The sequence below is a fragment of the Lampetra fluviatilis genome, chromosome 47 (assembly GCF_964198595.1).
Source record: "Lampetra fluviatilis chromosome 47, kcLamFluv1.1, whole genome shotgun sequence".
NCBI classification, from domain to species: domain Eukaryota; kingdom Metazoa; phylum Chordata; class Hyperoartia; order Petromyzontiformes; family Petromyzontidae; genus Lampetra; species Lampetra fluviatilis.
This window is the reverse complement of record NC_136321.1, coordinates 1,209,338-1,281,426: the sequence shown is the minus strand read 5'-3', so window position 1 is coordinate 1,281,426 and position 72,089 is coordinate 1,209,338. Positions and strand designations below refer to the sequence as shown.

Genomic DNA, 72,089 nt, shown 5'->3' with positions numbered 1-72,089 from the left:
GTGCCTTCCCTGGTCTCAGACTCCGGATCGCCCTCAGTACTTCCTCAACAGCTGGTACCTCAGCCAGCCACTCACAGGGGGTGACCTCTTCCAATATTTGAGGCACCGCAGCCTCAGCAGGGTTATCCCCACTTTGTGCCATGATGTTTTCCTGGCGGAGAGATTTTCCCTCCCCCAGGACCTCACAGAAATGCTCAGCAAATCTGCAAACCAGTTCCTGGGGGTCGGAGATTGGATCACCGTTTTTTCCTCTAATGATGGTAATAGGTGTGGCGCTGTAGGTTACTTTTTTGATGGAGTTAAATAGTGATTTGTGATCGCGGGCCACTGAGGCAGACTCCATCTCCTCAGCAACCCGCGACCACCACCCATCCTTACAGCGCCTTACGGCTCTCCGAACCTCCGAGCGAAGGCTGCGGTAAACCTCCTCATTCTCTGACGTGCGATGCTGTAGGCGATGAGAGTGGGCCTGTCGCTTTTTCTCAATTAACCTGAACACCTCCTCCGTCAGCCAGGGTTCCCGGGGAGGTCTGGACCGCGTACCCAAAGCAGCCATTGCAGCTGCATGAGTCACAGTCTTAAACCTCGCCCATTTACCCTCGACATCAGGTGGAGTGGGGGACGATGCCAACCCCAGCTGCAAGCGATGATGAAATTCTCGCTTGCAACTTTCATCAGCTAACTTAGACCAGGCCACTTTTGGTTGGAATGGGATCCTGGGTGTACACCCACCACCGGAGTGGAAGAATGGCAGGCGCATCTTACAGATGACTAGTCGATGGTCAGAGGGCAGATCAGCTCCACGGTAGGTCCTGGTGTCAAGGACATGGGCTCGCATCCGCTGGTCCGTCACTATGTAGTCCAGCAGATGTTCTTGCTTGGACCCGGCATGCATCCATGATGTTGTTTGGATGCGCCGATGCCGGAAGAGCGTGTTGGTAATTACAAGCCCATGGGCTGCACAAAAATCTAGCAGCCTCCTACCGTTATTATTGAGCTGATCTGGCCCATGCCTTCCAATCACTCCAGACCAGGTGCCAGCATCATGACCAACTCGGGCATTGAAGTCACCCAACAAGATGACTCTGTCCCGAGTGGCCACTTTAGCCAGCACCTGTGACAGGAGGTCATAGAAAGCGTCCGACTCATCGGCTTTGCCTGCATCCCTCCACGGATGTTCGTCTTCGGTGGGGGCATAAGTAACCACGACCACCACTCCTCGCCTCTGGTTGATGGGAAGGCGAGCCCAAAGTATCCTGGGGCTTACAGCTTCCCACACCTCACCGCCACGCTCCCACGCCCCCTTCATTCTTTTGTTCAGAAGAAGAACCACACCCTGTTGTTTGGCAGTCTCCTGCCCCGAGTAGAGGACTGTCCACCCCTCATAGTGGCAGGAGCCAGAACCGGTCCACCGGACCTCCTGAATGCCACAGAGATCCAGGCGGTACCGGTCCAGCTCCCGACAGAGGAGTGGCAGCCTCTCCTCCGCAGTGAGCGATCGAACATTCCACGTGGCCATCCGCAATGGTTTTTCGTTGTTTCTGGAGAAGCCCCGAGGGTTAAAATTCAATCTCCTGGCTCCGCCAAATGGGGTTTGGCCAGGAGACGTCATAAAAGCCTGACCCCCCGGGGCCTCCGGCACAAGCTTATTAATTACAGGTTTATGTTTAATTCGTAGTTTAGTGGTGGTTAATTGAAGGTGGAGGGGTTACCAGCCCCTCGCACCCGTCCAGAGCCCCCGTTTAGCCACTGTGGTGGTCACAGACGCCATGAGGGGAGAGGCCAATGGGCATTGGCCCTCCCCCCACAGCACTGCCCACGACAGTGTTGCCCGTCCGGCACCGCGAGGAGGTAGGAGGTTGTTTTGCCGGACACCACTACTACCACCACCACTACCACCACCACTACCACCACCACTACCACCACTACCACCACTACCACCACCACTACCACCACTACCACTACAACCACCACCACTACCACCACCACTACCACCACTACTACCACCACAACCACCACCACCACCACCACTACCACCACCACCACTACGACTACCACCACTACTACCATCACCACTAACACCACCACTACCACCACCACCACTACCACCACCACAACTACCACCACTACCACTACCACCACAACTACCACCACTACCACCACCACCACTACCACCACCAACACTACCACCACTACCACTACCACCACAACTACCACCACTACCACTACCACGACCACCACTACCACCACTACCACCACCACCACTACCACCACTACCATCACCACTACCACCTCTACCATCACTACCACCACTACCACCAACACTACCACCACTACCACCACCACCACTACCACCATTACCACTACCACCACCACTACCACCACTACCACCACCACCACTACCACCACCACCACTACCACCACTACTAGCACTACCACTACCATCACCACCACTACCACCACCACTACCACCATTACCACCACTACCACAACCACCACCACTACAACCACCAGTACACCACCACTACCACCACCACCACTATCACCACCTCCACTACCATCACCACCACCACTACCACCACCACCACTACCACAACTACCACCACTACCACCACCACTACCACCACAACTACCACCACCACCACTACCACCACCACTACCACCACAACTACCACCACAATTACTACCACCACTACCACCACCACCACCACTAGCACCACTACCACCACCACCACCATGACCACAACCACCACCACTACCACCACCACTACCACCACCACTACCACCACTACCACCACCACTACCACCACAACTACCACTACCACCACTACTACCACCACTACCACCACCACCACCACTACCACTACCACCACTACCACTATCACCACTACCACCACCACTACCACCACCACTACCACCACAACCACCTCCACTACCACCACTACCACTACCACCACCACTACCACCACCACTACCACCACCACTACCACCACAACCACCTCCACTACCACCACTACCACCACTACCACCACCACCACCACTACCACCACCACCACTACCAACACTACCACCACTACCACCACCACTACCACCACTACCACTACCACCACCACCACCACCACTACCACCACTACCACCACCACCACTACCACCACTACTACCACCACTACCACCACCACCACCACTACCACCAACCCCACCACCGCCACTACCACAACTACCACCACTACAACCACCACTACCACCACAACTACCACCACCATTACTACCACCACTACCACCACCACCGCCACTACCACCACTACCACCACCATGACCACAACCACCACCACTACCACCACCACTACCACCACCACTACCACCACTACCACCATCACTACCACCACAACTACCACCACCACCACTACCACCACTATCACCACCACTACCACTACCACCACTACCACCACTACCACCATGACCACAACCACCACCACTACCACTACTACCACCACTACCACTACCACCACCACTACCACCATCACCACCACTACCAACACTACCATCACTACCACCACCACTACCACCACTACCACCACCACCACTACCACCACTACCACCACCACCACCACTACCACCACTACCACCACCACCACCACTACCACCACTACCACCGCCACTACCACCACCACTACCACCACCACCACTACCACCACCACCACTACCACCACCACCACTACCACCACTACCACCACCACTACCACCACTACCACCACCACCACTACCACCACTACCACCACCACTACCACCACAACCACCACCATTACCATCACAACTCCCACCACCACCACGCCTTACTGCTGTGCCCTCCCCCAGTGCTGATCTTTTACGCGCCTCTTCAAGTACCCATTTAAGGCTGAGTCGACCTATGGGAGACCCAGGACCGGTACAGACTACGATGCCACCTCGGTCGTGCACGTGCTGACGATGCACAGCTAGTCACGTGCACCCAGCCATTAGCCAAGGGGAAACAAGCAAGGACTGCCGTGCGCAGCGTCCTGGCCACACCAACTCCCTCCACGCGCCGTGTCGACCTTAACAGGCGGTCGCCAACGAGCACTTGCCCCTCGAGTCTACTGAAGGCGGCAGGGGAGATGTGGGTCTCTGTGTTGCTTCTTTCTCGGGCCCAACTCAAATTGGTGAGCCAGGGAACTCACCCGCCAGCCTCGCTCGACTCTGGCCGCCAGTCGGGCCTGGCACCCGTGGACTGGAGCGAGATTTGTTGCTCTGAATGTTCCGCGCACCAGTTTAGCGTTGCTCGGGCTCGTGCACGTGCCCATGAAGAAGGGCCATTCCCAGAAACGCCGCACGTTATATATATTTTTGCCGGTGGTGTTATTGACGAAACGTGTTCAGATGTGTCTGTTGGGAACAGTTTGGTCCGAACTAACAATAGATATGTGTTAAACCTTGCCTGGGGCATCGGAATGTTTATACGGAAATATTAAAATAAAATAAAAATTATATTGTCAAAACGTTAGTTTACTGAGCATACAAATTTATTGTTAAATACTGTATATATTCTTGGGGGTACAGAATATTGAGGGAAATCACCATTCTCGTGGCCAGCAACCACGCCCGGCCGCCTTCGTCTCCCCAGGGCTGATGTTGAGACATCGCACCAGGTACTCGTTCAAGGCTGAGCCGACCAGAACTCGTCAACATGTTTGTCTCCCTGGTGGCGATGTTTACGGCACGACAAGTCCAATCATCTCCACATCCTCCTTGTACGCCATCTCTTCTCGAGCCCGTGCAGCGCCCGTTATGTAGGTTTGCTGTTGAGCTCGGGACCAATTTCTCACAGAGAGGGCCCGTGCCCAACATCTGTCAGTTCACCAGCGTGGGTTTAACAAGCAGGCCTGACGCTGCTGATGAGACGCTGCATTTTGACACCGGTCCAGAGTCTACTCGATATTGAGCGTGGTGTTTTAAAGCAGTGATGAACTAATGCTTGTCGATAAGATGCCCTCCTATGGGCTGTGCAATGTTCACGTGGACGGCTCAACATGGGAAGGCGCCATTCATTTCCTACGCGAGCTCGCGCATCACGTGACGCCGTCGGTCTAAAGTGCGCGGCCCGTGGCGATGATCATTGGGAAACATTCGTCGCAGTCTTGTCTCAGCCGATTGGAACTTTGATCAATGTGGCCGCTTTTCTCCAAGGTTAGAGTCAGGATTAGTCCTCATGGCAACACGACATCCAACTCAGGGTTTGTTCATTTTGGCACATCTTTATGATAATTGTTACAGACGGACGTATGTAATAATAATGCATAAACTCGCCCAGTCTAAATTTAAAAGTGCATCAACTCCTTCCAACCCACACTTTGTCTCTATCCCTAACCCTAACTCCCACCCACACCCTGGGTAAGTGGTCAGTGGAGCTGTTGTAGATGCATAACTTCGCCACTGATGTGAGCCGTGGCCAGGAATCGAAGGCAGCTTTGTTATGGGTTCACAGGCGCAGCTGTGTCAACCACTGCGCCACCGCTCTCCAACGTGTCTTATAATCGTGGAAAAGGAGAGGAAAGTGAGACGGGGTGGGAGTGAAAGAGCGTGAGGTTGAGTTTCAACCTGGCAGGCTTGTTACCTCGGGGAAAGGGTGAGAGTGCGAGAGTGAGTGTGAGAGAGGGGAGAGAGTTAAATTGAGAGAGAGAGAGAGTTAGGGGGAGATGGGCGAGTTAAACTCAGACAGAGAGGACAGAGTGAGTGTGAGAGAGAGAAGGCAGAGGAGAAAGATACGTTTAGAGATAGGGACAGAGTGAGAGGGGAGAGGTAAATTGAGAGAGAGGAACAGAGTGGCAGTGAGGGGGAGGGGAGAGTGAAATTGAGAGAGAGCGTGGGGGGCGTGAAGAGTTAATTTGAGGGAGAGAGACAACGTGAGAGTGAGGGGGAGGGGAAAGTGAAATTGAGAGAGAGAGACACGGAGTGAGAGATTCATTATTGGTGGTGAATTCCTCACGGCCGTTAACCCCCGGGGCAGGGCTGATGTGAGTGACGTCACGGCAGAACGTGCCGTCACGCACGTAAACACAAAGACAAAGATCCCCCGTATAGCCCACGCATGCTGTTTGGGCAAGAGCTATTAGCGAGTGCCTACGAATGCCGGCAGCGCTCAGAAGGGGAGTCACTAGCACCACGCCGGATCGCCCTTGTCTCCCCTGTGCTGATTTTTTTTTACACACCGCAACAGGTACTCACTTTGAGGCTGAGTCGACCTAGAGGAGGCCCAGCACCGGTTCAGGTATTCGCTCTCACTGTCATTGGTCGTGAGCGGGAATCGAATTATGTTCGAGCTACATGATCCAGCTCACGCAGCCTCGCCTGCCGGAGGAGCTCACGAATGGGAGTGTGTCCATATCTTCCAAGGATCTGTGCGCTCCTCACACAATCCGGTCTGATTTAACCCCAGGATGGATCGAAGGCAGGCCAGCCTGAATGTTTCAAACCGGCGCAGATGTTTATTTCAAGGGCTCCACGTGTCGCAAGAATAGAGCAGGGAGGGCATAATTGTGGCAGAGAAAACTCGGAGCTTTGTATGTAGCGATAGACCAAGGTACCTTCCACATTGCGTTATGCAGCTGATTAAAACATAGTCCGCACAACTGCTTTGGAGTGAGACCTCTGCTGCCAAACCGGAACTGCTCATAAGCACACCGCCCAGGGAGGGAACTCCTCCGATATCTCCACAACTGCCCCATCACTCATGGGAGTGGAGTATTTTATGACTTAAAGGACCCGTGCAGGCGCTTTGTTTGTGAGCGGCTGATGGTGAGGCCCCGTCTCTTAGTGGCACGCCTCCAGTCTCAGCAGTAGCGTCTACAACTCCCTTCTCGGAATGGGCAGCAATCACCGGATTGTAATCTGATCATTATCAGCGTGCATAACATGATTGACCAAGAGGGAGCCATCGCGTGACCGCACCCGGGAGTCAATCCGCCTCCAATTGTATCTGTACTAGATGGAAATTTTCCCGGTACAGCCATGGGAAGCTTAGAGAACTACTTTACACGGTCAAAGAACGTGTTGAATAGCGCGGTGAGCAAGAGGACATCCCTGTCGCACTCCCAAGGTGAACAGAAAATGGCTCTGACTCCCGGCCATGCGGCTTAACCTGGGCCTATCCACGACCATTGTAGGCCCTTAATGACCCAGAGTCCTGGCCTATTCGGTGGGGGTGAAAGCCACAACCACCATTCCACGCCTCCCTTTGATGGAGGAGAAGAGAGCCCTCAATAGCCCCAAGACTTCCCTCCACAGAGTCTTTCCACCGCTACCCACGCCATCTCTCTCCAGCTTCCTGCCCCGAGTTGAGGAGTGTCTGCCCCACGTGGTGACTGGAGCCAAGAAGCGGTCCACCGTCCGGACCTTCTGCATTCTACAGAGGTCCAGGTGGTATCGGTCCAGCTCCCGACAGATGAATGGCAGCCTTCTTCTCCACAGTGAGCATTTCAACATTCCTCCTGGCCTACCACGACGATTCCCTGCTGCTTTTGGACTAAAACTAAACTATTGTTTATTTCACCAAGTCCCACTGAGCTGTTTAGCCCTTTTCTCAGAAGTGACCTGGCCACAAATGATAGCTCAACGAGCGTAGCTTATCATCACGTGGAAATGTTTAGCAGCCAAATACTGTAAAGGCGTGTTTCTGATCGTGGAGGGAAAACCCGGAGGACACGGAGAAAAATCCACGCGACCACGGGGAGAGAGAGAGACATCCAAGCTCCAAATATACAGGCGAAAGGGTCGTGATCAAACCCACGACCTCCTGCATATCAGGCGAAGTAGTTAACATCTCGCCTCTGAGTTTGGCCATAAAAAGAAGCAACACAGAGACACACATCTCCCCTGCAACCCTTACTAGACTCTAGGGGGAAGTGCTCGTTAGTGACCATCTATACTCAGGTCGACGCGGCACATGGAGGGAGTCGTGTGGCCAGGACACTACGCACGGCAGTCCTTGTTTCTCTAATGTGTGTATGGATGTTGAATGTCTTTCGCACCGTGCTCATCGCCGGTGCCGGAGAAGGACGATAATCCAATTCCATACACAATGTTCCGAATAATCGTTATCCATTAAATTAGTTATAGATTTAGATTTTAAAGTGCACGTGTTTACACACCCTGCACCAGGTACTCATTCGCCATTGATGTTGGCTGTGGAGGGGAAACGATTTCTGATCGCTGGGTTCGTAGTCTACTGCACTAACCACTGCACCACCACTCCCCCCCCCCACACACACACGTATTGACACGTTTACGTACGTACGCATACACATTGAGGTGCTTATACACACGCATGCACAATAACACACACACGAACATTGACACACACCCACAAAGACATACAAACACAACCAATCACACGCACAAAGTGACACACACGCTGACAAAAAAAGACAAATATCGCCCGTATGGCCTTTAACAGACCGGTGGGGCAAGTGCTGTTAGCGAGCACCTATTAAAGCCAGGACGGCACACGATGACACACACTGACACATCCGGTAACGCACACACACAATGCTACAAAGGTACTCCGTATAGCCTCAACAGATTGTTGGGACAAGTGCGAGCACCTATGAAGGCCGGCACGGCACACGAGGGAGTGAGTGGTCAACACCACGCCCGGCCGCCTTTATCTCCCCAGTGGCGATGTTTACACACCGTACTAGGTACTTATTTGAGGCCGAGTTGACCTAGGGGAGGCCCGTGACCGGTTAACATAATCGTCACTGCTGTTGGGCGTGAGCGGGAATTGAACTTGGGTCGCCGGGTTCATAGCGCAGCGTAGCGCTAACCGTTGCACCACCGCTCCCCACACACAATACTACACTCGTACACTGACACACACACACTGATAGTGACACACACACACTGATACTGACACACACACAGGCACAAGCATCACTCATACACTGACACACGACAATTAATGTCGTGTGTCAGTCAGCTGCACACAAGCCTGCTGCTGCTGATGATGATGATGCTGACGATGATGCTGCTGATGATAATGCTGGTTTTGCTGCTGATGACGATAATGATGCTGCGACTGATGGTGCGGCTGGTGATGCTCCTGCTGATGATTATGATGATGATGCTTCTGCTGGTGATGATGGTCTTGCTGATACTGTTGCTGATGCTGATGTTGCTCCTGCTGATGTTGATGCTGATGTTGCTGCTGCTGATACTGCTGCTGATGTTGGTCCTGATGATGATGATGTTGATGCTGATGTTGCTACTTCTGATACTTCTGCTGATGATGTTGCTGCTGATGATGATAATGCTGCTGCTGATGATGTTGATCCTGATGATGGTGTTCCTGCTGATGATGCTGCTGATGATGATGCTGCTGATGATGATGCTGATGATAATGATGCTGACGATTATGCTGCTGCTGATGATGATGCTGATGATGATGCTCATGCTGATGATGATGCTGATGCTGATGATGCTGCTGATGATGCTGCTGCTGATGATGCTGATGATGTTGCTGATGATGATGATGCTGCTGCTGCTGATGATGATGATGTTGCTGCTGCTGCTGATGATGATGATGATGTTGCTGCTGCTGATGATAATATTGCTCTTGCTGATGATGATGATGTTGCTGCTGCTGCTGATGATGATTCTGCTGCTGATGATGATGGTGATGATGATGATGATGTTGCTGCTGATGATGATGCTGCTGATGGTACTGATGATGATGCTGCTGCTGCTCATGCTGATGCTGATAATGATGTTGCTGCTGATGATGATTATGATGCGGATGATGATGTTGCTGCTGCTGATGATGATGATGATGATGCTGATGATGTTTCTGCTGATGATGATGATGTTGCTGTTGATGATGATTTTGCTGATGATGATGTTGCTACTGATGATGCTGCTGATGATGATGCTGCTGCTGATGATGTTGCTGATGATGATGATGTTGCTGACGATGCTGCTGCTGATGCTGCTGCTGATGATGATGTTGCTGATGATGATGTTGCTGATGATGCTGGCCACTGTGGCTCGGCACGGCGCGTCCCGCTCTCTGCACCGGTACTGGATGTTCGGGTAAGGGGGAGGGGTGAAGGGGGGGAAGGGAGAGGGGTGAAGGGGGGAGGGGGCGAGGGGGAGGGGGCGAGGGGGGAGGGGTGATGGTGCTGAACCGCAGCTAATTCCACAAGCACGGAATGTCCTGGACACTGCCACACAATCGGGGCTATTACATTAATCCCAGTGTGAGCCACCCCCTACCCACCCACCCGCCACCACCTCCTCCCACTTCCTCCCCATGTCCAACCTCCCACCTCCCCTCCCCCAACACCACCACCTCCCACCACAAGCATCCCCCACCACCACCATCTTCCACCACTACCATCATCTCCAACCAGCATCCCCCACCACCAACATTACCACCATCTCCCACCACCACCATCTCCCACCACCACCATCTCCCACCACCAACTCCCACCACCACCACCATCTCCAACCACCAACTCCCACCACCACCATCTCCAACCACCACCATCTCCCACCACCATCTCCAACCACCACCATCTCCCACCACCATCTCCCACCACCACCACCATCTCCCACCACCACCATCTCCGACCACCACCATCTTCCACCCCCTATTTCCCACCCCTTCCCTTCCACCACCATCGTTGACCCACATAGCCCACCGTGCTCATCGGAGGTGCGGGGTAAAGACAATAAACTAACACACGCAAACATCTATTGGAAAGAAATTGGCTTTTAATCTAGATTATTTAAAAGTGAATACATCCAGTGGCTTCCTAAGATCGGAAGGAAGAGCGTTCCAGACGGCCGCAGAAGCGCATCTGAAAACGCGCGATGTGGTAACCACCGCATTTGTTCGATGGCCAGCAGCCAAAAGCCTCTGCTGCTGCGAGGATGAGAGGAGTTGGCGTGATGGATTATTTTCTTCAGACATCTGTACAATCATCGTAACTTCAAATAATTAGGCCTTGCCCTTTCTGGCAATAAAACAGGAGGTGTTAAGATGGTCAAACACCAAATAGACACCCATTGCAAGGCACCATCAAGTCTGCATTAACCACGCTTACCTGTGCGGCAAAACATGCGAACAAACATGGAAATATACGCGTTGTCTTTGAAACTGATTGGACGACACCAGAGACAGCCTTCTTGATGGCCTCCCTTGTCTCTGCACCAGTGTGAGACCGGAGAACGTCAAAAGGCAAACAGTGCAAAGGCAATGGAAGTATCAGAGCATTGATGGCTCGGGTTGAGCAGTGATATCCCTGGAACCTTTTTTGCCAAAATCAAAAATGATTAAGGAATAAGAATAGGCTTCGCAGTTGCAAAGATAATTTATGTGTAATTAATTATCAGAGCACGTTTGTTTGTATGTTTTGCCACAAGTACGTGTGGTCAATGCAGAGACGCGATGCCTTGCAACAAAGGTGTGTGTCTGTTTGGAATTTTTTAACATCTTAGCACACCTCCCTGTGTTATTGCCAGAAAGGGTTTAAACCCGATCTTTCTTTCTTTTTTACACTGGCAAAACAAAAATAGAGATTATTTCACTATCAACGATACTCACCTGATGTGGCGGACACCACGTGACATGGAAGATGATTAGTACCTAACGGGCCTGAAAGGGGATTGGTTCGAGCGGTGGTTCTGAACCTGGGGTGCACGCACCCCCTGGAGGTGCGAGATGTGGGCAGATTTTTTCAGAAGGTAAATCATCGAGAAGGTAAATCATCGAAACACAAATTAAGCACTGGCAACGTTAAGTACAACTTTGTTTCATAAAACCCCCGATGCAGTTAACATTATACATCTGTAACGAATGAAAACCAAAGGGGTGCAAAGGCTGCAGTAAAGGTTAAGAACCACTGGGTTAGAGGCAGGGAAATTGAAGGTGGTTGGAGGTAAAACACGTAGGAGGCTTTCGCGACCAATATCATCCATAATAGAGGTTGTTGGGTTAGATTGCGTAAATATATACATGTGTCGTTAAAACCCGCCACCACCCCACACAGCCAACTAGTAAGGGTTGTCACGTAAACAGAACGTGGCCAATTCGTCACTAGTACAGCACACCGGTGTGTTGGCAGAGCCAAGCCACAACATTTACAATCTGAGTACGACGTTTCGTCAGTAATTACAACTAGCTTCATCAGGCGACAGCCAGATTTGTGGAGAAGTCTATAAGGAACGAAACAGTAAGACTTTAATGTGAGAGTCAATTTAATGTTAGAGTGAGTTTAATGTGAGAGTGAGTTTAATGTGAAAGTGAGTTTAATGTGAGAGTGAGTTTAACGTGAGCTGTCATGATGTATTTTGAGGGGTGGGGGCATGGGTTATCTTTTCCCCTCACATGAGAAATTGCGGGTGCATATAATGAATGAATGTTAAATCTTAATTATAAACAACTAAAAATAAAGTAATAAATGTGAGGCCATAAATAGGACTGGCTAACGTAACGTCACTTAACTCGTGAACAGATTCGTGTGTGGAATTAGACGCAAACACCGTGTCCACGGCTGCGTGTGAACAGCTAATGTCAGCATATCCGATCGTCACGTACTCCATTTGTTCATGAGGTTGTATCTGTTATTTGTTTTATACAATTATAGATCTTCGCATCTCCAACTTTTCCGCACACACACAGTATATAACCGCTATTTGCGATCATCACCACGTGCCACATGCAGAGAAATCCACGTTTTGTGTCAGCTGCCGCATTTCGTCATTTGTTGTTTCCACTTTCCTCTCTGTCTGCTCGTGTCAATGCCCTCAAGTCGTAGCCACGTCTTTCTGGCACCGATCTCTTGTGATGTCGTCGTCAAGCCACTCTCTGTTAGAAGTATTCCTCTCTTTGCGGTGCCTTCCATTTTTCCGAACAATAACAACGACAGCAACACACTTTTTAATTTTAGCTGTTGTTGTCCATCCTACCACACGTGTCCAAATAGTACCACTTACCTACTCATCACTGCCTGCATCATCAGCATCATCGTCATCAGGTTGTCTTCCTGCTATGTGCAATCTTTTTATTACTTCTTGTTTGCGATAGATGGTTCAGAGGTGCTACCTTTCCACACACAGTAAATGTTATTTTGTCAATAGGTGTTCGCATATCCGACCTTTCCACAAACGGTGTGTAGTTTATTTTCTCTAGGTTTGTGCATATCCGCCTAGACATCAATCCGCAGTCCATTGTAAAGCCAATTGAGCTGGACTCGTTTCGCGTCTTCATTGTGAAGCCCCAGGAGTAACGGCGTTGCCAACACCGAATGAATGAAACTCTCTGTCTCTCTCCCACATCCTCGCTTTCCATCTGCTTCAACGTCACACTCCACTGATGGTGAATTCACTCTGTTCACCGGTGGAATCTGCCCTCTGAGCGAATGCAATCACCCTCCCGGAGCTGTACATTTGTTTTTAACGGAGTTCCAGATTGATAAAACATTCGTTTGGCTATAATTGAAGGTGAAATTTCAGCTTTCCAAGCCCCTAATTGAATGTCATTAAAGATCGCATCAGCCAGCCACGATCATCGACGCCAGTGATCCTTAACCTGGGGGTGAACGCTGCACCCCCTGGGCGTGCGAGATGCTCTTTCTGGGGGTGCGAGACACGGGCAGATTATTTTTGAAGGTAAATCGTCAAACACACAAATTAACCACGGGCACGTAAGTACAACTTACTTTGTTTCACAAAAACCGGATGAAATGTTCGTAACATTCTACGTTTTTTTACGATTGGGGTGCAAGGCTGCAGTAAAGGTTAAGAACCACTGGTCCACACGGACGCATCACATTAACCACTCACTGGTCACGTTAGGCTCTGAGTGAGTCCACATCACCAAACAATGTTCTCTCGAAGTGAAATATACGTTCAAAACGAATGTTCGTTGTGCCCCAAGCGAATTTTAAAGTGGTTACGGGCACACCTACTCGTCTCGTGTTCTATTCCACTGGAGTAAAGTGATGGAAATTCCACATTCCTATGGCAGTACGGACGCGGAGGGAACGTGGGATTTCCGTTGGACGGTCGGACTGGATAATAAAAAGCAAAGTAGCGGAGAGTTAGAAGGTTGTTGAAGTTTAATACGTAGGCTTTCGCGACCAATATTATCCATATTATCCATAATAGTTCATCACACCGGTCTGCTGGAGAGTAATTGTAAATGTTGTGGGTTTGCTCTCCAACACACCGGTGTGGTCAGCTCGTAACGAATTGGCATGTTTTGTTTACGTGACAGATCTTACTAATTAGCTGTGTCGGGTGGCGGTGGGTTTAACGACACATTCATATTTACGCGATCTAACCCAAACAACCCTCACTTATCCTGTTTAAATCATTGGGTCCTACCGCCTGCTGTGATGCGGGTGTTCAGAAACAGCTGGGCAGTAACAACACAACAACAACATCATCATCGTCAACAACAACAACGTGGATCAGGATCTGCAAAGTGCACACGTAAACATGAAGAGACGCACGCTCAGGATTACCTCCTTGAGAGAGAGAGAGGAGGACGTGGATTAGAGAACGTGAACAGAGGTTGAGACGTCGTAATATCCGTCGTTAACCAGCAGTGAATAGGCCATGGTGATCATGGTAAAAGCATGGGGAGACACACGCTCGGGATATCCTCCTTGAGAGAGTAGCATGTTCATCAGAGAACGCACACGCGGGGGTGAAGGGGGGTTGACCGCCCCTGCTTGGTCACCGCGGATGGATGAGGGGGGTGGGGGGGGGCTCATGCAAGAAGGACTGGTTTAGATATCAATAGCCACTGATGTTAGCCGTGTCCGTGAATCGAACTCGGGGTCACCGGGTTCGTCACACTGCATGCTAACCGCAGCTCCACCCTTATACTCTCGCTATATACACACACATACAAACATCCCCCATGTAGCCTTCATATACTGAGAATAGGTTTTCCCATTTTCTCTGGCAACAAAACAGGTGTTAAGATGTTAAAACACCGAACTGAAACCTTTTACAAGTGTAGAGGTGTTACGGGAGGGCGAACAAACACACCAGGGGTGGTTATGCCCGCACGCGGAAGGATGCTTACATCCACGTCCGCACCGTTTAGCCTGGGGGGCTAAAACGGCGCTGTGATCCCCCACGGCCCCACCCCTCGGTGGGGGAGTTGCTATATAAGGCGGTGAGCCGGTGGGCTCGGGGGTCAGTGTTTAGCTTAAACCAGCGAAGAAGGAAGACCGGCTAGATAGGCCCTGGGACTCCCCTGGATCGCTGTCCTTCTAAGGACCGACCAGGGCAAGCCAGTGGCGTGGCCCCAAGAGCCCAGAGCCGATGTTCTTGTAAGAGCCGGTCTGGGGACTCAGGATGCCGTAATCCCAGCTTGGCCAGAGCTGGGTCAGCTAGCCTCCCCTAGCTCTGTAGTGGAGGACCTGGGAGTAGGCTAGCCGGGATAGAGGTTGTGGGATCTCCCTGTTAGACGGGTGAAGGGGCCGATACCCCTTCGAGTGTTGTATACCTTGGGCTGTATATAGTGTAACGTTTAATAAATAAGTGTGCCTCCGACTACGTCGTCCAAGTCTCGTTGAACCTACTACACAAGGAATCATGTCTGCATTAACCACAATACTTGTGGTCAGAATGCAAACAAAAAACATACTCAGATAATATATGCATTGTCTTTGCATCTTAACACCTGTTTTGTTGCCAGAAAAAAGGGGAAAACCTATTCTCATATTTTGGTACTGGCAAAGGAGGTCCCATGATGCCTTCATTATTTTGTTGGGGCAAGTGTTGGGTGACAAATGTAGTGATTCCAACTGAGTCACGGACGTTGTTCCTGTTTAGAGGCAACACATTTATTTGTAACATGTAACACAAAGGGGTAATTGCCCGGTCACCAGATACAGCCAAGGGTGGTGACCACCCAGCTAATTACACTATACAGAGGAGTCACTGCTACGAAAGGTCGGGTCCCTACTCGGGTCCGCGACCACGTGTTTGCCTTGTAAGACGTAGAGCTTCCAGCATGAGACGTGGAGCTCCAGCTGGTGGACGTGGAGCTCCAGCTGGTGACGTGGAGCTCCAGTTGGTGACGTGGAGCTCCAGCTTGAGATGTGGAGCTTCAGCTGGTGGACGTGGAGCTCCAGCTGGTGGACTTGGAGCTACAGCTGGTGGACGTGGAGCTCCAGCTTGAGACGTGGAGCTTCAGCTGGTGGACGTGGAGCTCCAGCTGGTGACGTGGAGCTCCAGCTGGTGGACGTGGAGCTCCAGCTGGTGACATGGAGCTCCACGTCACCAGCTGGAGCACCAGCTTGTGGAGGTGGAGCTCCAGATTGAGACGTGGAGCTCCCACTGGTGGACGTGGAGCTCCAGCTGTTGGAGGTGGAGCTCCAGCTGGTGGATGTGGAGCTTCAGCTTGAGACGTGGAGCTCCAGCTGGTGGACGTGGAGCTGGTGGACGTGGAGGTTTAGCTGGTGGACGTGGAGCTCCAGCTGGTGACGTGGAGCTACAGCTGGGGGACGTGGAGCTCCAGCTGGTGGACGTGGAGCTCCAGCTGGTGGACGTGGAGCTCCAGCTGGTGGACATGGAGCTCCAGCTGGTGGACGTGGAGCTCCAGCTGGTGGACGTGGAGCTTCAGCTTGAGACGTGGAGCTCCAACTGGTGGACGTGGAGCTTCAGCTGGTAGACATGGAGCTCCAGCTGGTGGACGTGGAGCTTCAGTTGGTGATGTTGAGCTTCCAACTTGTGGACGTGGAGCTCCAGCTGGTGGAGGTGGAGCTTCAGCTTGATATGTAGAGCTACAGCTGGTGAAGGTGGAGCTCCAGCTGGTGACATGGAGCTCCAGCTGGTGGACGTGGAGCTTCAGCTTGAGACGTGGAGCTCCAGCTGGTGGACGTGGAGCTCCAGCTTGTCGAATGCAGCGACCCCGGTCCCCCTTATATCCCCCCACGGGTCGGGGCTGCTCTGCCCCTGGCCCCGCCCCTGGCCCCGCCCCTGGCCCCGCCCCTAGCCCTGCCTCTGGCCCCGCCCGCCTTCTGGAGCCTTCCAGCTCCCCCTCGATCCCTCTCGAGAGCTCTCCCCGGACACGTGATCACCCCCTAGTCCCCCCACATGGGGGTCTCTCTGTGGACACTCTAGATCACGTGTCTGCAGGGTCAACCAGAGTGCCATGGTACGGGGCAGCCCTGCCCTTAGGCTGTCACTCTCCCGCTCCCCCTCGTGGGAGACCGCACTGCATGCCATGCGTGGTGCCCGCTCTATCCCAGCTCTCACTAAGCCCCGCTAGGGCTGGTACTACACCCACCATGGGGTGTACGCGATGACAGTGCATCGCACGCCACGGCCGTTCCGGGCCGGCACCATATGTAGTAGGTTCCGTCTAACAGGGAGATCACACAATCTCTGTCACGGCTAGCCTACTCCTAGGTCCTCCACTTCAGGGCTAGGGGAGGCTAGCTGACCCAGCTCTGGTTAAGCTGGGATTACGGCACCCTGAGTCCCCAGACCGGCTCTTACAAGAACATTGGCTCTGGGCTCTCGGGGCCACGCCACTGGCTTGCCCTGGTCGGTCCTGAGAAGGACAGCGATCCAGGGGAGTCCCAGGGCCTATCTAGCCGGTCTTCTTGCTTCGCTGGTTTAAGCTGAACACTGAACCCCGAGCCCTCCAGCTCACCGCCTGATATAGCAACTCCCCCACTGAGGGGTGGGGCCGTGGGGGATCCCAGCGCCGTGTTAGCCCCCCAGGCTAAACGGTGCGGACGTGGATGTAAGCATCTCTTCGCGTACGGGCATAACCACGCCCAGTGTGTTTGTTTGCCCTCCCGTAACACCTCTACACATACAGTGACATCCCCAATTTCACTACATAATCACCACGCCCGGCTGCTTTTGTATCGCTATATATTTTTTTTTAACTCGACCAAGAATCCTGTGAATGAATTGAGACTTAAAACACACACTTCATGAATGTTCAAAAATGACACAGCTGTAATCTTAAATTGTATTGGAAAATTTCATTTCAAAGGAGAATTCATGCATCACGAATTAAGATAATGGAAGTCAGTTTGAACATTTGTTCAAATAAATATAATAACCCACGTGTCTTGACTTTCACCATCCCCCGTGTATAATAGGTGACGTTTTGGGCAATTGTTCTTCTTCAGAGCTGGTAAAGAGAAAGAGAGACCTGGGGTTGGAGACCAATTTGATAAGAACAGAGAGAGAGACTATTGTGTGGTCAAACGTCCATGGACGTGGTCGGAGTACCCAAACTTTGCCCCACCGTACCGCGACCTGCCGCTCGACTGAGTGCCTGCGGTGTCCCCAGTTCTACTGCTGGATCTACAGAGGTGGCAGGGGGGGTGGTGGCGGTGAAGGAGGAGGGTGGAGGGAGGGGGGTTACAGAAGACTCTTGCTCCATCGCTTTGACTGCGCCGGCTCCCTTGGCTATGGAATGGAAATGGCGGCCTTGTGAGAATACGAGTCGAGCAAAGTTGCGACGAACCGCACGGAGACTGCGGCAGTCCAACACGAGAGTGAGCGCCAACGTGCAGCGGTAGACTGTGCTGTGCACGTGAGTGGTAGTGCAGCGGTAGTGCAGCGGTAGACTGAACTGTGCACGTGAGTGGTGAGTGGTAGTGCAGCAGTAGACTGAGCTTTGCACGTGAGTGGTAGTGCAGCGGTAGACTGAGCTGTGCACGTGAGTGGTGAGTGGTAGTGCAGCGGTAGACTGTGCTGTGCACGTGAGTGGTAGTGCAGCGGTAGACTGAGCTGTGCATGTGAGTGGTGAGTGGTAGTGCAGCGGTGGACTGTGCTGTGCACGTGAGCGGTGAGCGGTAGTGCAGCGGTTTGTGCGCTGCGCTACAAAACTCCCGCTCACGGCCACCGACACGCATGATGATTTGTCTGAAACGGTCTTGCATCCTCTGCTAGGTCGACTCAGCCTCAAATGAGTACCTGGTGCGGTGTGTAAAGCATCGCCACGCGGGGGACAAAGGCGGCCGGGTATAGGTGCTGGCCACCCACCCCCTCGTGTTCCGTGCCGGTCTTCATAGATGCTACTCGCGAACAGCACTTTGCTCCAACATATATTAAGGATGTTACGGGGGATCTTTGTCTGTGCTATACGTGCGAATATCGTATACTCGGGGGAAATAGCTGCTGAGATTTTTTTCCTTTCGCACATTAGCCATCTCCATTGGTCTTTAATGATCGTTGTAATAATGAACACGAAGCCCTCTCTCTCTCTGCGGAGGAACAATCCCAGCAGCCGCGCCAGGCAGATTACCTTGTTGGTGAAACATAAAGACCCACTTTGAAATGGCCCAACTGGTCCTTTGTGAATAATAAAACATGATTTTAAAGGGAATGTTATACTTTGAAATGCCACTGTACGGGCATGGAATGTTATACACGTTCACCCACATATTCACGTTGCTTCACAAGTATTATTATTATCACCGTCATCGTCGTCGTCACCATCATCATCATGGTCGTGAATATGGAGCACATCAAACAACGTGAGTTAAACAAATGTGCGATTGATTTGATAGTTGAGTGTTGGGGTGAGAGAGGGAAATAAACACGCGAATGATACATCATCAATTGCTCGCCCGCGATGAGATTGTAAATGCATTTTAAAATGTGGTAGGTCATATATTTTAAAGAGAAAGGTACAGAGCTCAGTGGCCGCCTGCTTCCAACAGCCTGCAGCCTTCGAACGATGTGTCGGCCGTAGCATTTCTTTTGATGCTGTTTGGTGCGGCCCGTGAGAGATGGGTGGACCGGGGACCGGTTCAGACATCACCCCTCACTGGTGTTGGCTGCGACCCAGGACTCGAACTCGGGTCGCCGGTTCACGGCGCCAGTGCGAATAACTTGACCGCCTGAGGCGCGCATTCCCGGGGCTGGCGGGGCAATTTGTGAGGGGGCCGGGGGGCCGACGGAGGGAGCCGATGGAGCCGAGGGGGGGGGGGGGCGACGGAGCCGGGGGGGGGGGTCTGTTTACAGAGCCGGGGAGGGGGCCGACGGAGCCGGGGGGGGAGCCGATGGAACCGGGGGGGGGCATCGGAGCCGGGGGGGGGGTGACGGAGCCGGGGGAGGGGCCGTGACGGAAAAAAAAGATGGCCGCCTGAGGCGCGCGCTCCCAGCGGCTGGCGGGGCCGCTTGTGGTGGGCAAGAGGCGCGTGCAGAAGGAGCCAACACTGAACTCACTCACACATCATACACTGACTTTCTCACACATCATACACTCACTCACACATCATACACTCACTCACACTACCACTGACTCACTCACACATCATACACTGGGAGTGTCATGATGCCAGCTATGGCTGCAAGTTTGGTCGTACGTGCTATGTATATCGTTTTTTGTTAAATTTTGAATCACAGTTCCTGTGATTACTGTTGTTACATTGTTTTTATAGCTTTATTTTGGTGATTCGAAAACATATGGTTAATCTAAATTGTCTTATGGTTGTTATTGTTGACTTACACCACATTGGCATTTTTGCACATATCGTTTTAATACGTTTTTTTTATATATTTGCTGGTTTATTCCAGGATGTTTTTGTTACGTGTTGTCGCTTTGGGATATTCTGTGTTCATATTTTGTTTGTTGCGGTTGCACCCGACTTAAGAGCCACATGGCTCACAGGGCTATACCTAATAAATGAACTTGAACTTGAATATTTGTGTTGACACCTCTGGTTAACCTTACTATATAGCCACTGTTTTGGTAATGACTACCGTATTTGCCGGATTATAAGACGCACCGGAGAGTAATACGCACCCCCATTGGCCCCAACGCATTTGTCAATAACAATGTGGCCTTGAATGGAAAACGAAATATTAAATAGGGAAATATATATACTTAGCATATAAAATACTTACATCTTACCTATAAAAGTAATTTTTTGTCTTGTGTGTGTCCCTCAGTTTGTCCGTCTGTCTGTGGACGCAACTTGCGAAGGATTTGGCTCGCAAACCGTGGGGTTTATGTTTAAAAAAAGTAGCCAGGTACCACGCCATAAGCCCCGTGGTGATCCAGCGCTATTCCGTTTTCCCATCCGTCAACTTTAAAGTAGTTAAATAAGCAATTTAGCGCTATTTACTATTCTATTATTTCCTCACGCCGCTCCGCGAGCGACACAGCATGCATTTGCGCATGCGCGATAATGCCCCTAGCAACCCACACACGATTGGGAAAAATTCTCAATCGCGTTCAAAATGCCATCAAAATACACTAAACGCCGAGGTAAATTCTTCACAGTGTGATGTCCTCCCCACCCCACCCCAATGTGTGCAGTTACAACTATCCATATGTGTGTGTGTGTAGGTCGATGTGTGCGTGAGTCTATGTATGTGTGTGTGAGTCGATGTATGTGTAAGTTGATGTGTGTGCGTGAGTGCCTGTGTGTGTGTAAGTCTATATGTGTGTGTCTTAGTCGATATGTGTGTGTGTGTAGTCCATATGTATGTGCATGTCTATGTGTGTGTGAGTCTATGTATGTGTGTGAGTCGATGTGTGTGTGTATAAGTCGATGTCTGTGTGTAAGTCGATGTGTGTGTGTGTTAATCCATATGTGTGTGTGTAGGTCGACGTGTGTCTGACTCTATGTATGTGTGTGTGTGCGTGAGTCGATGTGTGTGTGTGTAATTCCCTGTGTGTGTGTAAGTCGATGTCTGTGTGTGTGAGTCCATATGTTTGCGTGTGTAAGTCGCTGTGTTTGTGTGTAATTCCATGTGTATATGTGTGTGAGTCGATGTGTGTGTATAAGTCCATGTATGTGTGTGTACGTCCATGTGTGTGTGTGTTAATCCATATGTGTGTGTGTAGGTCGACGTGTGTCTGACTCTATGTATGTGTGTGTGTGAGTCGATGTGTGTGTGTGTAATTCCCTGTGTGTGTGTAAGTCGATGTCTGTGTGTGTAAGTGGATGTGGGTGTGTAAGTCGATGTGTGTGTGTGTTTAAGTCGATGTGTGTGTGTACATCCATGTGTGTGTGTGTGTATATAAGTCAAGGCCGTAATTATAATATATATTGGGGGGGACACATCTCCCCCAATATTCAAATATGCTCAAAATGTCCCCCCTAATATTTTGTTATAATTTTTTTTATTGATATGCTATGTAAATAAATAGAACAATTTGCTATACCTTGGCCACAATATCTGGACTTGTCTTCATATTAATCAATGCATAGATTTCTGTTTATATGATTGTGGTTATGGTTGTACTTTATTAATCCATAATCTCTGCCATTACATACAAAGAAACAAGAAATGGTAAAAAAAAGTAAAAACAGAGCAATGTAATACAATACACTATTCGACATTATTTAAAAATAAAAAAAGTCCATCCCATGTGTTAGTGAATTTTTTAATATTTTAGGCAGGAAATTATATTTCAAATTTAGGTTTTTTTCTGGGTTGGGACCCCCAGACACCCTGGAAGATTTGGTCCCCCCCAATGATGACTCCATGGCTACGGCCTTGATATAAGTCGATGTTCTGTGTGTAAGTCGATGTGTGTGTGTGAGTGGTAGTGTAGCGGTTAGCGCGCTGCGCTATGAACCCAACGACCCGGGTTCGATTCCCGTTCACGGCCAATACCAGTGACGATTATCTGAACCGGTTCTGGGCCTCCCCTAGGTCGACTCAGCATTAAATGAGTACCTTGTAGTGTGTGTAAACATAGCCATTCGGGAGACCAAGGCGGTCGGGCGTGGTGCTGGCCACCCACCCCTCTCGTGTACCGTTGCGGCCTTCATAGGTGCTCGCTAAGAGCACTTGCCCCTACAGTCTGTTAAGGCTATACGGGGGATCTTTGTCTTTGGTGTGTGTGTAAGTCGATATCTGTGTGTGTAAGTCGATGTGTGTGTGGAAGTCGCTGTGTGTGTGTAAGTCGATCTGTGTGTGTGTAAGTGGATGTGTGTGTAAGTCGATGTGTGTGTAAGTCGATGTGTTTGTGTGTGTGGGTCGATGTCTGTGTTTGTGTAACTCGAGGTCTGTGTGTGTGTGAAAGTCAATGTGCGTCTCTTTTTCGCCCGGGCAATGCCAGTTACTTCCCGCTAGTATATAATAAATATAAAAAAATTGTTACGGGCAATGGGTCTTCATCAAAGCACACAATTATCTAGATGACATATAGATCATTAGCAGCAATGTCGATTATCTGGTAATTGTCTTAGGTTCTGTAGTGCCGATCCCATTGACATCAGCGTGGCTTGGAGGAAGGGTTCCTTTGGAGGCCCCGTGTGGATGACTGGCGCCAGGGTCTATCTCTCTTCTTTGTTACGGGTGGTGTCCGACGTTTAACAACGTGGGCTTGCGAAGGGCCATCACTGCAAATGAGGATGGAATGTGACCAGAAAACAACGAACGGGCGCTTCCTGACTCCACCCCAAGGCGTTGGGCAGTGGTAGAAGAGGGTGGAGGAGTTCCCGCGCCTACGAGCACGCCACTGGCGTAACGAGCGTGGGGCGCCTTCCCCACTGGTTGCCAAAACTACGAGTTGAGTCCCCCCTTGAAAACCACAATGAGATATGGTGGTTGATATAAATAACTAGGGTGGTGAAATGGTAACTACCTCACCTGGTATACAGGAGCTCGTTAGTTCTCCCCGTAGTCGCGTGGATTTTTCTCTGGGTCCTCCGGGTTTTCACTCCACATTTAGAATCAACATCACGCGTTTCGAGTATATGGCTGCTATACATTTCCACGTGATGAGCCAATTTCGTTGAGCTATGAATTGGTGGCCAGGTCGCGTCTGAAAATATATATATATAGCTCAGTGGGCCTTACCTGGTGATATAAGTTTACAAATTTATATTGATTTCAACAACAGTATAAAAAGAACAACACTTATTTAGAACGCAATTTAAGTTTGTATTTTAATTAACATTATTCCATAGTTACGTTCCCGTTTTATTTCAAAATAATTGAATTCAATTATTGCCCCCCCCCCTGACCTGACCGATTGCCGCACCCTCTGAAGCTGACAGTGGAGTCATTACACCCAGCTGGCGAACACCGTAACGGTACCCACCCACCCACGCATCTCTCACACACAACATACACCCATCACACAAACGTGCGCGCGCACGCAATCACATCTCTGTCTGGCACACAAAACAAGATAATGATCCCCCATAATAATCTAGCCTTTAATAAACTCTGACGTGGTAAGTGCTGATTGCAAGGACCTATATATATACCAAGACAAAGATCCCCCTGTAATAACCTAAACCAGTGGATCTTAACCTGGAGTGCACGCACCCCCTGGGAGTACGAAATGCCCTTTCTGGGGGTGCGAGACATGGCCAGATTATTTTAGAAGCTAAATCATCGAAAACAAAATTAAGCATGGGGCACGTAAATGCAAATTGCTTCGTTTCATATAACCCATGTATTTATTAAGATTGTATTTTTTTACGATTGAGAACCAAAGGCGTGCACGCTTCAGTAAAGGTTCAGAACCGCTGGCCTAAATAGACTGTAGGTGCAAGTTATGTTAGCGAGGAGCACGATGATGGACAGCATGGCACACGAGAGTGTGGGTGGCCAACACCACGCCCGGCCGCCTTTGTATTGCCAATGCTGTTGTTTTACACGCCACATTGGGTATTAATTTAAGGCCAGAGTTATCTCGGCAAGGCCCAAGAATCGAACTCGGGTCGCCGCAGGGCTGGATTATGGACCAGGCCAGTGGAGCCAATGCACCAGAGCCTTGGACTGCCAGGGGGCCTCCAAGCCTCAGGCCGCGCACGGTGCGTGGCCCAAGACTTCCTAAGGAAGTTGAACGCCAGGGCCCTCAGTGTGCGCAGCGCAAGCTGACCACTAGGCCCCTGAGTGTTTATAGCGTGAACTAACCACTAGGGCCCACCAGACCCCTCAGCGCTTACAATGTGAGGGCCCCCCAGACTCCTTGGTGTTTAAAACGTGAGCTAACCACTAGGGCCCCGGGCCGCGCAGCGCTTACAATGTGAGGCCCCTCGGTGCTAAAAGCATGAGGTGACCACTAGTGCCCTCGGGCCCCTGGGTGCTTCCAGTGTGAGTTGACCACTAGGGCCCCCAGGCCCCTCGGTGCATACACCGAGCGTAACATCTGGGCCCCTTGGCACACACAGTGCATGCTGAAAACGAGAGCTTCTCGGAGAGTACATTGCTTCTGTACAACTGAGCCACTGGTTGGCACGCTACAATATGCTGTGACATGATACAATATTCACCAACAAGTCAGTTCATTCTGCATAACAGGACAATTTGAAGGGCGTCAAATTATGGCAAGGCGTTCCTTGTTTGACTTACCGTCACTAGCTATCCCTTTATTTTAGCTAGCTGCCCATTTTCCCTAGCTAGCTGCCCATATTAATCAGCTTGCTAACAGAAATGAGTTATTCATAATAAAGGTTAGTTAGCTAGCTGCCATTTTTACCAGCTAGCTGCCCTTACAACTAAATTAGCTGCACTAAAAAGCCCGCTCGTGAGGCCGAGGGCTCTTCGTTTGTTGAGAGCTTAGTTAGCCGTTGACAAATCAATTATTATAAATACACCGCGGTTTTGTGAAACGTAAAAAATATACCAAAAGCTAAATTTTTTCATACACTAACGCCTATATAAGAGATCCAATCCATACTCTTAGGTTTTTTTCGGTAAAGTCACGTAGGTAAAACATTTAAATAAATCATAAAAATAATAGAAATAATAATAGAAATAAAATAATAAATCACGACGTTTGGGAGGCAACACAAGTCTCCGTCATCAGGTGAGACCGTCACAGCCAATGATTACTCAGTTTGGAAAGATGTTATTAACCATGTAAAAAAGATTTAACTACAAATATATTTGTACCATCTTATTTGACAGGTACTATTCTACTTACCGAGTGTTGACATCCCCAGCGTTTAACAGTACTGATTTCTTCTTTGATTTTGATTATCAGCTAACACCGGCCACAACCCCGAGTCGATGTGCACCATTGTTCTCTTTTAGCCCCCCCCCCCCACCGTTCCATTCCCTGGCTACCACATTCAGATAAGCCCCCCCCTCCCCCTTAACTTGTATATAAGAGCTTGTCTCTTGGATTTTTCCTCACTTGATACAGTAAATTTAGCTGTGACGGTCCCACCTGATGACGGAGACTTGTGTTGCCTCCGAAACGTCGTGATTTATTATTTTATTTATATTATTATTTATATTATTTCTTTTTTACCTACGTGACTTTACCGAAAAAACCTAAGAGTATGAATCCTTGCAGTCACGAAAGCTTCAAATCTAGAATCCAAACCATATTTAAAGATTAAGGTAAACCCCATTAGTTTTTCCCATAGACCGTCTGTTTTTAGATCTACGGAAGTAGACAATGCTCACATTGACATGCAAATTGTCGATAGGATGTGGCGTATGTGCATAGTCTCCACCAAGTAATTTCACTGACTTATCATAAACCTTTGTTGGTTGTTCAGCCAATGAAAAAAAGTTATGTTTGGAATTTAAATCAACATAATTATCTCTGTGTCAGACAGGTATATAAGACATTTCTTGGTAGGAAAAGCCACAGACAGATGCCTGTTTTCTTGCTTGGTACGCCACAGTAAATATATTCAGATACTTTTTTCATATTTTTCTAAAACAAGAGCATTTCTTAAGGCTATTTCAACGATCCCTCATAAGGGCTATTTTCTAACAGCCTTTTTAAAGGTTTAGGGTTATTTTATTTTATGTGCTTTTCTATTGTTTTCTTTAATCTACTCAAAGCTGCCTTTAGGTCCAAGTAGACTATAAAATACTACCACTTGATTGTATTTTCCAACAACAATATTTTAAGGGTGTTGTCATTATTAATATATATTTATTCAATTATTATTTAATACGTATTGAGATATTCTATAAATATATTCATAGAAATAGCATACTAGTTCTGAAATATGGACCACAAACGTTGGAATAGTGGTGCTTCCAAAAGGTAAGACAAAAAAAGAACAGGAGGCAAGAGAGGCAGTTTCGCTTCAAAGTGTTCCACTCATTGCCAACTTCTTTCAAACACCCTCTGACAGTAATGATGATGACAGCAGCACTATTGTCAGCTGTGAGGAAGGGACTAGCACTATTTAGTTTCCAGTAATGTTGTCACTCACCCAGAGCCATCCTTTGAAGGCGAACCCTCAACAGCTAATGGTATACAAGAACCATTATTTCCACCTCAGGAGCAGTTGGGCAGTTCACAAGAATCAAATCAGCAACCAAACCATTCCTGGTTCTATGCGGTCACTGGCCCTGTATTATGGCAAAGCACTTCCAGTGAAATTACGTCAGTGCTTATTGTAAGAGGAGCAGCCCCCTTCCAAAACCGCAGTGAAAAATACCCAGCTTCAGTCCGAGATAGAGCGCTTGGTGGAAAGACTCGAAGTTTCAACAATGAACTTCTCAACTGTATATTGCCAAATGGGCAGAAGGTTTCTAGACAGTGGCTACTGTACTCACCCTCAACAGGTTGTGTGTACTGGTTTGCATGCAAACGGTTCTCCAGCAAGCTCGGTGGCTTTAATTAGGGGTTTCGTGACTGGAATCACTCTGAAAGAATAGAGAAACACGCAAAGAATGCAGAACACAGATAATGCATGCTTGCCTTGCACCAGCGGACAAAGGGCAGTGCTATAGATGCAGATCTCATGCAGCAACTTGATGGGGAACGTAAATACTGGAGGGACATTTTTAAAATAGTTGTAGCAGTGACAAAGTTCCTGGGTTTGAAAGAGGACTTGCGTGTAGGTGAGATGATGAACGGTTTGGGTCAACCCATAACGGTCATTTCCTTGGCATCCTATAATTGCTATCACAATTTGACCCATTCTTAGCTGAACATATTAAAAAGTTTGGATGAAAAGAATCAGGCACAGTGTCCTATTTGTCATCGACAATATGTATTGAACTCATTGAGCTAATGGGTCAGAAAACTCGCCAAACAATAGCAGATGAGATTCGGGATGTCAAACATTTTTCAATAATTGTTGACTTCACCCCAGACCTGTCACATGTGGACCAATGGACGTTCATATTCCGGTTTGTTAACAGCAGCGGGAATGTGGTGGAGCGATTCCTGGGCTTTGAGCCAATTGAGAGCCACAGTGGTAAAAGTTTAGCAGACTGTGTGCCTTTGATGGTGGAGGGCCTTGAGTTTGACCTCTCAAACTGTATGGTTAGTCATATGACAATGCAAGCAACATGTCAGAAAAATACAATGGGCTACAGGCCCACCTGAAACAAAACCAAAAACCCTCTGATAGAGTATGTGCCTTGCGCAGCGCATTCACTTAACTTAGTTGGTGTTATCACCTTAGACGGCAGTAGCCCAGAGGCTGACGAGTTTTTTTACATGTTGCAGTCATCTTCTTGGTTCTTTCGGTAAAGTCACGTAGAAGGGAAGTAATAAAATAATAAAAATAAAACATAATAAAATTATTCTCACGACGTTTCGGCCACAACGCAAGCAGCCGCCTCGACGGACCTAGTTTTCACCTGAGGACGGCTGCTTGCGTTGTGGCCGAAACGTCGTGAGAATAATTTTATTATGTTTTATTTTTATTATTTTATTACTTCCCTTCTACGTGACTTTACCGAAAGAACCAAGAAGATGAATCCCTGCAGTCACGAAAGCTTAACATTAAAATATGTTGCAGTCACTGTACACATTTTGCTCTTCATCCACACACAGATGGGGGAAAGTCTTTCGGAAGACAGATGTCAGACTGACAATAAAATCGCTGTCCAATACTCGGTGGTGCACTCGAGCAGTCAACCAAGGCACTGTGGAGAAATTACACCCACATTAGAGAGGTCTTCGGTAGTACGTGCAATGATGATAATGAGAAAATAGATACTCGGATTGAGACCGCTGGACTATGTGCTAAATTGGACACATAAGAGATGGTGTTCATGGCACATTTCTGGGACGTTATACTTGACCGGTTCCACGCTACAAGCGTGCACCTACAGACAAGTGGCATTGACATCTCTGTAGTAGCACAGCTTTTGTCTTCGTTGAGGGATTTTGTGGCGGGACAGCGAGACCAGTGTGAGGCTTTTGAAAGGGCAGCCTTCAATGTGACAGGTGTCTCTCAGTCATATAAGCACGATCTTCAGCGAAGGAGGAAACGCAAAACATTTGCAGATGAATAGCTCAGAGCCAGATGTGACACGTGAGGGGATGGAGAAGTTCAAAATATAAACATTTTATGTGGTCATTGATAAGCTAGTGGCATGCCTTGAACATCGCTTGGACGCTTACAATCGTTTGACCAGTCTCTTTGAAGTTCTATTTATGTCAGATCAGGTGTCTAACAGTGATGTCATAGTGGGAAAGGTAAATGCACTCTCCGCTGCATATCCATCAGACCTGGACAACTCATCCAATTCAAGTCTTTCATGTCTGACTCTAAGGGTGAGAAGTGCCCAACAAAATTGCTTGATACGTTGCAGGCACTTACTCTGCAGTCAGTGTTCCCCAATGTTTTCGTGGCACTTCGGATTTTTCTAACTTTGCCAGTGACAAACTGCCAGGGTGGGCGGACATTTTCCCTTTTAGGCAGAATAAAAAATGAGCTGCGGAGTAGCATGTAAAAAAACACGTCTCAGCTCACTGTCACTTATGTCAATAGAGTCAGACCTTGTCAGACAGCTCGATTTTGACGAGCTAGTGGATGATTTTGCGAGGAGGGAGGCAAGAAAAACACCAATATAGGAAAGAGGAGGGGGCTTCAAAAAGCATGTGCCCAGCGGCCTCACGGGACCATGATCCGGTCCTGGGTCGCCGGCTTTGTAGCGCAGTGGATCATGCGGATGGCTAACTGATAACCGCTACAATACAACACGCACAAAGAAAGATCCACCGTATAGCCTTAACAGACTTTTGGTGAAAGCATTGTGAGCGAGCACCTATGAAGGCCGGAACTGCCCACGATGGGGTGGGTGCCCAGCCCCACGCCCGGCCGCCTTTGTCTCCCCAGTGGTGACGACCTAGGGGAGTCCCAGGACCGGTTCAAATAATCGTCACTGGTGTTGGCTGTGAGCGGTAATCGAACTCGAGTGGGCGGGTTCGTGGCGCAGCGTAGCTAACCGCTACCCTACCACTCCTCCACACACAGAGACACACACACGACCATAACACGGAGGGGACGCAAACATCGCGTCTGTGTGTTCAATTGCCGCTCGGCTCAAAGCAGCGGAACAAATAGTGAACCATTATCCAGGCGTCCTTGGCTGATTACGCTTTATGGGAGCGGAGCCTTGAACCCGGCCGTGTGGCTCTCCGCGTGGTTCACGGGGCGGGGGGGGGGCTCGTGGACTGCCCCTACCCCCCCACCGGATGGTGTCCTGATACCCGGCCACAGCGGCGCATGCCCTCAAAATATTTCCGAACATACACGGAGTTCGCGATAGGCGCGCGGGTTTGATAGCGGGGGGTCAGTGCCATCCCTTCTTCCTATTCCTGTTTTTTACTTATTTTGCAGTTCTGCCGCCCGCCCTGGCGCCAGGCTTCTTCGTAATAACAGTCGTAGCAATCACCACGGTCACCACCGTCACCATCATCGAGTGTCGGTGCACACAGCACGCGTTTATCCGGCTGTTTTTCCCTTGGGTATGGCAGTACAGCAAGTTGATGAATCTCCATTTGTGTTGGAATCTGTGCGGGGACTGAGTGTTGCCCTCCCCTCGGCATGCTCATGTTTTTTTTTCGCGCTTCCTCTGATGAATGAATGAGTGAATGATACGCAGTCATTGTTGATGGAGTTGGCCAAGCATCTCAATATGTATGTAATGTACGTTGCACTTCTATGGCACCGTACGTAGCCAACCGTGCTAACCGTAGGTGCCGGGAGGGGGGGTGAAAGACAACAACATTAAACACGCAAAAACATAGGACTGCAGATCTTGGGCAATTGTTAGCGCCGCTTCTGGCTGCCATGCCGTTGGTCCGTAGTTCTCCCCAGCGCCTCCGATCCACTTCACACGAATGACGCCGCCATGCAGCAATAAATATGACGTCGTCATTATTACCATCAGCCATGCTCAATCCATTGCTATCGCTACCGATCGCGATCCTGCCATGTAGTAAACCACGCAGCAAGCACCGTGCACACGAACGGACTTCATCGCTCCATCTCCCTGTTCGGCGTCCTCTGGTTGACAAGCTCCGTTTGGAATATGGAGCAGATCAAACAAGGCGAGATCGACATTTTACCAGTGTTTTCATAGTTTAGTGTTTGGGTTAGAGACAGAAACAACATACAATATTCATCGCTAGGCCGCGATGTGATTGGAATGCTTTTTGAAATGTTATGGCTTACATGTTTGTATAAAACGGTACAGAGCTCAGAAAGAGCCTATTTGTGTTCACGCCTCTTGTTAACCTTACTATGGAGCCACTGCTGTGGCCTTGTTAACGAATATCGTATTCTCCGGATTCTAAGATGCCCTGGAAAGTAACGCGCATCACGACTTGTACCCGGTGTCAATAAAGTTACACAGATCCGGGCTCTCACACCACGCACACAGCTACGGGATTATCAGACGCAACCCCCAAGTTGTTTTGCTTTAAAATACCGGGAGAACTAGAGAGTCATAATATCCGGAGAATACGGTCATATTTAGAGATGCTGTGTGCTGATGCAAAGAACGGGGGGAGACCTTCATCCAGCAGTGGATTGACAAAATATCTGTTAATGTAAAAATTACATCAAATACACAATTATATTAATATAAAGTGGTTTCCAGGAGTTACCAGCAAGTGCAAACAAATTGTGCTACGCGTGCAGAGCGTCCGTTATATATTTTTTTTATCTTCACTTGTGGTTACTCGCGAGTTAGGATACCTCACAAAATGGACAATTGGTTAAATATTGATGTTCATTATTTATAGATTAATTTCCTCGGAGCCATTGTTGGGTTGGGCAAGGGGGTACCAAAATTCAACAAGGGCGGTACAGTCGTAGTCAAAACAAGGTTGAGAAAACTGCTCTATTCTATAGAGAGGCAGAAGAAGTCCAGCGCCAGGGTGACACCGCCAGCGCCAAAGTGACACGGCCAGCGCTCTGGGGCCAGGGTCAATGCCATAGCAGCCTGAGCAGTCGGGGGTGGGGGGGGGGGGTCAGGCGGCGGGGGATCACTGAACCAGCCCGGCAAAGCAAAGCGCTGCGAACAAAACTGCGACGTTTTGGCAAGCGAGTGTCGGTGACCTCGTGGGTCGACTGACCCTTGGCCTACTGACCACCGACGCTTGAGCAGGGCAACGCTGTATTTATTTAATTTAAGGGAGGCAGCTGTCTCAAGAAAGAGTCCCCACAAAAGGGCACGTGGCTGACACTTCCATGCTGCTGGCCAAACGTCTTGGAAGAGGTGGGAGTTACCCACACTTTACCCCACTACTCGTGACCTGCCCATTGACTATGAATGGTAAAGACGTGGAATAGGGCGGAATAGCAGCAGACAAACGGGAGCGCGCGGTTCAGAAGATATTCAAATCTGGAGCAGGAAGAAGCTACGAGGCGTCTGTTTTCACAGTGGGCGGGGAGAGCGATTCAAAGCGGGGGTGGCCACGCAGAAGTCACGTGATTTTCGGGAGGATTGAGCTCATTCACGTAGAAAGATGAGAGTGGGAGAGGGGGAGGATTCATGAGTGGAGGTAACAACAGAGAAGTCACGGGATTTTCGGGAGGCTTGAGCTGGTTCAGAGAGAGAGATTAATAAAATCATATATCTATCAGTGGGCCAAGCCCAGCTACTGGCTGCCAAGGCCATCCTGAAAGGGGCTTTGGGGCACAGTCAAACATTGCCCAACTTGCGGTGCTGTTTGTGGACCGCGTGGTCAAAATCCATATCGTATTTCCTCTCGCGTTCAGCAACAACCGTGCACTCCGCGTTATTAATTAACAAGTCCAGCACTCAAACACTAACACACGCACACACACACACGTGTGTGTATATATACCCACACACGGATTCATTTCTCACACGAGAGGGACCCCTGACTGTAAACACCAGGCGCTTTGCCAGCATCGATGCGCAGGTCCCGCCAGACTCCAGTCCGGCCGGGTGGATTGACTCAGTCCATCACCCGTTCGTGGGGTGGTGGGGGTGGATAAAATAAGTAACCGAATTTTCGGAGAAGTAACAACAGTGGTTGAGTTATGGATAGACTTGCTCCCCCAGTCGTGGGAAAGTGGAATTTCCACCAGCGACCTTCTGGGATATAAATAGGGGATGAGTAGCACCCCAATGCTCATACGAGCAGGAAATCGTTTGGACTTTGACTTGGCCACACAGCCGGGGTAGTGGAGTTTCCAGACAGCGAGGGCACCATAGGAGAAGAGGTGACCTCCCATTGGTTATTATTGTGTTATTATTATATCTGACGTTCGTTTGCCCAGGAAAGTGAAATCGTCAATGAGTCTCACGGCTCTTTTCAGGAGGGTCCTGCCAAGTTTGCAGGAGGGGGCCTCTGAAAGCTGCGTGTGTGTGTGTGGGCGACATCCCAATCGAGTACATTTCTGCGTGAGTTTTTTTTAGCTGTAAATATGCTTCTTTCGACTTGTGGCTGATGTAAATGCAAGTGGGGATTGGTGTGCCAGTGGGGTGCGATGTTGCGATGTGGCTCTTACAAATTCAGTAATATCCCAGGTAAGACCTTCCCAGCGTTAATTGAGTCGGGAGAATCTCATGTAATCGTGCCCATGAATATCACAACATTGCATTTTTCTTCGTCCTCTTTCGTATGTCTGCTGATGTCGACGCAGAGGAACGAGTTCACATTCAGGTCGTCCAGCCAGACAGCCGCGTCAGGAGCAGCGGAGTAAATCGCCGCTACAGCGTCTCCTTCGTATTTGTGGATCGGGGCATCGAGTCGTTACACGTTGCACGGTGTCTGTTCTGGATGACCCACGGTCACACCACTACTACTGGAGAGTTTTAAATTTGTACCGTGACACACGACTGCGCCTACTCTTCCCGAACGAACCCACGTGGGTCTGTACCGTCGACTGTGATGCGAACGGCGTGTGGTATTTTTGGCCTGTTAATAACCAAAGACAAATATCTCCCGTATAGCCTGCAAATACTGTTGGGGCAAGTGTTGTTAGCGAACACCTATGAAGGACCGGATAGGTGGCCAACACCACGCCCGGCCACCTTGAGCGATGTTTACACACCAAACCAGGTACTCATTTGAGGCTGAGTCGACCCAAGATCGGTTCAGAAAATCGCTACTGGTGTTGGCCGTGGGCGGGAATCGAACTCGGGTGACCGAGGGTTCGTAGCGCTGTGCTGCTCACCGCTCCACCACCGCTTCCCACGGTTAACAGCGCGCACTTACCCGGGGCGGGGCCGCTCGATTCGAACTCACGGGCAAGGGGGGGGCTGAGAGAGTCGCTGAGAGTGGTAAAGCGCCTTGTGTACTCACTCAGTCGCCCATCCACCCGGCACGTGACACCACAGCCTGATAAGACGCGGGGCTATAAGCGCCCAACAGCCTTGATGGCTGCTGCCGCCGCTGCCGCTGCGGCTGCTGCGGCTACTTTATGACAGCGCGGCCATCGGGCGCTTGCTATTGTGTCCAGGTTCGGACGCGACGAATAAAAGGAAAAGAGAGAAAACGCGTGGCCGGGTGCGTGTGACCCCCCCAAACCCCACCCGCGTGGGGGCCGTGAGTGAGCACGACGTCACGCGATTTTGGACGATTTTTGACCCCCCCCCTCGTCACACGGCGTCACAAAATGTCAGACCCCACCCTCAAATATGACGTCACAAAGCTCTGCCCCCCCCCCCCAAAAAAAAAACATGCTTCAAATCGCTTTAAACTATTGTCATTATTGTGCGTATTTAATGTGCCGCTGCACTCTGATGTTGTAGGAGAAAACATTTATCAAAAAGTCTATTTAACTAAGCCAAACGTATTGTCTATATTTATTTAAAGTTGCGCATTTTGATGTGACGTCACATTTCTCAACCCTTCCCCCTCGTCACACATCGTTACAAATGTCTGACCCCCCCCCCTAGGTGCGTGACGTCATTTATGGACGGCCCCTCAGCTCGGCGTTGAGTTGCTGGTGTGTGGGGGAGAGTCCCCAGCATTCTGTTAAAGGCTAAAGGAGGGGAGCGAGTTTCGGCAGAAGATGCTGGTCACGTGAGTTGAGTAGTCACATGATCGCTGCTCTGATGACGTGGTCACTCAATTACACGCACTCAGAGTATAGCCTAAAGCCCTAAACAGACTGCTGGGGCAAGCGCTGTTAGCGAGCACCGATGAAAGCCGGAACGGCACACGACGCGGTGGGTGGCCAGCACCACGCCTAACCGCCTTTGTCTCCCCAGTGGCGATGTTTACACCGCAGCCAGGTTCTCATTCGAGGCGGAGTCGACCTAGGGGAGGCCCAGAACCGGTTCATATAATCGTCACTGGTGTGAACCGTGAGCGGCAATCGAACTCGATTCGCCGGGTTCGTTAACTGAACCGGTCCTGGGCCTCCTCTAGGTCGACTCAGCCTTTCATGAGTGCCTGGTGCGGTGTGTAAGGGGCCATCCAAATGCGTACGCTTGCATATGGGGGGGGGGGTCTGCTGACAATGTACGCATAGGAAACAGGGGGGGGGTGAAGCCTCGATAATAATTTGTCGACATTGGCCTTCAAATGAGTTAGATCAGGGGTCCTCAAACTACGGCCCGCGGGCCACATGCGGCCCACCGAGGGAATTTATCCGGCCCATGGTCACTAATTGGGCTGCGCTTGTGAGCACTCATTTGGCTGCGCTGGTGAGCACTAATTGGGCTGCGCTGGTGAGCACTCATTGGGCTGCGGTGGTGGGCACTGATTGGGCTGCGGTGGCGAGCACTGATTTGGCTGTGCTGGTGAGCACTGATTGAGCTGCGGCGGTGGGCAATGATTGAGCTGCGGCGGTGGGCACTCATTGGGCTGCGCTGGTAAAGGCCTAAGGCTGCCAGCCCTCCCCTGGCTGTGCTTGACTGGCTCTCCCTCCCTCAGCTCCCTCACTTGCCCCTCGGCTCCACTCCCAGTGATATTCCTGTGTGCTGAGTAAATGATAGAGGGGTAATAACAGAGTGATCTCTGATCTCTGGAGGGGCTGCCTGCTGTTTTCCCGTGCTGGTCAGTGACAGACAGCCGAGGAGTAGGAACCCCAATTTAAATGACAGTAAGTGCATTTATATTCTGATTGCTATTCAATTATATGAGGTTATATGTTGTATGTTGTGTAAGCCCCGGTTCATACTGTTGCGATCTCTGAGCAGTGCGAGTTCAGCCATATGCTTGTATGGCTGAACTTGCATTAGATTCGGAAGAAAAAAGGCACATGTGCCTTCTTTTTTCCTGCAGTAGATCGCATGGGTCTTCTCCCCCATGCGATCAGATTCCTATGCGAGTTCGCAGATCGCACTGCGATCTGTGAACAAAACTGCAGGTGTAATTAACTTTTTAATGGCACCCGCACCAGTGTGAGCCTGGGGTAAAAGCGGAGTTCCCCCAATCAGACTGCATTGATGGGCAGTGCAGTCTGTATGTCTCTGTGTGGGCAAAGTTATTGCTGGTATATTGTTTTTGTAGCGCTGTATATATATTGGTATTTTACTAATAGCAATTTTGACTCCCTAGGAAACAATGATGTCAAGAAAGAGAAAAATTGACTCGGAGTGTAGGATATTCAAAAAACAGTGGACTTATGATTACTTTTTCATGCAGTACAAGGAAAGAGCTGTGCGTCTGATATGCCAGAATATAGTGTCTGTGTTCAAAGAATACAATTTATGTCGACACAATGAAACTCAACATAAAGATAAATATGATTGTTTGGTCGGAGAAGTGAGAAAAGATAAAATATTTAAACTGAAAAATACATTAACAACTCAGCAAAATACTTTTGTGAAGCAGAAGCAGCTAAATATTTCATCACTGCGAGCAAGTTTTCAAGTTGCCAAGCTAATAGTGTGCACTGGCAGACCATTCGTTGAGGGAGAATTTGTTAAAGAATGCCTTCTTTCTGTTGCCAAAGAGATGTGTCCAGAGAAGGCCGATTTATTTATTACAGTGAGTCTTTCAGGACCAACAATTACACGGAGGATTGAAGAAATGGGAGAATTTCCATCAGCATTTGCAAAACTCCACAAAAAAACTTTCCTATTTTTCCTTGGCACTCGACGAAAGCAATGATGTTCGTGATTCTGCACAACTTCTAATTTTTATTCGTGGGACGAATGACTATTTCGAAGTCACAGAAGAGCTTGCTGCACTGCAAAGCATCAAAGGAACAACTACAGGAGAGGATATCTATGAAAAGGTTTGCCAAACTGTGAATGATTTGGAGCTGAACTGGGCTAAACTAGCCAGTGTGACAACTGATGGTGCTCCTAGCATGGTGGGGTCTAAGAAAGGAGTAATTGCTCGCATTAACCAAGAGATGGACAAACATAACCATTCTCATCCAATAGCCATACACTGCCTCATCCACCAACAAGCGCTGTGTAGTAAATCACTGAAGTGGGACTGTTAACTTCATTAGAGCTCATGCACTAAACCACAGACAATTTCAGGAATTTCTGTCTGAGCTAAATGTTGACTATGAAGATGTTCTGTACCACACAGAAGTCCGTTGGCTGAGTCGAGGGAGAGTTTTGAAACGTTTCTATGACTTACTTCCACAGATTACAGCTTTTCTGTTTTCAAAAAACAAAGAAGTACCAGAGCTCAATGATGCAGAATGGAAATGGCACCTTGCCTTTCTGACAGATGTAACAGAGCTACTCAACAGTGTCAATGTGCAACTTCAAGGAAAGGGGAAGCTCATCTGTGATATGCAATCACACGTCAAAGCATTTGAAGTAAAATTAGGCCTCCTCATCAAACAAGTGAAGGAGGAAAACTTCTGCCATCTCCCCACAACTCAAAATCGGTTAGCGGAAAAATCATTGGTTGCATTCCCAAACAAAACATGTGTGGATTCACTGGAAAAATTGCAAAAGGAGTTCTAATTTAGATTTAAAGAGCTTCATCTCCTTGAACAGGACATACAGCTTTTCTGTAACCCATTTTCTATTGACATTGAAAATGTGGATACAATTTACCAAATGGAACTGGCTGAACTGCAGAATTGTGACTCTCTGAAAGACGCATTCAAGTCAAGCAGCCTTCATAATTTCTATGCATTTCTCCCCTCTGAGACATATCCTCATCTCAGGAACCATATACTCAAAATGGCAACCATCTTTGGCAGCGCTTATGTCTGTGAACAAACTTTTTCCAGAATTAAACATTTGAAATCTCCAACCAGATCTAGGCTAACGGATGCACACTTGCATCACTTGTTACGACTAGCAGTGACAAATATGGAACTGGACATTGACCATCTCATTAGCCAAAAGCAGGCCCATAGTTCCCATTGAAATACTGACAAGTTTGTTGATTTAACTTTACTTGTTCTTCATTTTAAATATTGTATTTGTTCCCGTTTTGTTTCTTCACTTCAAAATAAGATATATGCAGTGTGCATAGGAATTTGTTAATAGTTTTTTTTAACTATAGTCCGGCCCTCCAACGGTCTGAGGGACAGTGAACTGGCCCCCTGTTTAAAAAGTTTGAGGACCCCTGAGTTAGATAGTCCGGCGGTGGACGGTTTGCTTAAACACGTTAATATTATTCATCCTTGGTCGTGTCTGCGTGGATTAAATATCGGTCATTATACAGGATTCGGGGGTGGGGGGCGTCAGGCAAACCTACGCAGGTGGGGGTGGGGGTAAAAAGTCCGCGTGCGTACAGGGGTCAAGTTTTGACAGATTGTTGCGTGCCTACTCACAGTGGCGTCACTCGGGTTGGTGTCACCCAGTGCGCTCACTCAAGGTGTCACCCCACATGGACCTTCGCCCGTACCAGACCATACCGAATCCTTGGTAATGTTTTTTGTACTAATGTTACCCGTAATTCGTAATTCCCGTATATATCACTGAATGTAATGGCAATAGAAGTGACGTAAACTAGCAAAATTAAAATTACACCTTTAAATTACAATATTTCCTTTAATTACGACTTAATTCTCAAAAAGTTATTGATGTAGGTACACAAATACTAATTACCACAATATTGTAGCTAAAACACCAGAAAGATTGATGAAATCAGCGACTATAAAAACACGAGCAGCGACGAACACAACAGCGCGTGCTTGTAGCGCGTGCAGACAAACCCACGTGACTCGAAGCGTCATTGTAGTTGGGTAACAATGACAGCGCATTAGAAGGTTAAAACAGTTAACTAGCACATAGTTTTAGCCTTGTAGGTATATTGATGCAGTACATGTAAGCTGGGCTTACAAAAAATATTTTTTTGTTAAAAATAACTGCAGGGATATTTTTTTAGTAAAAAAAAAACAAATTTCTGCTGAAACACTGCACAGAAATTGTTTAGGGAGTAATGTTGGTGTCACCCCCTCTGATGGTGTCACCCGGTGCAGTCCGCACCGACCCAGTGACGCCACTGCCTACTAAATGGATAGGCCCCTAAACATCAGCACGGGGAGTGAGGGGCAGCCAGGCGTGATGCTGGCCAACCACCACCTCGGGTTCCGGTTCCTGATGTAATAGGTTATCGATAAGATCAATTGCCCCAACAGTCCGCTGAAGGCTACACGGGGTACCTTTGTTTTTATGTTTAGCAGGTGATCGCCAACAGCAATTGCTCTAACAGGCTGTTGAAGGCCATATGGGAGATCTTTGGCTTTGTTTATGAGTGCTTGCTAGCAACACTTGCCAAAACAGTCCGTTGGAGGCTATATGATGGGGGCAATGGTTGTGTTTGTGTGTGTATGCTCGTGCCACCGTGAGCGCACTACGCTCATGAACCCGGCGACCTGAGTTGTATATCCGGCCGCGGCACAAACCACAACTTGCACCATGGCGGTTATGATAGGGTGCTCGCCGATAGCCCTAACTCGACCAGCGCGTTTGTTAAAAGGCTATATTTGGAAATTGTGTCTTTATCTTTGTGTGCGTGTCAGATGGAGATGAGATGTGATAGTGGTGTGTTCGTGTGTTTGTTGATAGGTGTGTGTGGGGAGCGGTGGTGCAATGATTAGCGCCCGTCGTCGCGAACCCGGCGACCCCAATGCGATTCCCGCTCACGGCCACCACCACCAGTGACGATTATCTGAACCGGACCCGGGCCTCCCCTAGGTCTACTCAGCCTCAACTAAGTAACTGGTGTGGTGTGTAAACATCGCCACTGGAGAGACAAATGCGATGGGGCGTGGTGCTGGCCACCCACCCCCTCGTGTGCCATTCCGGCGCTTGCCCCAAAAGTCTGTTAAGGCTGCACGGGGAATATTTGTAATTTTGCATGAAGAGGGTTCGATTTAGGCGCACACTAGAACTGGAGGCAACACGTTTCTTAACTAATACAACAGGTAACTCTTACCGTTAACAGGATAACGACATAGGGTGGTAACCACCGCTTGTAACTTAGCTAACACACGGGGGGTACTATACTACCGGACCAAGACAGCTCAACACGCTGCCTGGTCCACTAGCGGAGACCCGAGACCGAGGATCGAAGATGGCGGCTTCCTTCCCAGAGTTGACCCAGCAGAACAGCCTCCACGGACTCGTCTTCTCACCGCTGCGGCGAGGCCGGCTCCGCCCTTGGCCACGTCCCCTTCCAGATCCTTTGGGAGGGACCCTGGGTCCACATCACGTGACCCTCACACCCCCATCTGGGGGTCCCCTTGCTAACTCGTCCAGTCACGTGCCCTCTCGGGTTCACCCTGCAGGGTATCACGTCCTGACCCCACCTCGGTGGCACCCGGACCCTGCCCTCTAGTGAGCCATTCCGTGCCATGCTCACTCTGGTGCCATAGAGCGGCACCACGCATACAGTACAACTCTTCACTCGGTACTGTCGCTACACAGTAGTGGCACCATTTATGTCACTATATATGTATGTGTGTATTATAGAGGTGTGTGTATGTGTATTATAGGGGGGGGTGTATAGTATTGGGGGGGGGGGGGGGTGTTCTAGGGGTGTGAGTGTGTGTTATAGGGGTGTGAGTGTGTGTTATAGGGATGTGTGTGTTATAGGGGTGTGTGTATTATAGAGGTGTGAGTGTGTGTTATAGGAGTGTGTGTTATAGGGGTGTGAGTGTGTGTTATAGGGGTGTGTGTTTTATAGAGGTGTGAGTGTGTGTTATAGGGGTGTGTGTGTTATAGGGGTGTGTGTGTTATAGGGGTGTGTGTGTTATAGGGGTGTGTGTATTATAGAGGTGTGAGTGTGTGTTATAGGAGTGTGTGTTATAGGGGTGTGAGTGTGTGTTATAGGTGTGTGTGTTATAGGGGTGTGAGTGTGTGTTATAGGTGTGTGTGTTATAGGGATGTGAGTGTGTGTTATAGGAGTGTGTGTTATAGGGGTGTGAGTGTGTGCTATAGGTGTGTGTGTTATAGGGGTGTGAATGGCAATTGAATGCGGGTCCCCGGGTTCGTAGCGCAGCGCGCCAACCGCTACACTACCGCTCCCCACGACACAACCGCACACACCCACACACCTACACCCACACACACCCACACACCTACACCCACACACCCACACACCCACACACACCCACACACCTACACCCAACACACCTACGCCCACACACCTACACCCACACACACCCACACACCTACAACAACCGCCATTCGCCACTAAGTGGCGGTAACGTCACCACGAGGCTTGTGCCAGGCCATGTGCACCTTGAGGCCACGTAAAGTGTCGAACGCCCGCTGGCAGGAGGTCACGGGGCAGACCCAGTTGCCACGGGTCGACTGACCGAGATGACCGAGATGACTGGCTGATGCACCACCTGTGCCCCCTACCGTACCAACTTGCTGTGCTTTACCCACCCGGCGACCCGCTCGTTGTTGTGAGCGTCGCTCCTCCGCCCTCCTTTGTTGTTGGAGGGCGACTGCCTCCAACTGCCCAGTAGCGTCCTTCACGAGCCTCCTCCACAGAGGCCGATACACACCTACACACACACCTACACCCACACACACCTACACCCACACACACCCACACACCTACACCCACACACACCCACACACCTACACACACCCACACCTACACCCAACAAACCTACGCTCACACACCTACACCCACACACACCCACACACCTACACCAACACACAGCCACACACCTACACCCACACACACCCAACACCTACACTCACACGCCTACACCCACACATACCCACAAACCTACACCCACACACAGCCACACACCTACACCCACGCACACCCAACACCTACACCCACACACCTACACCCACACACACACACAGCCACACACCAACACCCACACACCCACACACCTACACCCACACACACCCACACACCTACACCCACACACACACACCCACACACAGCGCTGACTCGCGTAACGATTGGTTGTTTTGCCTCGTGTAGCGAACGGAACATCACGATTGGACCGAGTCCCAGGTTCACCGGCGCCTCTCGTCTTGCTCGAATGCGTGGGGGGTGGGTGGGGGTGGGTGGGTGGGGGTGGGGGGGGGTCTCCTCCCGTCGCCCCCCCCCCCCCTCTTGTATTCGCGGGATTAGCGCGCATCGTGCGGACGATCGGGCGCGGTGAACGGAATGTTCCGTGGGGGGCTCCCCATGGCAACGGGCGTGGACCACGCGCCACGAACCCGAGCCGCAGTGACACAATAAGGGGGGGGGGCACCTGTCGCCACACCTGTCGCCACACCTGTCGCCACACCTGTTGCATTCAGAAGAAGTGAAAGGAATGGCTGTGTGCGCACGCTACACCAATGCCCCCCCCCGCCACTCCGGCTCACTTCAACCAAAGGTCACGAATGGTGAGCACATAGGTGGGCTTGTAGCGATCATCTGCGGTGGTGATCGGTCTCCCCCTAGGTCGACTCAGCCTTACACGAGTACCCGGCACGGTGTGTAAACATCAGCACTGGGAGGGAGAGGCGGCTAGTCGTGTTGCTGACCACCCACCCCATAGGGGTGCCGTTCCCGCCTTAATAGGTCAGAGCAGTTGCCCCAACGCTCCGTTAAAAGGCCGCACGGGATATCGTTGTATCTCCGTGTAACAGGTCAAGGCCGTAATTATAATATATATTGGGGAGGACACATCCCCCCCAATATTCAAGTATGCTCAAAATGCCTGCCCCCCAATATATTGCTATAAAATAGCTGTTTAAATGATTGTGGTTATGGTTGCACTTTATGAATCCCTAATCTCTGCCATTACATACAATGAAAACAAGGTAAAGAAAAAACAGAGCAATGTAATACAATACACTATTAGACATTATTGTAAAATATTAATAAAAAGTCCATCCTATGTGTTAGTGAATTTTTTTTCTATTTTAGGCAGGAAATGGCAGAAAATTTGTTTTCAAATTAGGATTTTTTTTTCTGGGGGGGAGGACCTCCAGACCCCCTGGAAATTTCCCCCCTCCCCCCAATGTTGACTGCATGGCTACGGCCGTGTAACAGGTGCTCGCGAACAGCAATTTCCGAGTGGTGAGCGCACCGCTCGACTTGCGATCCGCAGAAGGGGGCTGCATAGGTTCGACTCCCGTCCTCAGACACAGCGGTTGAATTAAAACCGTGCAAGTACTTTATTTTTTAATCTGGCCTCGGCTGGAAGGTCGCGTGTGGTGGGGTAAAGTGTGGGTACTCACACTCCCTTCCAGCACGTTTGGCCGGTGTGTAAGAGTTGGACAAATTAAACGATTTTTTTATTTTACCAGGTAAGGCCCCACTGAGTTATGTAGCTCTTTTTCAGAAGCGACCTGGCCGCAAATGATAGCCCAACGAATTGGCGTATGTATACATCTGTAGCAGCCAAATACTCTAAATGTGTAATGTTGATTCTAATTGTGAAAGGAAAAACCGGAGGACACGGAGAAAAATCCGCGCGACCGCGAGGAGAGCATACAAACTCCAAATATACAACAGGCGTCAGGGTCGGGATCGATGCCACGAGCTCCTGTATATCTTCAATACCCTCTCGAAAAGTTATCGAAAGCTCGTTCTGGTAAAGATGCCATTCAGCCAGCGGTGACTTCAGCAAGACGTCGCAGTGCTTCGCATCTACTTAATGGAGTCTTCCCGTACTGGGCCGGCATGGCATTTTAATAGAACATCTAAAAGCAAATCTTACTCACAGTTGCTCAATGCAAATACACAACCATACTATACTATATTTGTGTGTCTGTATATCACAAAGGTAGAAATAAAGACCGTAGTGACAAGCGCTGTTAGCGAGCACCGATTCATGCTGGCATGTTAACTACGATTTTACGTTGGCAAGACGTCTTGGAAAGGATAGGAGGCCCCACACTTTACACCATCACACATCATGCCATGTTGATCTACTAACCGTGGGCGGAATACATTTACAGTGACGCGGGGGCGGGGGGGAGAATGGGGGTGAGATGGGGGAGGAGGGGTGAGGATTGGGGGAACAGGGGGCGGTGTGGGTGATGTAATTAACTTGCACCATTATTGCAGCTGCCGCGCCGGGAGACAACCTCGTATGGTGCCCATAACCCTGACCCCTTGTGTGCTGCTATCACTTACGTCATGCCGAGCGATGCAATAATCTTGATTTCAACTGACTCAGACCAGACTTGGATTACGGCCAATGTATGAATTTGGCCTAATTAATTTTAAAATGATCTCACGTCAGACGCATTTTAAATACACGCGTACGCGTTCCTAAGCTTGCAAATGGGTAGATTAGCGTTGACCTTGAAATCAAACAGAGGTAAATATGATTATGTGACTTTGTCTAAATATTATACGTGTATAAAACTTCAGCACTTTAGATTTTACTTCATCCAAATATAATATAGGTATATCCAAATAGACATATAAGATCGCTGCCACAATGGTGCAATGGTTAGCACGTAACCCAGAAGACACCTGTTTGATTCCATCTCTCGGCATGGCAGTTGAAACAACGATGCAAGATTCTCAAATCCCCCCTCACCGCCTCCCCACCCACCTGGGATGGGGTAAAGTGCAGGTTCTCCCACCACTTCAAAGAAATCTAACCAGTGGAGAAGAATATGCTGATTTGCCATCCTAAGGGGCTGCTGAGAGCTCCCCCGAGTGCAGGTGCTTCCGTCAGGAAGTCGCTTAAGCACGAAATTGCAGGGCTGCACCTTGACACTACTGCCGGGGTTTTAACACCAATGCCTAGGTGTTAGCACCACTGCATGGGTTTTAATGCTACTGCCTGGGTTTTAACGCCACTGCCTGCATTTTAAAGCCACTGCCTGACGATTAACGCCACTGCCTGAGTTTAAACACCACTGCTTGAGTTTTAACGCCACTGTCTGAGTTTTAACGCCACTGCTTGAGTTCTAACGCCACTGTCTGCGTTTTAATGCCACTGCCTGGGTTTTAACGCCACTGCCTGGGTGTTAATGCCACTGCCTGGGTTTTAATGCCACTGTCTGGGTGTTAATGCCACTGGCTGGGTTTTAATGCCACTGCCTGGGTTTTATTGCCACTGTCTGGGTGTTAATGCCACTGCCTGGGTGTTAATGCCACTGCCTGGGTTTTAACGCCACTGTCTGGGTGTTAATGCCACTGCCTGGGTTTTAATGTCACTGTCTGGGTGTTCATGCCACTGCCTGGTTTTTAATGCCACTGCCTGGGTTTTAACGCCACTGTCTGGGTGTTAATGCCACTGCCTGGGTTTTAATGCCACTATCTGGGTGTTAATGCCACTGCCTGGGTTTTAATGCCACTGCCTGTGTTTTAACGCCACTGTCTGGGTGTTAATGCCACTGCCTGGGTGTTAATGCCACTGCCTGGGTTTTAACGCCACTGTCTGGGTTTTAATGCCACTGTCTGGGTTTTAATGCCACTGTCTGGGTTTTAATGCCACTGTCTGGGTTTTAATGCCACTGTCTGGGTTTTAACGCCACTGTCTGCATTTTAACGCCACCGTCTGGGTTTTAACGCCACTGTCTTGGTTTTAATGTCACTGCCTGGGTGTTAATACCACTGCCTGGGTTTTAACGCCACTGTCTGGGTTTTAACGCCACTGTCTGGGTGTTAATGCCACTGCCTGGGTTTTAATGCCACTGCCTGGGTGTTGATGCCACTGCCTGGGTTTTAACGCCACTGTCTGGGTTTTAATGCCACTGTCTGGGTTTTAATGCCACTGTCTGGGTTGTAATGCCACTGTCTGGGTTTTAACGCCACTGTCTGCATTTTAACGCCACCGTCTGGGTTTTAACGCCACTGTCTTGGTTTTAATGTCACTGCCTGGGTGTTAATACCACTGCCTGGGTTTTAACGCCACTGTCTGGGTTTTAATGCCACTGTCTGGGTTTTAATGCCACTGCCTGGGTGTTAATGCCACTGCCTGGGTTTTAACGCCACTGTCTGGGTGTTAATGCCACTGCCTGGGTTTTAATGTCACTGTCTGGGTGTTAATGCCACTGCCTGGGTTTTAATGCCACTGCCTGGGTTTTAACGCCACTGTCTGGGTGTTAATGCCACTGCCTGGGTTTTAATGCCACTATCTGGGTGTTAATGCCACTGCCTGGGTTTTAATGCCACTGCCTGGGTTTTAACGCCACTGTCTGGGTGTTAATGCCACTGCCTGGGTGTTAATGCCACTGCCTGGGTTTTAACGCCACTGTCTGGGTTTTAATGCCACTGTCTGGGTTTTAATGCCACTGTCTGGGTTTTAATGCCACTGTCTGGGTTTTAATGCCACTGTCTGGGTTTTAACGCCACTGTCTGCATTTTAACGCCACCGTCTGGGTTTTAACGCCACTGTCTTGGTTTTAATGTCACTGCCTGGGTGTTAATACCACTGCCTGGGTTTTAACGCCACTGTCTGGGTTTTAACGCCACTGTCTGGGTGTTAATGCCACTGCCTGGGTTTTAATGCCACTGCCTGGGTGTTGATGCCACTGCCTGGGTTTTAACGCCACTGTCTGGGTTTTAATGCCACTGTCTGGGTTTTAATGCCACTGTCTGGGTTGTAATGCCACTGTCTGGGTTTTAACGCCACTGTCTGCATTTTAACGCCACCGTCTGGGTTTTAACGCCACTGTCTTGGTTTTAATGTCACTGCCTGGGTGTTAATACCACTGCCTGGGTTTTAACGCCACTGTCTGGGTTTTAATGCCACTGTCTGGGTTTTAATGCCACTGCCTGGGTGTTAATGCCACTGGCTGGGTTTTAACGCCACTGTCTGGGTTTTAATGCCACTGTCTGGGTTTTAATGCCACTGTCTGGGTTTTAACGCCACTGTCTGCATTTTAACACCACCGTCTGGGTTTTAACGCCACTGTCTTGGTTATAACCCCACTGTCTGGGTTTTAACGCCATTGTCTGGGTTTTAACGCCACTGTCTGTGTTTTAACGCCACTGTCTGGGTTTTAACGCCACTGTCTGGGTTTTAACGCCACTGTCTGGGTTTTAATGCCACTGTCTGGGTTTTAATGCCACTGTCTCGGTTTTTACGCCACTGTCTGGGTTTTAACGCCACTGTCTGGGTTTTAACGCCACTATCTGGGTTTTAACGCCACTGTCTGCATTTTAACGCCACCGTGTGGGTTTTAAGGCCACTGTCTTGGTTTTAACCCCTCTGTCTGGGTTTTAACGCCACTGCCTGGCTTTTAACGCCACTGTCTGGGTTTTAACTCCACCGTCTGGGTTTTAACGCCACTGTCTGGGTTTTAATGCCACTGTCTGCATTTTAACGCCACTGTCTGGGTTTTAACACCACTGCCTGGGGTTTAACGCCACTGTCTGGGTTTTAACGCCACTGTCTGGGTTTTTACGCCACTGTCTTGGTTTTAACCCCACTGTCTGGGTTTTAACGCCACTGTCTGGGTTTTAACGCCACTGTCTGGGTTTTAACGCCACTGTCTGGGTTTTAACGCCACTGTCTGGGTTTTAACGCCACTGTCTTGGTTTTAACCCCACTGTCTGGGTTTTAACGCCACTGTCTGGGTTTTAACGCCACTGTCTGGGTTTTAATGCCACTGTCTGGGTTTTAACGCCACTGTCTGGGTTTTAACGCCACTGTCTTGGTTTTAACCCCACTGTCTGGGTTTTCACGCCACTGTCTGGGTTTTAACGCCACTGTCTGGGTTTTAACGCCACTGTCTTGGTTTTAACGCCACTGTCTGGGTTTTAACGCCACTGTCTGGGTTTTAACGCCTCTGTCTGGGTTTTAACGCCACTGTCTGGGTTTTAACGCCACTGTCTGGGTTTTAACGCCACTGTCTTGGTTTTAACCCCACTGTCTGGGTTTTAATGCCATTGTCTGGGTTTTAACGCCACTGTCTGGGTTTTAACGCCACTGTCTGGGTTTTAACGCCACTGTCTTGGTTTTAACACCACTGTCTAGGTTTTAACGCCACTGTCTGGGTTTTAACGCCACTGTCTGGGTTTTAACGCCACTGTCTGGGTTTTAACGCCACTGTCTGGGTTTTAACGCCACTGTCTGGGTTTTAACGCCACTGTCTTGGTTTTAACCCCACTGTCTGGGTTTTAATGCCATTGTCTGGGTTTTAACGCCACTGTCTGGGTTTTAACGCCACTGTCTGGGTTTTAACGCCACTGTCTTGGTTTTAACCCCACTGTCTGGGTTTTAATGCCATTGTCTGGGTTTTAAAGCCACCGTCTGGGTTTTAACGCCACTGTCTGTGTTTTAATGCCACTGTCTGCGTTTTAATGCCACTGTCTGGGTTTTAACGCCACTGTCTTGGTTTTAACGCCACTGTCTGGGTTTTAACGTCACTGGCTGGGTTTTAATGCCACTGCCTGAGGTTTAGCGCCACCGTCTGGGTTTTAACGCCACTGTCTGGGTTTTAATGCCACTGTCTGCGTTTTAATGCCACTGTCTGGGTTTTAACGCCCCTGTCTTGGTTTTAACGCCACTGTCTTGGTTTTAACGTCACTGGCTGGGTTTTAACGCCACTGCCTGAGGTTTAGCGCTACTGTCTGGGTTTTAACGCCACTGCCTGGGTTTCTGTAATGTGCTGCTATGCAGTTCTCTCTTGCATTCCCCCTTTCTAACCGCATGTTGTTCAACGTGTAATTCCCCATGCTGGGAGAAATCCATTAATTGTATTCACAACAGTAGTTATGGATTTTTGTTATTTCAAAAACATTTAGTCAGAAAATGTTCTAAATTTTAGAAATGCTACTAAGCAACGCACGATCACGATGCAGTATGATATATTTAGAAAAACGGACGATACGATTATCGTGGAGTGTAACATGGTACTATCCAGTGCATATTATCGCAATGCTTAACTGGAGGCAGTCAATCTTGCTTGTGGTTTACACGTCTCAAAAGACCTGCACAGTGTGAACTGGTGTTGGGCCAAACATCCCAGAATGTGGAAACATTACCTGCGAATTACTCGATTGTGATCACACAGCAGTAGCGGCCGCGTCAATATCACCAACTGCAGGAAAACTTAATAGGACCCTCCTGATGCAAAATAACGTCTCAAGTACTCAGCTAAAAAGAACAACCACGATACACAGACTATGCTATGCCTCCTTTGTGCGAGAGATTTATTCAGTGGCGTTTCTGTCAACACCACGCCGCTTGTAAAAATCGGTCTGTGATTTAACGCCAATAGGGAGACAAAAGCGGCGGAGCGTAGTGCTTGCCACCCACCCCCTCGTGTGCCGTTCCGGCCTTCATAGGTGCTCGCTTACAGAACTTGCCTCAACAGTCTGTTAAGGTTGTATGGGGGATCTTTGTCTTTGTGTAATAAAACCCATTTTTTTCTGGAAGCATCAGTAAAAGTTTTTCTTTTTCAGCATTTTCAAAAGACATTTTGCATCTAGTCCGGAATGTAGACATACGTCACACGCGCGCACTTCACAAAGATGAGCAACACAACACGACGCGTGCATTGCTTTTACGTTCCAGATAAAAAAAAATACGGAATAGTTTATGGGGTTTTTTCAAAGATAAAGGCGCAGCTCTGCAATTGCGTGGTCACCCTACTGCTGGCGGAAAGGCCTCCACTTTGTGTCTCAGTGGAGTCGCTCTCCCATCTGGATGTCTCAGTAGAGACACTCTCCCCCCTCAGAGGATATGTGGCCTACTCTTCCACTCTGATCAGGTGAGATTACTCGCAACCTCTCACGTTCCCGCGATGCAACAATCCACCCAGCCACGTGCACGTGAGTCGATTCCATTGCTCCATTTCCCCTCGGCTGGAAGTCCCCTGTCTGGGACGCGTTCCGTTCCGTGGCTGCCGCTCTGTGCTGAGTCTCGACCGTCGGCCATCGCCGTCCCCTTCCAGCCGTCACGCGCCCTGCACAGCAGCCCCGCCCCCTACTCACGCCTCTTAACTATGACGTCACGCACCTGCCGTGATGCGCCCTGCCCCCCACTCCTCTTAACAGCTGTGACTATGACGTCATGAACCTGCAGCGTTTGCGTTCTCTAATCTACGTGCTCCTCTCTCTGTAATTCCAAGTGTTTTGATATGCGTTCCACACACACACACAGGTATAGTTTATTAATGGGAGTTCTGAATAAGTAATGGAGATAAACCTGCCGACCGGCACGCAGACGCATAACAATGAATATAGCAGCAGGTGATAGGGTAGTGAGGAACAGGGGGGTGGTGCCACTCCCGTTGGAGTAAGGCCGCCTGAGATTGGCTCATTAAAGAACAAGAGATCCAGGAGTTTAAAAGGGGCTGGGCTATGTGCTGCGTAGTCTGTATTCTTTTAAACAAACGCTTCTATGATGAACTCCGAATCTGCTGTTGTCGCTCTGGCGAGCTCTGAGGCAAGCATTGCATCCTCTCCACACGTCTTTGCGCACGCATCAACTTTTGTTCCGTATTTTTTTTATTAATGGCCGCGTCCCTGAACTGTATACCACAGTGGGTAGTGCTGCACGCACTGATTTAAAACTCTCTTCGCGAGTCCCATTGCTACGTGTCTTTTCGTGACCAAATTCATCTTTCCATATGCACTCCTCCTTCCCGCCCGCTCGCCGATCCGCTTCCTCTGATTCAGAAGATTCGCGCTGCCCATGAATGGGTCTGTGCAAGGAGGTGTGAGAGAGAGGGGGAGTGGGGGGGGGGAACGTGTGAAAGAGTCGTACGTACCTGCGTGTTTATGTCGCTGGTTACGATGCATATCAAAGGAAGAAGCCGCTGCCACACATGGCTTGGATTTTGAGAGTCCTCGTAAAGTGGCACAGGGGTGGGGAACCCTTTTTTCTGCCAAGGGCCATTTGGATATTTATAACATCATTCGCGACCATACTAAATTAAATTTATGTTGCTGTGAAAAAAGCTCCTAGATTTATTGTATTTCGAGTCGTGTGGTTGCCTTGACAGGGCCAGACCAAATGATGTTGCGGGCCTTATACAGCCCGCGGACCGGACGTTCCCCACCCCTGTTTACCGGAATCACCATGGACTTCCGTAACAGCCCCTGCCACCAGTACGCCGACTTCCCTGCAGTTGATCCATAATAGAGGTTTGCTTTTTGGTTACATCGCGTAAATAGAAATGTGTCGTTAAACCCGCCAATTGGCAACTAGTTCAGTACTAACCGGTGTGTTCGAGAGTAACCCCAAAACATTTACAAATGGAGTGCTGTGGCGTTTCGCCGGTTATTTGAACAACCAGCCTCGTCAGGTGACAGAGTTGTGGAGAAATCCTCCTGTTTCAGTCTTAGAGGGGGTGAATGTGATGTCGTTACTCGTGAGCCAATCAGGTGCGAGGACCAAAGGTACAGGGTTAATGTATAGTCATATAAATGACAATGGATATCTATTATTGGTTGGATTGTTCACAATTAACCAAAATGCATAATGTAAATCATGCATGTTCATTATGTATGCACATGCATGCATGGTGTGCATGCATGGTGTGCACTTTCTACCCTTTTTGTCTATTTACATTGACGCGATTTAACCCAAAACACACCTCTATTATGGATAATATTGGTCGCGAAAGGACCACTACTACTACGTGTTAAACTGACTAATCCCTACAATCGATCATTCTGTGTACCCGCGAGGGATGTCGAAGCACAGACGAGAGCTCAGGTTAATTAGCAATCAACCCCTCCGCGAGCTGCATCATTATCCGTTTTGCAGCTGGGGGTATTTTGGTTATTTATTTATATATATTTTACTGCCCCCGTGTCTGGCACTGGTTTTGAACTTGGAACTACGCTTTATTGCAGTCGTGGGGCTAATCTGCTTTACAATATGCCGAGCACCTGTGATATCGAGCACACCGACAGGTGGGTGGGTCACGACTCATCACAATCCCTGCCTCACCAATGTGCAATTTCACCGCTGACTCAGGAATGCCCAGGCTTGTCAATAACTGTGCTTAGACATACCTGACAGTAGAGAGAGTCTCCACTAAGACACCCAGAGGGGAAAGAGAGTCACTGAGTCACCCAGAGGGGAGAGAGTCTCTACTGAGACACCCAGAGGGGAGAGAGTCTCACTGAGACCCCCAGAGGGGAGAGAGTCTCACTGAGACCCCCAGAGGGGAGAGAGTCTCACTGAGACCCCCAGAGAGGAGAGAGTCTCACTGAGACACCCAGAGGGGAGAGAGTCTCACTGAGAAACCCAGAGGGGAGAGATTCTCTACTGAGACACCCAAAGGGGAGAGAGTCTCTACTGAGACACCCAAAGGGGAGAGAGTATCTACTGATACCCCCAGAGGGGAGAGAGTCTCCACTGAGACACACACAGGGGATGGTGTCTTTACTACTGACCAGTGTGGTGGTAGTGGGGGGGCTCGCTGTTGAGATGTCCAACAGCAAATGTTAAAGGGTACATGTGAATATACTTCGCCATATGACACCATCTCCTTATCTCGATTCATAAAGGGTGACAGATAAAGCAAAATGAATCACAGATAAATAAGAGATAGGGCAGAGACAAATTTAGCTCGAGATAAAGATGAGTCAGGTGGAGATATACGAGAGTTTAGAGATATGGACCGGACAGGTAAAGATTAAAGGTCACGTGTAGAGCGAGTGTGATGTCACATTGCCCAGCGATATTGGGAAATCATCACTGCGATGCCACCTGACCCGCCAGCACACAACAATTTCATTTGAAGGCCAAACCACAAGCAGAGCATAAGGAGTCTGGCTTCGTGCATTCCTCATAAGTGGCGATAAAACGTAGGCAGTGGCGTTAACACTCAGACAGGGGCGTTAAACCTCAGGCAGTGACGTTAAAACCCAGACAGTGACGTTAAATCCCAGCCAGTGGCGCTAACACCTACATAGTGGTGTTAAAACCCTGGCAGTGGCGTTACAACCCAGGCCGTAGCATTACAACCCAGACAGTGGCGTTAAAACGCAGACAGTGACGTTCAAACTCAGACAGTGGCGTTAAAACCCAGACAGTGGTGTTAAAACCCAGGCAGTGGCGTTACAACCCAGGCAGTGGCGTTAAAACCCAGACAGTGTCGTTAAAACCCAGGCAGTGGCGTTAAAACCCAGGCAGTGGCGTTAAAACCCAGACAATGGTGTTAAAACCCAGACAGTGGCGTTGAATCCCAGGCAGTGGCGTTAAAACTCAGACAGTGGCGTTAAAACCCAGACAGTGGCGTTAAAACCCAGACAGTGGCGTTAAAACCCAGGCAGTGGCGTTAAAACCCAGACAGTGTCGTTAAACCCAGACAGTGGCGTTAAAACCCAGACAGTGTCGTTAAAACCCAGGCAGTGGCGTTAAAACCCAGACAGTGTCGTTAAACCCAGACAGTGGCGTTAAAACCCAGACAGTGTCGTTAAAACCCAGACAGTGGCGTTACAACCCAGGCAGTGGCGTTAAAACCCAGACAGTGTCGTTAAAACCCAGGCAGTGACGTTAAAACCCAGGCAGTGGCGTTAAAACCCAGACAATGGCGTTAAAACCCAGACAGTGGCGTTAAAACCCAGGCAGTGGCGTTAAAACCCAGACAGTGGCGTTAAAACCCAGACAGTGGCGTTAAAACCCAGACAGTGGCGTTAAAACCCAGGCAGTGGCATTAAAACCCAGACAGTGTCGTTAAACCCAGACAGTGGCGTTAAAACCCAGACAGTGTCGTTAAAACCCAGGCAGTGGCGTTAAAACCCAGACAGTGTCGTTAAACCCAGACAGTGGCGTTAAAACCCAGACAGTGTCGTTAAAACCCAGACAGTGGCGTTAAAACCCAGGCAGTGGCGTTAAAACCCAGACAGTGGCGTTAAAACCCAGGCAGTGGCATTGCAACCCAGGCAGTGGTGCTAAATCCCAAGCCAGTTGTGTTTAAACAAGGCAATACTGTAAAGGTGCAGTCGTGAAATTCCCTGTTCACGCTACTGTCGGCAGAAGGGCCCCCACTAGAAGGTGCCCAATCTACCACACTGGGCAGACGTCTAGGAAGGAGCGGGCCTACCCAAAATCAAAAGACTTGCACCACTGGGTCGTAATTCCGCTCCATCGTCCGACTGTAACACCGCCATGGTGAACACAACAGTTACAACTTGTCCACAAATCCAACTTTCATCCGAAAGCAAAGAGTGTTCATAGACATCAGCACCATTACGAAAACTGACCAACAACGACAAAGATCCACCCTTATAACTGTTGGGGCAAGTGCTGTTAGCGAGCACCTATGAAGGCCGGCATGGCACAGGAGGGGGAGGGGGCGCAGCACCACACCCGGCCGTCTTTGTCGCTCCAGTGGCGATGTTTACACACCGCACCAGGTACTCACTTGAGTCGCTCTAGGGTAGGCCCAGGTCCGGTTCATATAATCGTCGTTGTTGTTGGTCGTGAGCGGGAAAGAACCTGGGTCGCCAGTTTTGTACTTCAGTGCGCTTACCGCTACACTCCCTCTCCCTAACCACAACACAGAAACAAAGGTCCTCCGTATAGCCTTAACAGACTGTTGGGGCAAGTGCTGTTAGCTAGCACCTTTTCAGGCCCGTACGATCCATGCAGGGTTGGTCACAAAATATGACTGAAATAACAACAATTTAATGATAAATGTTTAAAATTGTTGAGACCGATCAATTCAATGGGTGCTTAGTAAAATGTTTTCTCTGGTGTTTTACATCGTCAGTGTTTTTTGACATCATCATCATTTTCTGACAGTGCGCGTGTTACATACCATTACGGATTGTAAAGTTTTAATCATTGGGATGGTTATGGAAGGGACTACCTTGAGTAAAATGGACCGTGCAGCCATCAATCCAAGCAACCAAAGTAACTAAATAAACGATTCAACGTGAATCTGAAATGCTGTTGAACATTTGTGGGAGACATATATGGCGGTAATTGTCATGTTGTTAAAAATATTTTTTGTAATCGCGAACACGAGGGGGTGGGCGGCCTGCATCACCCCCGGCCCCCTTTGTCTCCCTAGTGCTAACATTACCGGTTACTCAATTAGGGCTGAGTTCGACCTAGGGATATCCCATTATTAGTTGAGTTTATTTTTTATTTATTGTTACCAGGTAAGGCCCACTGAGCTGTATAGCTCTTTTTCAGAAGCGACCTCGCCACAAATGATAGCTGAACGGAAGTGGCTTATCATGTGGAAATTTATAGAAACCAAATACTCTTAACGAGTGTTTTTAACTGTGGAGGGGAAAACTGGAGACAAATCAACGCGACCATGGGGAGAGAGACACGCAAACTCCATTTATACAGGCGTCAGGGTCGGGATCAAACCCACGACCTCCTGCATACCAGGCGAAAAGTGGTGATCCACCAGGCGAGGTATTTAACATCTAAATCGCCACTGATGTCAGCTGTGCCAGGGAAGTAAACCCAGGTTACTCGGTTCGTAGGGCAACGTTGCTAATTACTGCGCCACTGCTCCTCCATTATATCGCACAAATTGACTGATTAGAAGTCAAAGGTCCCCCGTATAGCCTTGAACAGACGCTTGAAGTACGTGCTGTTCGCGGGTAGCATCTTTGAAGGCCGACACGGCTGCACGAGGAGGTGGAGGGCCAGCACCACGCCCAGATGCCTTTGTCTCCCGGTGCTGATGTTTGCACACCACACCAGGTGCTAACTTAAGGCTGAGTTGACCTAGGGGGAGGGCTATTACAAAGACAAGCGCACACGGGCAATGATCCACCTACGCATTCACCTATCATATCCCTTGCACAAACATGCATACAAACACACATACAACACATATTACACATACACGCATATCACACGTACACACATATCTCTAAAACACGCGCAAACACAGACTTATAAAACCTCTCTCGCACACAAATACCACACTCTCAGTTCTCATATCTACAAACGCACACACAAACTTATCACACACACCTGTAACATTATACACACACGCAATCTCCGTGCACGTACAAACATCATAAACACACACCAACAAAGGTGCCTGTGCCAGGCTAGGTGCACGTAACGGCCGTGGATCAAAACCCGCCAACAACAAGTCCCAATAACAGGTTGGGACACCCGTTTAGAGTGCTGTATTTGTCTGCCATAAATGTCCACGTGATGACGATAAGCCACTTTGTTGAGCTATCATTTGGGCCAGGTCGCTTCTGAAAAGGAACGACATAAATCAGTGCGCCTTACCTGGTAAACTAGAAACAAAGTTTAGTTTAAAAGTGGCGGGGACGTCACCAAAGCTTGGCGTACCTTGAGGCCACGTGAAGTGCCGAAGGCTCGCTGCTGACAGGTCACGGGACAGTCCCTGCAGGTGCCATGGGTTGATCGAGATGCCCGGCATTTTCACCAGCTGTGCGCCCTACTGCGAGGGACTGGTGAATCAATCCATCAAACATATACAGATCCACACACATACAGATCCACACACATACAGATCCACACACATACAGATCCACATAAACACACACAGATCCACACACACACACAGATCCACACACACACAGATCCACACACACACAGAACCACACACACACACACAGATCCACACACACACACAGATCCACACACACACAGATCCACACACACACACACAGATCCACACACACACACACACAGATCCACACACACAGATATGTACAAAGACAAATATCCACGTTATAGCCTCAACAGACTGTAGGGGCAAGTGCTGTGAGCGAGCACCTTTGAAGGTCGGAACGGCACGCGAGGGGGTGGGTGGCTAGCACTACGCCCGACCGCCTTTGTCTCCCTAGTGGCGATGTTTACACGCCGCACCAGGTACTCATTGGATGCTGAGTCGACCTAGGGGAGGCCCAAGACTGGTTCAGATAATCGTCACTGGTATTGGTCGTGAGCGGGAATCGAACCCGGGTCGCCGCGCACATACATATAGAGACGCAACCATGCACAAGTATAAGGATCATATAAAATATGTTAACCCTTTGTTACCTCGCTTTGTGTAGAGTTCAGTGCCCTCTTACCACGGTTACTGGAAGCCACGCGGAGTTAAAGAGTTGATGGCAGTAATGCTCGAGTGATTACAGGCGATTGTCTTCGATTGTCTTAGAGGGCTGCGATGCTCCAACGCAGCTGGTGTCGAGATCCAAGGCCATAGACGCACCTATGAAGCCATAACCCCAGAACGGCAGATAAGGAACTCTGCTCATAAAAGATAACGTGATTGCTGTGAATTCTGCGGGTTTTTTTACGTTTGTCAATTTGTGTTATGCATATTTATTTTTGGGTGTGTGTGTAGATGTCTGTATGTGTGTGTGTGTTCACATATTCACATACACACACAAACGTCTACACCTGTGGGTGAGCGGTAGTGCAGCGAGTAGCGCGTTCCACAACTCACCTGACAACCGAGTTCGATTGCCGTTCATGTCCAATGCCAGTGATGATTATTTGAAGCAGTCCCGGGCTTCACCTAGGTCAACTCAGCCTCAAATGAGTACCTGGGAGACAAAGGAGGTCGGGCGTGGTGCTGGCCACCTACCCCATCTTGTGCTGTGAGGGTCTTCGTATGTGCGGGCTCAGAGCACTTGGCCCTACAGCATGTGAAGGCTATACGGGGGATATTTGCCTTTGTTGCGTGTGCAAGGTGGCACAGCTGCGAGCCAGGTAGAGCAATCAGAATGTTACGAGTTCAAATCCTGGTTTGTGGTTGACTCAGCCCATAATCTCTCTGGGGTGGATACAATTAGTACCACTTTGTGGAAAAGTCATTTGTGGTTGCATTGGTGATATACTCACCCTTGTCATAGTGATGTGGAATGTCCACCATTGTCTCAGCATCACTGTGAACAGGAGGCGAGCAGCATTCCCCCAACGCTCGTCGAGCACTTAGAGATCACTGACTTTTTTCTGACAGCGGGGAGCACAGGTCCACCAATCAGAATCAGAATATGTATTTGTGCTGGAGGAAATCCGATGAACTATGCAGCTTTTTTCACATATTTCCAGTCAAATCAAGGCACCTGGGTCTCACCTGTGACCTCCTGTCAGCAGCGACCCTTCCACGCTTAGCTCGATACCCTCGGCGTGCACATAGCCTGGCACAAGCGATGTAGTGATGTCACCGACACTTAGTGGCGATTGGCGGCTGTGTTGCTGTTGTTGTGTGGGGATCGGTGGTTTAGTCGGTAGCGCACTCCACTATGAACTCAACTACCTGAGCTTGATTCCTGGCCACAGACAACATCAGTGCTGGCATCAAAACCGGTCCTGGCCCTTCCCTAGGTCAACTCAGCATTAAACGAGTACCCTGTGCCGTTTGTAAACATCAGCACTGGGGGTTTTGCTGGCCGCACCACTACCATCTCTCCCTTATTAGGTGCTCACTAACAGTACTTGTCCCAACAATTGTTATGGCGACGTGTGGGAGCTTTGTCTTAGTTTGCACATGTGTATGTAAGTGTGTTAATTGTGTGTCATTCAGGTGGTGCATCGGTCAGTCATCTCAGTCAACCCATGGCAGCTGAGTCTGTCTCGTGACCTCCTGCCAGCAGGCGTTCGACAGTTGACGTGGCCTTAAAGTTCACCTAAGCTGGCACAAGTGCCGTGGTGACGTCACCGCCACTTGGTAGCGAATTTCGGCTGTTGTTGTTGTGTGTCATCACAAAACGACAGGGAGTGTCTGATGGAAAGTCTGGCCCCTGTCCGTGGCAATGTGGAATTGCTGTTGGCATTCTTTCGGCTGCCAATGTCAATGAGTTCCATCCCATTGCTCGTTGACGCACGGATGACCTCTTTGCCTCGCCCCTTGAAGTTGTGACGAGCAACGCTGCCCTTGGCACAACGTGAATCTCACGTTCGGTCGATCCCAGGTGGACGAGAGCCAGGCTTTCGTGCCAGGGCTGTGGGACTGTATGCTCTAACCACCGCGTGTCCCGCCACACGAATGAGGAGTGGCAGCAGGTGAGGAGGTGCAGTACCATTATCACAATAATTGCCTTTCACCCAAGTGAGCCCCATCAAAGCCCGTAGACTCACTACTTTTTGTTCTTTCAGGAGAGATCTGCAGCCATTGGGATGTTTAGTTTCAATTCCACTCGCGAGCGTTTGGCCTTTGATATTGTGGCAGGAAAGCTGGAGAAGTCGGAGCCAACCCCACCACGTGCACGAAAGGAGACACATGAACCCACTTGCTTTACTGCAAGGTGCAGGCCACGTCATGCCCCTGAGAGAGTTTCAAGCGTGACAGCGCACCGGCGATCGATCCCTCGAGTGATCCGCCTACCCCTTTTGCTCCACGTGTGCACCAACGTCGCATCGCATCCGGGTCGTAACGGTCCGTTCGGAGCACTCGCATGCAAATCCGTTTGCTTCGTTCTGTCCCTGACAGGGCGAGCTCACGTCACAATTACAACATCAACCCAGTAGCTGTGGACTTATCGCAAGCCCGGCAGATAAGCAGTGTAAATTGACCTTCAGTAAGGAAAAGTTGTTTTTAGTTTATTAGGCCAAAAGTCAAACTGCCTCCCTACTCAAGCAAGCAATGCGGCAGTTTCTTATCATCACCGGTGGCCCTGAGCCACCGGTGGAAATTCCACGTGCCCATGCCAGAGGTCAGTCTCTCCGTGCACAGTCATGCCACTCAAGGTGGCCGTGTCACTCGGAGGTCACGAGCGCGGAGTTGCCACCTCTGGGATCCTGAGTTCGGAATCCGGGTGTTGACTGCTGCCCGCGATTAAACTGGGAGCTCTCAAGCACACCGAGTTGTCTCAACCAAGGTTCTGAGAGTTAAAATGAGCACTGTCCTGTGACCAACATCGCTCTGTCTCTTTCTCGTGGCAGTCTCCAATCCTGGTCATCGGCCAGCCCCGCTTGTTAACGCAAGCCCACTCACTCAGTCCAAACGTACGTCTCTCCGTCCTTCTTTGCGTACGTTATCAGCGTTTGTTCCACGTTCTCTGTCAGTATCTCTCCGTGTTTCTGATGCGGCTGTCGAACCGTGTAAAGTGCACTGACTTCGAAATCCCCTTCTTCGGGCACTTTCCCATGCCGTTTTTATTCATGAAATTCATATTCGATCAGCGCGGTTTTTGCTACGTACAGAGAGTATGTTCTCCTATAATGCGGAAGTAGTTGCGTTCCTGAAGAACACCGCGGAATGGAAAAATCTCGTTATAATAAATATTGAAGGTAAAGCACAGTCCGTGATACCACGTGAGATGCGTACGCTGGCTGAACAATGACTGAGGCGCGTGGGCAGCATCTAGAAGCATCCAGCAACATCCCAATGCCTTGCACGATGCTACGCCGAGGCAGCCGTACGCCCGCTTATTTCTGTAATAACAGCCATAGAGGGTTCACGTGGGGATTGGCTTGCCGGTCCTGCTTGTAGCCAATAAGGGTTGAGATAGGGACCATGGCCCATGCGTCATCACGACAGGTCATCAGGAGTGATTGGCCTAGCCATTCGGGGCCCCAGCCAATGGGGAGCCGGATGAGGGGCATGGTCCCGGGATTGACAGGGAACCATCGAGAATGGTCAAAGCTGTCCATGTACGATTGGCTGGGGGAACCACGTGACGAAGGTATTAAGAGCGAGTGGAGGGGAACGATCGAGAGCAGACTGAAACTGACAAGAGCAGGGTCACGCGCGGATGGGGGCTGGGATTGCCACGTGCACGGTGGGGACTTAGTGCGTGGTCTGTCCTCTCTCCGTTGTCTGCCAGCAACGGAGAGTGAGTGAGCAAAGTGTATTGTGGAGTGGAAATAAAAGGACCGATTCCGAATACCGTCTCTGGAAGGATTATTACACTGGTGTCAGAAGTAATTCTGCGACTGTTTGGACGATCGTCAAGATGTCTAAACACCTCAGAAAAAAGAACCTGCCTGTGCCTCTGTCGGAGGAAGAGGCCGAGACGGAGGAAGATGAGTTGTTGGGAGCTACAGCCCTGGTGCCGCCGACTGACGACGCTCGCCTCGACGCCTCTCAGCGTCGACCGCGGGAAGATGCGACCACCGCAGGACCGAGAGACGAATGGCGGCTGATGGCGGAGCAGATTGAGTCGTTGCGCGCAATTCTGCTAAGCCTGGTGACCGCGGTGGCGTCCTCACCAGCCGTGGGTCGCCAGATCGCCGATCAGCTGGACGCCGCGGGAAGGGGTCCTGCTATGGAAGCGGGACCCGCCATTGCTCCTGCCACGCGGGAGGACGCCGTCGTCTTGGGTGGGGCGGCTGCGCCGGAGTCGTCGGCCGCCATTTTGGGCGAACCTGCTACCACGCGGCCGCCGGACGCCATTTTGTCTGCACCGAGCGGAGAGCGGGAACGGCGGCCGGAGACGCCCGCGGCACGCGCCTGCCACCGCGGACATCGCCTTCCACAAATAAAAGAATTTATCGCCGGGGGCGATTGGAGTGCTTTTACGTGGCGCTTCGAGTCGGCTTTTAGATCTGTCAACTGGATGGAGGAAGAAGCGCTGGGAGCGCTACCTACGCTGCTCGATGATGTGTCTCTGGGAGTCTTCCGCTCCATTCCGGCGTCCAAGAAGAAGACACTGCAGGATGCGTTCACAGAGATGGCGGAATTTTATGACCCGCCGACATCGGCCACCAGAAAATTTATGTCGCGTCGCCGGGCACCGGAGGAATCGCCGTTGGCCTATCGGGGGGCGTTGATGGCAATGGCCATGGCCGCCTACCCCGACGCAACGGCCGAGCATTTGGATCCACTCATCCTTTCCCGCATGCTGGAGTTGTCTTAGGAGCTCAACATCTCTCTACCAGTGTGCGGCCACGAACCGCTTTCATCGCGGTGGGTGGCGCGCTGCCTGGACGCTAAGTTTAATCTCAAGCGGTGGGACCAGATGGCGGCGTGGATGGGGAAACCCGAGATCGACGGGCCGCCTCTGGGGTGGTCTCCGCGACTGGTTGTCCACTGCTCCGACGACTCGGGCGACGACGACATGCTGGCTGCTGCTGTCCCGCGTAGGATTCCGGGCCGGCGGCTGCGCGACCAGCGGGACGACTACACGGCCCGACCGCGTGCGAGGGCCGGGTCGTCCGACCACCGGCCGACGTCGGCCGCGTGTTTTAAGTGCGGCAGACGGGGCCACTTCGCCCGTGACTGCCGCTGCCGACCTCTGCTGTCGCCTCCTCCGCCAAGGGGACATCCATCTCCTCTACCTGCCGCGGAACTGCAACAACCTCGGGCGAGTCGGCACAAATCGGACACCCGGCAGGTCGTGTCACATCACTCATCCACTCGCACTCATTCTTACACTCCTAAGGCCCATTTTACTTCTCCTGCTCCATTGACACGCTCTGCTACACAGTGGAAGAAATTGGCTCGCAGGATTGTGGCTGCGGCGTCGGGCTCGTCGACGGTACGTGGTACCATCGACGGCGTTGACGTCCGTATCTTGGTGGACACTGGCGCATCGGCTACCATAATTTCGGATGTAATTTTTCATTTGTTGTCCATTCCTGCGTCGAGAATACGCAAGGTTAATGATGCGTGTGTTGCAGCCAATGGGGGGAGCATGGGTATCTGCGGACAGGTGGATGTGCGCATCGCTATCGGAAATATTACCGCCGCAGGACCTGTGTTAATTTCTCGCTCGCTAGCTGTTCCATGCTTGTTGGGGACGGATTTCCTGCGCCGGATGCCGTTGCGAATACGGGTCGACCAGGACTGTTTGGAAATGCCGGGGGGTCGTAGGATGGCGTTCCTGCCTTCCCTGCTGGCCAAGGCGCCTACAGGTAACGCAGTTACTGCTGTAGTTGCGGCTACGGTGGAAGTTCCATCGGGAGCGCAAATGCTCATTCCGCTACGTTACCGAAAACCGCTTCAAATGGGAAGGGGTGCGAAAGGCGTGCTATTATCCCCATCGAATTCCGTATCGAAATCTTTTTCTTTGGCGGCGGCACAAACGATTGTGCGCCCAGGTCAGGCACCTTTCATACAGGTTTTGAATGGGGGACCTGATCGCGTTGTTGTTCCGGAGGGAACGGTGCTGGCTCACGCCACTACCGATTTCGCCTCTTGTGAAAAACCGCCGCGCGCTCGGATGCCTGCTGATGGGTCTCCGCATGATCGTTCACAAGAACGTTGGATCGCGGATTTATGCGGAGAGAATTCTTCCTTGTCAAATGAACATAGGAACGCCTTGCGTTCGCTCTTGCTGCAGTACGCTGATGTGTTCAGCAGGAATGATTTGGACCTCGGACGCACATCGCTTTTGTCGCACCATATTGAAACCGGTGCATCGCCACCTGTCTGTATGCACCCTCACCACATGAGCCCGGCGGAAAGGGAACACGTGCATGGGGCGGTAGATGAATTGCTGGCGGCGGATATTATCTCGCCATCCAATAGTCCTTGGGGCGCGCCCGTCGTTTTGGTTAAGAAAAAAGATGGTGGTACGAGGTTTTGCGTTGATTTCCGCCGGTTGAACAAAATCTCGGTAGCGGACGCGTACCCCTTACCGAGGATGGATGACTCATTGGATGCTTTATCGGGTGCTAAATTCTTTTCCACCCTTGACCTGTCCTCGGGCTTCTGGCAGCTTCCCCTCGATGACGAGTCAAAACCCAAAACGGCATTCCGCACGCCGCAAGGCCTCTTTGAATTTAATCGGTTGCCGATGGGCCTGAACGCGGCTCCGACCACGTTTCAGCGGCTCATGGAATTGGTGTTGGCGGGACTGCAGTGGGAAACGTGCCTCATATATCTAGACGATATAATTGTCTTTAGCCGCACGTTCGAGGAACACCTCCAACGCCTTGAGACAGTTTTTCAAAGAATGCGTGCGGCTGACCTTAAGTTTAAACCGAGGAAATGCCACCTCCTGCAACACTCCGTCCGTTACCTGGGTCATATTGTTAGTTCGGATGGCATATCCACTGACCCTCTGAAAACGAAGTGTGTACGTGAGTGGCCCACACCCACTTCAGTGGGTGATGTTCGGTGGTTTATTGGATTCGCTTCCTATTATCGCCGCTTCGTTAAGAACTTTGCGACGTTGGCAAAACCATTACACGTTCTGACTGGCAAAAATCAAAGGTTTAAATGGGGGGCGGAGGAAGAAAGTTCCTTTATGGCACTTCAGGACCACCTCGCCACGGCGCCTACGTTAGATTACCCAGATTTTTCACAGCCGTTCATCCTTGATACGGATGCTAGTGATATCGGCATTGGGGCCGTTTTGTCGCAACGTAAGGATGGGGTTGAGAGAGTGGTGGCGTATGGCAGCAGGGTTCTGTCCCCTGCGGAAACGCGATATTGCGTGACAAGGCGGGAACTTTTGGCAATTGTCCATTTTGTTCGATTTTACCGACCGTACCTGTATGGACGGAAATTCCTGGTCCGCACTGATCATGCGGCTTTGCAATATTCCCTCAAATTGGATCAGCCGTCAGGCCAATTGGCCCGGTGGTTGGAATCGTTACAGGAATTTTCCTTCGATATAACGTACCGAAAGGGAGCCCGTCATGCAAACGCTGATGCGCTCTCAAGGCTGCCGCCAGTTCCTCCGTGCACTTGCCTGACGGGCACGCACCGCTGCGCCGCACCGCCCACGTCGCCCTGCCCGGTTATGGGGGCGATAGCGAATGAGGACGACGCAGGAACGAAAGCGAAGGAGGAGGACCAGCAGGTGTCGGTGGACACCGATGACACCTTACGGCTGCCGCACGCGGTCTGGTTTCGCGAGCAGGAGGCCGATGCCTCGCTGTCTCCACTACGTAAATTGGTTGGGAAACAGAAATCGCAATTGGCGGGCTGGAAGTGGCAGATGTTCCGGGGTAAGTCGGGATTGCTAATGTGTACCGACGGGGTGTCTGACCGACCACGCTTGGTGGTGCCTACTTCGCTTCGCTACGACCTGCTCCGTGCTCTGCATGCTGATAAGTTGATGCACCTTGGCGTCCAAAAGACTGTGGCCGCGATGCAAAAGGATTTTTTCTGGGCCGGTATGACGGCGGACATCAATGATTTTGTCCGCTCGTGCCTTGACTGTGCGAAAAGGAAGCCGCCTCGGAACCACTATGTACCACCGTTGCGTTCCATTGAAGTGTCCCGTATTAACGAATTAGTGGCTCTCGACATTCTGGGGCCGTTTCCCCCGTCGGCTAGGGGCAATAAATACCTTCTGGTCGGGGTGGAATATTTTTCTCGATGGCCGATGGCCTGGCCTCTGCCCGACCAAATGGCAGCGTCCATCACCGACGCTTTCTTGAACAGGTATGTCATGGACAAGGGGGCACCTGAAAAGCTGCTCACAGATCAAGGCCGGAATTTCTCCTCTAAATTGCTTAAGGAAGTTTGTGACGTGCTGGGTACAAAGAAAGTTCGCACCTCCCCATACCAACCACAAACAGATGGTATGGTGGAACGATTCAACCGTACCCTTTCCGCTATGTTTTGTCACACGGTCAGTGAAAAGCAAACCGATTGGGACTTGCACATACCAGGCGTCTTGGCGGCATACCGCATGGTTCCGCACACGTCCACGGGATACTCACCGTTTTTTTTGATGTATGGCCGTGAAAATGTTCCACCCATCGATGTGCAACTGGGTACGCCGAGTAAACAACCGTCCCACTCCCTGCCTGACCACGTGCGTGACTCGCTTGAACGAGTAACGGAAGCGCGAGAGGCTGCCCGGTGTGCGACGGCCCGTGCTCAGGCAAGGAACGAATGGTACGCGCGTCGATCGCATACTCGCATGCCTTGGTCATTGGGAGACCTGGCGTGGCTCCACTGCCCCCAGGTACCGGCGGGCACATCCCCTAAACTGCACAGGCCATGGCGGGGGCCTGTGACGCTCGTAGACGTTCGGAACTCGCAAAGTATCCGCGTTCAATACGGCAAACGTCGGTGGTATGTTCATTCCTCGCGACTTAAACCCTATGTTGACGCGCGTGTCGGTCCTTCATCCCCAATAGCTGACCTGCCGGGTTCTGCTGGGCCGACTACGCCGCTTGACACGCCCGTTGATCCCAGGGGGGACTGTGTTGTGCCTCCTGCAGATGAACAGGTTCTGAGGGCTGAGGAAGCCCCCGCTGCCCCCCCTCCAATGGGGCCCGCCCTGGACGTGACCAAGCACCAACAACCGACTTCTTCTTCGAGCCTGCCACCTCCTGTCCATCCGGAAGCAAAGCGACCTTGCGCTGGGAGCGGAGAGGGTCCCGCGTCGCGTACGCGGTCGAAATCTCTTGCGTTTCGTTAACGTTTGATCGTTTCGCTGATCCCTGTCGTTACCGCGCTACAGGGGCGCCCTAATGTATGTTGTGATTTTTTTTTATTATTATGGGTGACTGTTTTAAATGTTGTTAGGCGCGGGAACGCCGGTTCACCCTTAAATTGTTAAACGCACCTTGGTGCCCTAATAAGATGTTGCGGAATTGGTTCTTCACCCTTTTCCCAGCCGAGACGGCTAAATTTTTTTCACCGGGGGGGGGGGTGATGTAATAACAGCCATAGAGGGTTCACGTGGGGATTGGCTTGCCGGTCCTGCTTGTAGCCAATAAGGGTTGAGATAGGGACCATGGCCCATGCGTCATCACGACAGGTCATCAGGAGTGATTGGCCTAGCCCAGGGGTCGGCAACCTGCGGCTCCGGAGCCGCATGCGGCTCTTTTGAACCTTGACCGCGGCTCCGGGGCGGATGCTAGCGAGTGGAGGAGGCGCACTGTGACACCTGCTCTGGCGTTGCCGCTGCTGACAGGTCGCCGCTCCGCTCCACACTGCCCGCCCGGTGACAGGCAATAACGTTGCCGTTGCTTTGTCACATGTTTGGAAGAAGTAAAAACCTTCCTGGGCAGCAAAGAGCTCACCTTTGCTGAGCTGGAACAGCCAGAGTGGCTGGAAAAATTACATTTTATGGTAGACATGACAGCACATCTAAACACGCTAAATACAACCCTTCAGGGGAAAGGAGGCACAGCCCTGCACATGCTGGAGGAGGTTTTGGCATTCGAGCGCAAGTTGACAGTGTTTGTCAAAGATTTACAGAGAGGTACACTGTCTCACTTTCCCTCTTTGAGAGAGTTCAAACAAAGTCATGATACGATAAATTTGGAATATTTCAAGTCTGCAATCACCACAATGCAAAGTTCGTTTGGGAAACGATTCTGTGAGTTCAGAGAGGAAAAAACGACATTATCCTTCCCTGTCACTCCCCTGGCGATCGATCCATCCCTATTGAATATGACTGCATTTGCAGGTGTAAGTCAACCTGATCTTGAGATGGAACTGGCCGATATAGCCGACAAAGATATATGGGTGTCCAAGTTCAAATGCTTGACCGCTACTCTTGAGGATGTTGCCCGTCAGAAGGCCATTCTGGCTCAGAATCATAAATGGAGTGATATTGAAAACCTTCCCAAACAGGACAAACTTGTATTCGAAACATGGAATGCCATCCCCAACACTTATATAAACATGAAAAAGTATGCATTTGGAGTCCTGTCGATCTTCGGCTCCACATATGTATGTGAGCAGGTCTTCTCCAACATGAACTATATTAAAAACAAACATCGATCACGCCTCACAGATGACAGCTTGCAAGCCTGTGTGAAAATGAAGGTGACGTCTTACAGCCCTGATGTGCAGACACTGTGCACTGAGGTTCAGGAGCAAAAATCCCATTAACCAGGTAATTTAGCTATTAATTTGCAAAAATATATTTTACATTGTTAAGTGAAAAAGTCCTTTTTTTATTCAGATTGACAGCTGACTGCACGATCCTGTATATAGCAATAAGGTAAGAAACAATATATGCAGTGTTATATTTGTTTTAAATATTGCAATGGTTTTGCGGCTCCCAGTTTATTTTTTCCTTCGGAAACGGGTCCAAGTGGCTCTTTATGTCTTAAAGGTTGCAGACCCCTGGCCTAGCCATTCGGGGCCCCAGCCAATGGGGAGCCGGATGAGGGGCGTGGTCCCGGGATTGACAGGGAACCATCGAGAATGGTCAAAGCTGTCCATGTACGATTGGCTGGGGGAACCACGTGACGAAGGTATTAAGAGCGAGTGGAGGGGAACGATCGAGAGCAGACTGAAACTGACAAGAGCAGGGTCACGCGCTGATGGGGGCTGGGATTGCCACGTGCGCGGTGGGGACTTAGTGCGTGGTCTGTCCTCTCTCCGTTGTCTGCCAGCAACGGAGAGTGAGTGAGCAAAGTGTATTGTGGAGTGGAAATAAAAGGACCGATTCCGAATACCGTCTCTGGAAGGATTATTACATTTCTACTCGCGCGGCGTAGTTCCGTTCACTAGATCGATAGGTATCTTTGTGATGTTATGGGCCTCAGGGTCTCCATATGAGTCTATAGGTTTCTTTGTAAATATATGGATCCCTGGGTCTCTGTGTGAGTCTGTGTGTCTCTGTGTGAGTTTGTGGGTATTTTGCAGAGGTGTGGACTCGAGTCATGTGACTTGGACTCGAGTCAGACTCGAGTCATGAATTTGATGACTTGCGACTCGACTTGGACTTGCATAACAATGACTTTGTCCCACCTATGAGATGTGGACTCGAGTCATGTGACTTGGACTCGAGTCAGACTCGAGTCATGAATTTGATGACTTGCGACTCGACTTGGACTTGCATAACAATGACTTTGTCCCACCTCTGGTATTTTGTGAGTGTGTGGGTCTCCGTGTGCGTCCATTGGTATCTGTGTTAGTCTGTGGGTCTCCGTGTGACTCCATGGGTCTCTGGGTGTGTGGGTCTGTGTGAGTGTGGGTCTGTGTGAGTGTGGGTCTGTGAGTGTGGGTCTGTGAATGTGGGCCTGTGCGTGTGGGTCTGTGAGTGTGGGCCTGTGTGTGTGGGTCTGTGTGTGTGGGTCTGTGAGTGTGGGTCTGTGTGTGTGGGTCTGTGTGTGTGGGTCTGTCTGAGTGTGGGTCTGTGAGTGTTGATCTGTGTGAGTGTGGGTCTGTGAGTGTGGGTCTGTGTGAGTGTGGGTCTGTGTGTGTGGGTCTGTGAGTGTGGGTCTGTGTGTGTGGGTCTGTGAGTGTGGGTCTGTGTGTGTGGGTCTGTGAGTGTGGGTCTGTGTGTGTGGGTCTGTGAGTGTGAGTCTGTGTGTGTGGGTCTGTGAGTGTGGGTCTGTGAGTGTGGGTCTGTGTGTGTGGGTCTGTGTGTGTGGGTCTGTGAGTGTGGGTCTGTGTGTGTGGGTCTGTGAGTGTGGGTCTGTGTGTGTGGGTCTGTGAGTGTGGGTCTGTGTGTGTGGGTCTGTGAGTGTGGGTCTGTGTGTGTGGGTCTGTGAGTGTGGGTCTGTGAGTGTTGATCTGTGTGAGTGTGGGTCTGTGAGTGTGGGTCTGTGTGTGTGGGTCTGTGTGTGTGGGTCTGTGAGTGTGGGTCTGTGTGTGTGGGTCTGTGAGTGTGGGTCTGTGTGTGTGGGCCTGTGAGTGTGGGTCTGTGTGTGTGGGTCTTTGAGTGTGGGTATGTGTGTGTGGGTCTGTGAGTGTGGGTCTGTGTGTGTGGGTCTGTGAGTGTGGGTCTGTGTGTGTGGGTCTGTGAGTGTGGGTCTGTGTGTGTGGGTCTGTGAGTGTGGGTCTGTGTGTGTGTGGCGAGTTTAAGGGCCCCGTCTCGACTCGGAGTCCTAGGCCAGGAGTCCCCTCTCGCGCCGGGAGCTCCGCATGTCGCCCCCCCCCCCTCCGGCCGCTTTCTGCTGCTCCCTTTCCCACTCCCGCTACTCGTGTTTGTTAAATATTAGCGCCGCCTGTCAAACGGCCAGAGCGCGTTGTTTGGCAAAACGCACGTTTGAGGTTTGGCTGCGTGGCAATTTTTTGGCTGTTGTATTCGCTGCTGGCTTGGGGCGGGGGAGGGGCTTTTTGGTCTCAAAGAACAAAGGTTCGTTCGCTTGGCCCCTTTGCCAAACTCTTCACCGATTTTATCCCCACCACCATCGGCGTGGAGCTGTTCGGCCCTGCCAGCTGTGCAGATAATTCACTCTCTCCTCCTCCTCCCGCCGCACCAACCCCTGCCCGCCCACCCGCAGTAAGCAGGCGTCAGCACGGACACAAACAGCGCGCAAGGCAAAGGAGGCGGCACCAGCTCGAGGGAGAGTCATCCGACTCGCGATGACTCGGTGGGGGAGAGGTGCGGGGTGGGGAGGTTATTCTTCGTCTCTCGCTCGGAGTCCACAACCGTCCCAGCGGGTTACGGGCTCAAACGATGGGCAGTTTGAGGTCGGTTCTCTTCCTCAAGCTCAGAGCTGGTGGTGGAGATTCCACATTCGTATGACGGGGACACAGCCTCTTGTTGAAAACTCCACCAAGTCGTGCTCACATTTTGGGGCCATCCATAAATGACGTCACGCGATTTTGCCCGATTTTTGCCCCCCCTCCCCCCTCGTCACACGGCGTCACAAAAGTCAGACCCCCCTCAAATATGACGTCACAAAGCTCTGCCCCCCCCCCCAAAAAAAACATAATTCCATTTAGAAAATAAAACATGCTTCAAATCACTTTAAACTATTGTCATTGTAGTGCGTATTTAATGTGGCGCTGCACTCTGATGTTGTAGGAGAAAACGTATTAAAAAGGAGGCGTTGGAAAGCTGAAATTTAGCATACATTCACTTGAAAATACTGAACGTCTAACTAAAACTGCAGATGTTCAGAATATTATATTGAAATTCTCTTATAATTATAAAAAAATTAAAGTAATTATAACTATAAAAACATATTTGAAACTTTGTAGTAGAACGAAGCAAAATGGAGAGTACAATTATAACAATCATATATTCTAATTGGTTCTTTACCCTTCTATCTGGCAACAAAACTGACACCTTTTTACAAGGAGTCATGTTTGCATAGACCGCAATACCTGCAGTCATAATACAAACAAAAGAACATAACTCTGATAATGTGCACTGTCCTTAAAGTTGATTGATCCACACCCGAGACAGCTTTCCTTAGAGCCTAGTCTCATATGGGTTGGACCAGATGACGCCAAAAGGTCCAACCCATATGAGACTAGGCTCTAAGTAAAGCTGTCTCGGGTGTGGATCAATCAACTTTAAGGACAGTGCACATTATCAGAGTTATGTTCTTTTGTTTGTATTATGACTGCAGGTATTGCGGTCTATGCAAACATGACTCCTTGTAAAAAGGTGTCAGTTTTGTTGCCAGATAGAAGGGTAAAGAACCAATTATCATATTTTTACTGGCAAATGAGGTTCCCATAGAATCATATATTCATTCCACAGAATGAAAAGCCCTGATAGAATCATTCAAATCAAAATGTTTAATAACAATCATTCAAAAATTTTACAAAATGTATGCTTCTCCATTCTCCCATTGAGAAGCAAAATTCTCCTTCATGGAATAAATAAAAGGTGACCTTAGTAAATTTTAATAATCAAATAGTCAATAATTAAAATGTATCAAAATTAGTGTTGTTACAAGAATGATATTGTTTATATGTATTTCAAGTTGCGCATTTTGATGTGACGTCACATTTCTCAACCCCCCCCCCCCCTCGTCACACATCATCACAAATGTCTGACCCCCGCTCCCCCCCCCCTAGGTGTGTGACGTCATTCATGGACGGCCCCTTTTTAAAACGACTCCCGAAGGGATGATGGGTGGAGTGAACCCCCCACCCGCCCCAATCTGGATGTCAACTCGCAACCGACCAGGGAC

The 72,089-nt window shown here is 50.0% G+C and overlaps 1 long non-coding RNA gene across 1 annotated transcript; it reads left to right on the top strand.

Moving 5' to 3' along the window:
- Positions 1–20,129: 20,129 nt before the first annotated feature.
- Positions 20,130–70,540, top strand: LOC144947819 (uncharacterized). The gene is made up of 3 exons (XR_013640095.1): positions 20,130–20,186; positions 24,017–24,059; positions 70,443–70,540. It is a non-coding gene; the product is annotated as an uncharacterized LOC144947819 (long non-coding RNA).
- The last annotated feature ends 1,549 nt before the right edge of the window (positions 70,541–72,089 follow it).